The following is a 72,089-nucleotide window of genomic DNA, read 5'->3' as shown; positions in this document are numbered from 1 at the left end:
CGAACAAAATTGACAAAGAAAACGGAAAAATTCGAGTGGACAATGGAACAGCAAAATGCTTTTGAAATATTAAAAGAAAAATTAATGACTGCGCCAGTGCTAACGTATCCAGATTTCAATCAAAAATTTATAGTGACCACCAATGCTTCCGACTATGCAATCGGAGCAGTATTGTCACAAGGAAAAGTAGGTAATGATCGACCAATTGCTTACGCCAGCAGAGTTTTATCGCGAGCGAAGCAGAATTACAATACAACAGAGAAGGAATTACTAGCAATTGTATGGGCTGTAAAACATTTTAGGCCATACATATACGGTACGAAATATAAAATCGTAACCAACCACAAACCATTAATCTGGTTATTTAATGTGAATGATCCCGGATCAAGATTAATCCGATGGAGATTAAAACTCGAAGATGATTATGATTATGAAATCATTCAAAAGGCAGGACGTGCGAATGCGATGCACTGAGCCGCAATGTAACAAGAGAAGCGCATAAAACAGAAGAGGAAGAACGAGAAATCCTCGCAATAGAAGAAGAAACAAACTCCGACGAAGAAAAAATATACACAGAAGAAGACAAGAAACAGATATTATATGAATATCATGATGCACCCACAGGAGGACATCAAGGAGTTGAACGCACGATAAAAAGAATCCGCCTAAATTATAATTGGCCAGGAATAACGAAAGATGTAGAAAAATACATCGCAAAATGCGAATTGTGCCAGAAAAATAAATTATCGCAAAAAAATAAAGTACCGTTAATAATCACGGATACGCCTACTAAACCTTTCGAAAAATGCGCGTAGGTATTGTAGGACCGCTAACAGTTACGACAAACGGAAATAAATATCTTTTAACATTCCAGGACAATTTAACGAAATTCAGCAAAGCGATACCGATTCCAAACCAAGAAGCGAACACGGTCAGTAAGGAATTTGTTACAAAAATTGTACTTGAACACGGAATACCGGAAAAAATTTTAACGGATCAAGGCACAAATTTCCTCAGCGAAATATTTAAAAATACATGTAAATTACTAAAAATAAATAAAATACAGACAACGGCCTATCATCCGGAAAGTAATGGCGCGTTAGAACGATCGCATCGAACATTAGCTGAATATTTAAGACACTACATAAACGAAGACCAGACAGACTGGGATGAATGGATACCGTTCGCAATGTTTACGTATAATACGACGCCACATACAGCTACGGGGTATACACCCTTCGAATTAGTGTACGGACACCAAGCGGATCTACCTACGTCACTGACGAGACCGCCTAAACCGACATACAATTACGACGATTACGCGCAAGAATTGAAAGAAAGATTAAGGGCAACGAGTCAGCTCGCAAAAGAGCATATTAAAGAAGAAAAAATTAAAGCCAAAAAACAGTACGACAAAAGTACTAGAGAAATAAAATTTAAAATCGGGGACAAGGTACACGACGAAACGCTCCGACGCGGACGATCCAAGAAACTTGAATCCCTATGGATCGGACCGTACGTAATAATCGAGAAAAATTCGGACGTGAATTATACAATTAGGAAAGGAAGAAAAGCGGTGCGCATGCATACAAATAAATTAAAACAATTTATAGAAAATTAAAATAAGAACTTACTTATTCGTTGCTGGAACGACCAATTAACCGCATCCGATCCAAAGCGCGACGCATCTGCTCAACCGTAGCCCGACCTCGCCCTTTGGAGTTACGGAAGATAGGACGGAGATGATTGCGAAAAACGCGCCCTCGAAGGCGTACAGGCACATCCAACCAAAGTCGTTGCAATAATGGAATAAATTCATCGGGAGGCTCATAACGAGGCACCTAGACAGCATTGTCGAATCCATCGTCCACCATATTCATGTCAGTTTGAGGAACAACCACTAACATTGCACTATCACCAATATCATCAATCTCGTCCTCCGAAGAGGGAAAATAACGAGAACGATCAACTAGATTCGCGCAAACCATGTTAGTAAGACACTCAGTAGAACGCGACTGAATAAAAAACTAAACGACGCTAAAAGCTAGCAAGAAGAAAGCTGAAACTCATAAAATAAGAGCCGATAAGACGGTTATATGAAACATTTTAATATAAAATTGCAGGATACTCGTCAGCTGGAACAGCCGACAGGCCGAGAGTCGCACGGGGCAACATGAAACGGATTCACCTTACCAAATCCAAGAATTCCTACACAACCCCGGCATATATTTCGAGAAAATCGGACAATTGCAACAAGCCACAAAAACGTGGAAATTAGTTATTAAACTAGATATAACAACGTTAAACGACAAAGCATGGCAAATAAATCAATACATCCAACAGACCAACGATATGTGCCAACAAATAAAATCGGAATTCCACCATAAACGTACTTGCAACAATTTAAAAGAAATCGTAAAAAACGAGTCAAAACAGTTAACAAAATGGATGACTCTAATAAATACGCTATATAAGACACGGACGAACGGACGTAAAGGTCTCGTCGACGGAATAGGCACAATAGCGAAAACATTGTTCGGTACAATGGATACGAATGATAGAGAGTTAATAAATGAACAATTAAATCTCCTTCAAAATAATCAGCAAACCATTCAACATGTCGCGGAAAATCAAATAAAAATTTTAAATAGTACTGTTGTGCCTCTAGCCGCTAAGGAAGAGGTCTTTTGGGATTTGTACGCCCAAAGGATTAGGATCCACACTCGAAATAAGACACTCCCGGACGTTAGGTATAATTTAGTATATTTTGCAAGATTTAATACACTTTCACTTATTCGCGATTATAATAGTCGGGCGCGATACGTACAGTACTTCGATAATATTGAGCGAGCGAGTAGTCTGTGAGTCGTTTCTCGCGAGTCGTCTCCTTTCTCTCCTCGCGAGGTGCATCTCGCGCTTATTATATCTATTAATTAATTAGATCGTTGATTGGGGAGGAGTGTGGTGTCCCTGACCGGAGCATGTCTCGTGCTCCGCTTGTCAGTCTGTCTCGTCAGCTGCTTACTCAGCTTCCGAGAACTTGACCGTGACTTCCTTCTCTTTAGTCACGTATCTTACTTTTATTTTATTAATATCCTTTTATTACTTTGCTCTTTCTTAATTATCTTTCCTTGATCTCTTTTCTAATTTTAATGCTTTGCTTTACTCAGCTCTTTCTTACACTTTTCTGTTTAACTTTATTGTTTTATTCTTTAATATATTAAGAAATTGGTCGGGTTACGACAGTACTATAATACATCTAGATAAACTAGAAAATATACTAGATCATAACGGTAAACTATTAAACCATTATGTTCGAGAATACAGTACTCGCGAAGAAATAACCGAACATTTTACGGTAATCATCGCGATGATAACAGATTTAATTCGAGATGCGGAAGATGTATTAGAATATCTTACGTATGTACGCAAGGGCACAATGCACCCCGTACTAACAACTATTAGCGATATTATAACACAGTTAAAAGAAGCAGCTATCCAATTACCTCACGGTTTATATTTTCCTTTCGAAATGCGAAACAATGAATGGTTAGCAATAGAAGAATATATTAAAATAACTGCATACCGTGAAGGATCAATCATATTTACTGTATTGCGATTCCCACTAATCTCACAACCAGTATACGATATAATAAAGGTAAACCCATTACCTACTTACGATCATAAAAATATATTTACGCACGCGGAAATAAACCACGAAATAATCGTAGTTAATAGAGAAGGATTAACGTATATCATAATAACGGAGGACGATTTAAAAAAGTGTATCCAAATAAATTCCAGATACATGTCCGAGAAAACACAACCAATACACCGTATTAATTCAAACGCGCCGTGCGAAATACAAATGTACTTGCAACCACAAAACCAGAACGAGGCTTGCAAATGTAATTGCAACAGAAACGATACCGTTACAACAGCCACTTACTTGGTTATATTCAACTGTACGCGAACAATCAATAATAATTCAATGCGAAAATTATAACGAGATTAGAAAAGTAATTAAAGGAACAGGGCAAATTACCCTTCAAAATAAATGTAAATTAATAACAACAGAAATGACGATCCAACAAAAGGAAGTCATACAAGGTAGCGAAATAGAAACGTATTTACCGGAAATTAATATTACATTTATACGAGACAATACAGACATACTAGACACGAAACAACAGAAAATCGTACAGCATTTAGAATTAACAGAACTAAAAAATAAATTAAAAGAGATGAACAACGATTTGCAAGACAATAACGATAAATTCTTCACACAAAAACAATTCGTATATCCTATGGCGACAAGCGGAATAACCACAATAATTATAATAATATTAATAATTTATATAATTATAAAAAATAAAAAGAAATATACGAAACGATCGTCAGTCAGGATATACGAAGAAAACGAACCACGTATATCATACGGATTCCCAAGACCCATATTAAAACGTAGTTTAAGCACACGATTTTAGAATAAGAAACGATTATATTCATATTATATACGGGAAAAATATTGTATATTAGAATAAGAAGAAATTTTGTTTTGCGAAAAACGTCACTTTTACACTTCCGTTTTTCTTTTTCTTACGGGGGAAGCATGTTATGGCCCGAACAGGCTATACACGAATTATTAAATATATTATTCTAAATACATATTATTTTATATGATTGCTCAACGTGTAACGCGAATACAGATCACGTTACGAGCGTTGATCGAACAAAGCGCTGACAACGCGAGCCACGCGCTAAGCCCGAGCGACCGTGCAATCATTTCATTGCGAAAACGCGGAAATCAGGGCAAGCGGAAGAATTGGAGAAGGACATTGCAAAAATGCAACGTAGAAGTCCTACTTAAAAGCGAAATAAAAAGGAATAAAGAAATTGCGAAAGTGCAAGCAAAGAAGTCCTACTTAGAACTTCTTAGCTTGCATCCGGATATTGCCAAAATCATGCGACACGATACACAGCCTTGTCGCTAAACGACCCCCTCCCGGGTAGCCAAAGGGAGTTAATAAAAAGGCCCACCGCTAACTAACGGCGGGCAGTCTTTACCATTAATATTACGCGGACAATCTTGATCATTAATTAATAGTAGTCACAATAACTACCAAACGGGCAATCTTTATTCCTTTACGCGAGCAATATCTCTAACAACCGCGAGTGTCAAAAGGAGTATCAATAATTATTATAATATTGAATAGCCACGCAGTCGGCAGAAATATATACGAAGAAGCGAGAGGCGAGACCGAAACTCGACTCTAGACACGCGCACTTCAAGATATCCGTTATCGCGATACGCGACGCGAGCGAAAGTGCGGGAACATTGTAATCAAGCCAAGTCACAAATAAAATAGATATTAATATATTTATTTAACTGCAAAGGTGTCATTTCTAATCAAATAAAGACAGTGAAGTTCTCGAGCGGAGCCCGAATTCCTAAATTCCTTCCGGCAAACGATCCCAACTACCATGCTTCTCCGGAGGCACAACAATATGCAATCGTACGATCTATCGAAATCTTCAACGTATCTCACGTACTTTGATGTAAATAATTTGTACGGATGGGCAATGTGTCAACCCTTGCCCTATGCAGATTTTCGATGGGTCGACGACGTATCCGATTTTGATACATCATCGATCGCGCTCGATTCGCCTATAGACTATATCCTTGAAGTCGATCTCGAGTATCCGCAACGTGTTCACGATGCGCACACTGACCTACCGTTTTGCCCGACACGCGACAAACCACCTGGTAAGCGGCAGGATAAGCTGCTCGCAACCTTATATGATAAGAAGCCTTACGTAATACATTACCGCAACCTGCAGCAATGCACGCGACACTGACTTCGAGTTACAAAAATACATCGAATATTACAGTTTTCGCAGTCTCCATGGCTTCGCAGTTATTTCGAACTCAATACACAATTCCGAACACTCGCAAAAAATGATTTTGAAAAAAATTTATATAAATTAATGAATAATGCGGTATTTGGCAAAACGATGGAAAACGTGCGCAATCACGTTAATATTAAGCTCGTGACACATTGGGATGAAAGATATGGCGCAGAGGCGATGATCGCAAAACCAAATTTTCATAATAGAAGCGTGTTTTCGGAGAATCTGATCGCCGTTGAATTGCGCAATCTCGAAGTTAAATTTAATAAACCAATCTACGTAGGTATGTGTATACTCGACATATCCAAGATGTTTGTACGAGTTTCACCACGATTACATGGTACCTATGTATCGAGAGAAATGTAAAGTCATGTACACCGACACCAATAGTCTCATATATCACATCGAGTGTGAAGATGTATATGAGAATATAAAGCGCAACGTCGACAGATTCGATACCAGCGATTATGCGGTGGACAATGTGTACGGTATACCGCTCGCGAATAAAAAGATACCGGGTTTAATGAAGGATGAAAGTAATGGCGCCATCATGACCGAATTCGTCGGGCTTAGGGCAAAAATGTACGCGTTGCGAGTAGATGGTAAGAAAGACATGAAAAAAGTAAAAGGCGTCAAGAGTAACGTCGTCGCGAAAACGATAACGTTCACGATTACACGCAGTGTTTGAACGAAGAGATTGAAATGACGCGTCAGCAGTCTTGTATAAGATCTAAATTACACGAAGTATACACTATTCGCAAGATAAAAATTGCTCTAAGTCCGTACGATGACAAGCGGTGTATCGTACCCGAAACCACCGACACGCTACCGTGGAGACATTATGAAATACCGTTGTAAATAAAAAGCATGTATATTTATTGTAAATAAAAAATTGTGTATATTTATTGTAAATTAAAATTATATGTATATTTATTGTATATTAAAATTATATGTATATTTATTGTATATTATATGTATATTTTATACAGTTTACAATTTTGTTTATATTTGTAAAATATCTTTAATGTTATGTATTATTGTTAACATATTTATAATATATTATTTTTATGTATCCAAGAATTGTGCGTTGCATCAAATCCTAGCCATTTCACATAAACCTCGCCCTTTTTGCGTATCACCTTTTCCACGAGTTGTATGTTGGGATTAGCAACGCGTTGTAACTCGTATTCGTAAAATCCGCCGGCGACGGGATTTCCGCGCGAATCTTTGAGTACATAGATCACAGGATTAGTTTTCTGCACTTTAACAATCTTAAACACTTCGGTCGACCAATTTGGCGTGTAACCTTTGTCAAAGATGGTCTGGAATTTACTCACGCGTACCGGATCGCCTACTTTGAATCTTGCCGATGCCGCGTGGTCTGCGCGTGAGTTGCATACCGAAGCATTTTCTGCATCTCGTACATCATTATTTGTAGCTAGTTTGTCTGCATATTCGTCTTAGGCGTGATTATTTTTTTCTCAAGTTCTTCCTGTCTGTCCTCCAAAAGCTTGACACGTATTTCCATGTACTGTTTGTTTGCGACATCGGTATCATCTTCGGTTGCGCTACACGTCGTATCTTGCGCGACCTTGCGTCAAAGCCGGAGGTTGTCTGACACAGAGCGTTATCGCGCACGTAATTTTTTAGTAACCCATTCCATTGATAGTATGAGTTGTTTGGTGTTCCCAACGATAATCCAAATTTATTAATCGACATTTCGATTCAAACAATATTGACAGACTGACTCGTTTCGCCGACGCATAGATTAATTTATAATAAGATCAGCTTCGTAAAGTTCCTCGATAATTAATAATATTTCATTGTCGTGGGCATTGTTGCCGGCTTGACGCGAAGCTTCCAGCAATCGCAAGCGATCTACCAACTCGTTAAGATCATTCCAATGCACGTAATCGATCTTATTATCGTTTAACGTTATAGCGCGCGGTATGTTTATACCTCTTCCAGCTTTTTTATTAGAGATTAATAGTGCTATTATATTTTTATACTTGTATCCCTTATTACTTAACACTGGATTACGCATATCATTGCCACGTCTATGCGCATTTGTCGCCAATAATATATTTTTGTATTTAATTTTATCATCCTTAGTGTATACGTCACCGTCGGGCATTCTCTTGAAAATCAACTCGTAGAGACTTGGTGTTCCCATGTATCTTATTCCACCGATAATTATATTGTCATCTTTATCCACATCAAAAATTTTATCACTCATCATCATTCTTTTGTTACAAAATTTAACACCGTAAACATATAATCCATACTGTTATTTTTATCTTGACTCAAAATAGCTCCCACATAGTTTTGTCCTAGTGGACCCAGATGTGTGCGCAATGTATTTTGACCCTCGGACGTTTGTAGCAGATGTTGAACCGATGTCACAAGCGTTTCAGGCGTGGTTTCGAAAATTTTTTTCACATACGGAGACGATCTTTCGTACAATATTTGACTCGATTGTACATCTTTTATTGGAGTAGAAGTAACCACATTCGATAATTGTTTCATTCGTTTACGTTTCGATTGATTTGGAATAGAAGTTATTAGCGAATCGTTCAATGATATATTTGACCTTGTTCGCTTTGTTCCAGACACTTTTTTCAAATGCTTGTCTTCGAGCATACTCGATGGTTCGATTTTCGCTCCATTAGATTCCACATTGATTGTATTTTCGAGAAGTTGTTTTAGAGGTTCGATAATTGGTTTCGTGCCTCTCTAATGCGATGTCTTTTTCCATTTGACCGATTTTTAAAGAATGATATTTTTTGCGGATTGATTCGATCGTTTTTACAATCTCTCTCGCAATCTTCTCACGATTGTCACTGTCAATCGTCGTCGTCATGTTGCGCTTGGACGAAAATTTTTAGACGTTGCTCGATCGATGTATCGATAGCGACTAACCACTTTACGGTATTGCAAAATCGTTAAATCCTTTTCGATATCGTCCATTAGTCTGTAAACTGTCTATATCAATCACTACAAATCCATACTTGTGTTGCCAACATTTCTGACAGAATGTGCGAAAATCGCCGTAAGACATGTCAGTATTTACATGAGCGTTGTATACATGTTTCAAGTTTGTACCATTTTGTTTAAATAAAATCAGTAAATTTGCATTGTCCCGTATAAGATACTTGGGTATCTTGGCATACGTTTGACAAAGATAGAAACAGTCGACGCTCGAGTGTCGACCCATTGCAAAGTACTCTCTTATCATATCTTGCTTATCGCACGCCACGTCGTCAAAGATAAAAATGGAATTTGGAAGTGCCTTGCTTGGTGGAATAATGTCACTATTATTAGAGAATGTAAAATAACCAATTTCGTCGATCGGTAATAGCAAATTTTCCAAGTATCGATATTTCGGTTGTTGAGGCGATTTCGAGTATACGTACACATTCTCGAAACGTACACCATGTGAACTTTCTATCAAACTTATCAACACGTTAATCTTACCGCAATTCGAAGGACCGCAAATGATACCGCGTATAATAATCGGCAGCATGTTTCCATGCTTGCGTATTTTTTTCTCGGACGTTACTCGTGTTTTATCATCAAAATTTGTCACTTTGATTATCGTCGCTTGTCGCACAAACCGCATGTTTGCTTTCGCGAATCTCGAATCAGATTTTTGGAAAACGAGTTATCGGGGCCCTATTTATAGAGGTGCACCGGATCGAAACCGCTCAGTCTCAAAAATGTTTCTTCTTCTATCGGTTGACAGCGATATTCTCGAGCTTACCACCGAGCAGTTACAGATTATCCCCAAGATTGTTTTACTGCGAGGTTTTGGTAGGTACGTGGAACAATTGTGGAACAAGCTTCCCGAACATATAAAAGCTGACTCAGAGATTCAACAGTATCGTCGATGCACGCGACATTATAATTTGTCGTGGCAGCAAACACATTTCGACGGTCCAACACCGTTAATAAAAAATTGTGACAAATGCCAGCAAAAATTATAAGAGGTAGCGGTTTGTTAAATCGTGTGATAAACGCACTTCCTATCGAATTACATATTCCAGGCTATCAGTTTTGCGGACTGGGAAATCATTTAGAAACATGATTGGCTAGAGGCGATCGGGGTATCAATCCATTAGATGCCGCGTGTCGCGAGCACGACATAGCTTATTCCCGAAGCAACGATCTCGGTCAACGACACGTTGCAGATAATATACTCGCCACAAAAGCGCGAACGCGTATTACCGTGAGAGATTCGACTCTTGGCGAAAGAGCAGCCGCTACAGCTGTTTGGGCGGCTATGAAAGCAAAGACAAAATTCGGTATGGGGATGAAAACAAAAAAAATCATCGATGAAGAAAAAGACAGCGAAAAAACGAATACTTCCTATAGCGAAGCGTGGTGGTATCTTACCAATTTTACCATTATTGGGAGTTCTCGGTTCGTTGGCTGCCGGAGCAGCGGGAATCGCGAAGGCGGTGAACGATAGCAAGGCGACGCAAGGTCAGCTCGAAGAAATGCAACGTCATAATCGCGCCATGGAAGGTCACGGACTTTATCTCGCTCCATACAAGCGTGGACGAGGGTTCTCAACAGCGGCCAAGAAAAAAAAATGTCAAAATAAAAATGCCTGCCGGTGTAACAACCAATGTACAATTGGAACAACTTGCAAGACGTATGCGTATACAATTTTTTAGAGGCGTTTTCATGCGCAATAATTTACCGATAAACGGTGAAATGAGAGCGGTATCGTCAATTTGGATGACGTCGATGGTTCCGATACTCATTGGGTTGCGTATGCAAAGAGGGGAGATCGTGTAGTATATTTTGATAGTTCTGGAAATCTTCGACCGCCCAAGGAATTAGTGTGATATTTTGGACAGAATGTTGCGAATATAAAATACAATCACACGGCCTATCAATATTATAATCAAAGTATTTGTGGACAATTGTGTCTTCGATTTCTTCAAACGGTCGATGATCGATATGAATTTAAAGCCTGACAATTCACCGTCACGACTCAATATTCGTTTGACAGATTTCCAGCATGTCATTCACACTTACGTTGACCGGCAAAAGTAGCGTTCTTACTGTAAACTACTTTGCAGCTATAGATTTAAACGATAGCGATTACGAGCTTGGTTTAACGGACTTTGAAACGTATCATACGATATCGAACGTGAATTCTTGGAATAATAAATTTTATTTTGATAACGACGATAAGGAAATTACGATTCCCGAGGGATCGTACGAATTACACGCTATAAACGAATATCTCCGACATGCAATTTTACGACATCGACGCGTAGTTGATTCCAACGATATTGTTGATGACGAAAAACACGATGAATATCCAATAACGCTTCGCGCTAATCATAATACGCTAAAAAGTGAAATCAAATGTGTCTATAGAATAAATTTTAGTAAACCGGGCAACGTTGGATCGTTGTTGGGATTCTCGTCGAATCGTATATTACAGCCTCGGAAATGGCATGAATCGGATGTACCAATAAATATTATTAGCGTAAATATTATTCGTATAGAATGCAGCGTAACCACTGGCGCGTACAGCAATGACAAGCGCGTACACACGATACATGAATTTTCACCGAGCGTGCCGCCAGGATATAAAATATCGGAAACGCCAACACAGATCATTTATCTACCGATCGTCGCACGGAGCATTACTGATTTAACGATACGCATTGTTGATCAAGAAGGACATTTGCTCGATTTTCGAGGAGAGGAAATTACCGTAAGATTGCATATACGGCGGCGGCAAAAATAAAGCCTTTGACAAATGAAATGCTTGTGTTGAACGGAAGCACGGATCACGCGAGAGACAATATCTTTGCGAGGGACAATATTTTTCCGAGAAGGCGAGTGACTGCTGTATCGGGTGACAATAATCAGATATCTGGTTACGCTAAAAAGAAGCTCAGCGCGTTGAATCGCGAGTTTTTAAAATCATTGGGATTCGTCGTACGAAATACATAACAATATGATTGACATCTTGAATATCGGAGATGAGCCGATCTTTGACGACCGTATCATCAAGATTGAGACTCATACGTACAATCCATACGTCAACACAACGCTTGGATATAGCGACGAGATACGGATACCGATACAACATCAAGATTTGTACACGTTACCATGTGAAAGTTTTCTATACGTCGAAGGAAAGTTGATGGTGCGTAAAGTAGCTGAAGAGGGAAGAGTGGTATTGGGAAATAATTGTGTCGCGTTTATGTTTGATGAACTTCGATATGAACTCGACGGTGCGGAGATTGACCGCAACAGAAACGTTGGAATAACTTCTACGATTAAAAACTATATCTCTCTAACAACCGAGAAACGTAAAATCTTGGGGAATGCTGCGTGGAATATGTCACATAATGCTGTTGAATCTTACTTCAATTTTTGCCGCTAAACATACTATTGGGTTTTTGCGAAGATTATAAGCGAATTGTGATCAACGCTCGTCACGAATTAATTCTGATACGTTCGCGCAACGATAACAATTGCATATTTGGACATGCTTCGGCTGAAGCTGATATCGAATTATTCAAGATACAATGGCGTATGCCACATGTAATATTGAGCGAGGTCAATAAACTATCCTTGCTGCGCGCGTTGGAAAGCGGGCGATACTTGAATATCAGTTTTCGCTCTTGGGATCTATACGAATTTCCTCTATTGCATAATACGACCAAGCATTCGTGGACCGTGAAAGCCGTCTCTCAGCTGGAGAAGCCGCGATACGTGATTTTGCGCTGCAGACTGGTAGAAAAAAATGCTGTGTCAAAAGATATTACTACATTCGACGACTGCAAATTGACCAACGTTAAACTCTATCTAAACTCGGAATTTTATCTCTACGATGATTTGAATTTAGATTTCGATAAAAATAGATTCGCCCTCTTGTTCGATATGTATTCTCGTTTTCGCAAATCTTATTACGGATGTGATAATGATGATGTGCTATTAAACATTTCAAAGTTTTTACATTGCGGTCTTCTCGCGGTTATCGATTGCTCGCGACAAAACGAGTCTGTCAAAAATTTCACCGTGGACGTGAGATTAGAGTTTGAGTGCAAAGAGGATATACCGACAAATACTACTGCCTATTGTCTCATCTTGCATGATCGCGTTGTCGAATTGCCCATTGACCAACTAGTTCGTAAAATTATCTAAATCAGCAAATATCCCCTCCAATGTCAAAATATATAAAGATTGAGATTTTGACGATCGGCAACAGTCGTACATCGTACTTGCAATCGTACCGTAATATTATCAGCATGATCGCGCCAACGTTTGTGGATCTGCAGGGATTCATTATCGGGCGAAATTTTATCGTGAAGGAAGTAGCGATATTGAGAAATGGATTTGTTCTCTCTCATTACTTTTTTGCAAGTCCCGTACCATGGCGTGCGCTTACAAAATCTGAGAGATGCCAAGCTTCATGGCTAATCGGACATCACCATGGACTTCAATGGGAGGATGGAAACGTTCCATACAGTTTCGCTAGGCGTTTGATTACGAGAGCTGTGGGCGCGACGGGAGAGGAAGATGGAGCATCTCCTATCGTGTACGTTAAAGGACGCGAAAAACGAGAATGGCTGCTCGATATACTTGACGATGATGCGAGAAACGACGTTATTATTGAGACCTTGGATGCGGACTATGAAGATATCACTTCGTTAAATAAGCTAGATGTTACTAATACTATGCGCTGTGAAAAACATTTAAAAAATTGTGCGTTACAAAATGTATTTAAAATATTCAATTGGTGGACGAATCATAAAGATTCATCCAAACATTATTTAGAATAAACTATTGTTAAAATATATTTTATTCTCTTTTATTTTTCCCTTTTCCTCTTTCTTATCCCAGTATACGAGTATTAAATTTCTGTACGTGACGTTAGATAGCGGCGTCAGCTAGTTAATTAAAACATAGATGTTACATTTTAGTACATGGACATAGACTTTAAATATTTGAATGGTATATAAATAATTGTTTTGTCGTTCAAAGCTGTTCAATAGCCGTTCGATAGTTGTTCAATAGCCGTTCGATAGTCGTTCGAGAGCCGTTCAAAGCCGTTCAGTAGCGGTTCGATAGCCGTTCAAAGACGTTTGATAGCCGTTCGATAACCGTTCAAAGCTGTTCAATAGTCGTTCAATAGCCGTTCGATAGTGGTTTACATAAATATTATAATAATATATTATTCATATTTAAAAGACTTTAGATATTTGCTCGTGGAAACATGCTAACTTTTGTTTTCTTATCAAGAGCTGACAGTAAGCGTTCTTCGTAAGTGATACATCTCCTACTCTAAAATATTTAATCGAGACAATGTCTATCCCGTTATGCCCGTCACAAAGTGTTTGACAGCGAGTAAAGAACAGTATATAAAACTGTTTCGCCTTAATCTGGTAAGTAGTGTTCAGTGTTTTTGTGTGCGAGATTATATGTGATATTTATTAATTAATAATATATTTCAGTTCGTGCAAATTGACGTCATCCACCGTCGATACATGTGGTGGATGAAAGGAAATTTGCGTTGGGCGCACGCAAGCTTGTGGGGTGACACTCGCGAAGCCCGCGAGTGTGCATGCGTGCACCCTACGCAATATGAAGATATCTTTTACTTACGGCCTCTTTTCGGCTTGGAGCAGTACGAAGAGGAGAATTGGGAGCCGGAAGAAGAGGTATGGGACGAGGAAGAAAATTGGGAGGAAGAGGGGGATTGGGAGGAGGATTGGGAGGAAGAGCTTGCGACTCCAGGAGGATAATGTAAGTATTTTCTTTTTAAAATTTATGTCAGATTTATAAAATTAAATTAGGGAAAGTGCATTATACTAACAAGATATGTATTTTTTTGTTTCAGAAGGAGCCTGCAGCAAATATTTTTATTATATATTATTATTATTATTATTTTTGAAACACACACACACACATTTGTATTATATACACACTTGAATAAACTTATTATTATTATTATTATTATTATTAAAGTGTCATTTATTTATAATATGTGTTTCCTTCTTTCCTTTTCTTACGCATGCATGCCTCGCATTATCTCTCTCTTTCTCCCGCGAACGTCATCCTTTTCCCACGCCAATGCGGACTCTATCCTCCTACACGCGTGCATGCCCTGCGCTACCTCTCTCACATCGCTTTGTGAACGCCGCATCATCGTGCATGCTTCGCGGTATCTTTCCCTCTCTCTCCCAAGTGCATGCTTCGCGCTATCCCTCTCCCACACATTGCGAACGCCTCGCGCCATCCTTTTCCAATGTGCATGCAAACGCTATCCTTGTCTTACGCTTATATGGACGCCTCGCGCTATCTCTCTCGCACCTATTCGGCTTCGCCGCGGTCCCTTTCCCCCCTCTCCGCGGCCCCCGCGCCTACCGTTTTGCTGCGGTCCGCCTTTCCCCTTTCCGCGGGCCCCGCGTCAACCGTTTCGCCGCGGTCCCCCTCCCCCTCTCCGCGGCCCCGGGGCCAACCGGTTAGGGCGCGGTTCTCCCCCCCCCTCTCCGCGGACCCCTCGCCCATCGGTTTCACCGCGGTCCCCCCGCGTGACGTCATACCCTCCCGTGGCGGTTTCCCCTTGCCCCTCACCCCTCCTCAGAGGACCATGGCTTAGAACCCGCATAGAGATACACTACTTCCATTTAAAAAACGGAAGTTGACGTTCAAATGATCTTGAAAATGATCTTTAATGTCAAATCTAAGGTCACTATTAGATAGCCTCCTTTGTTCCCTACAACTTTTATCCTAATCGTTTTCCTTCAAACGTTGATCGTGAAAAGTTATGAGGGTGGAACTTTTAAAATGGGACACCCTGTAGAGTAACGTTCCCAACCTTGTACAATATATATATATATAATTAACATATGTATTCTTCATTTTAGTGTTCTTTAACTTTATAGCATAATAATAATAATAAACGTAATAACTCTGTAAACAGTAAACAGCGCGCGGAACTATACATGCTAAAGCCCCATATGATTTACAGCTAATACCGTCCCTAAGTTCGAGTGTCTTAGGTCTCCACGAGCCGCCTAGATACTATTAAACAAAAGGAGTGAGGATGGCTGCAGCCAAGATCGGCCGAAAAATACAAACCGGCCGCAGGCCTGGTTTAAAGCACGGAAATCTAATACCATTCTCCATCGTTTGTATCCTTTGGAATCTTCTTTCTACGATCTATATAGGCGTATTATATGGCGATTATGAGTGTTTCACAATTCCTCTAACAATTCTTCTACCTGTTTATTTGTTCTTTATGTATTTGTGGAAATCTGTATTGTCGAATGTTAATTGGTTGATCATCTGTGATAGGTCTTCGATGTTGTAATACGTGAGTTGCGGTTAATTTTTCACCAAGAATATGAAATCGATCTTGATTGTCTGTTATTAATTTTGTAATGCTTTTTCTTTCTGCTTCATTTAAATGTTCTAATCGTAATGATTATATAATTTCATCGAGCCAATTCTTCTCCTTTTCTTCGGAGATTATTAGATTATTATACAAATTGCAATTTTTAACTTGGTTTTCTTTGTATTTTGTTTCGCATTTTTGCAAAAATTTCTTGAGATTTATTCAACAAGAATGTAAGGATTTTTGAAGATGGTTTATTGTTAAAATGTCTCAAATTCGAATTTCTAATATTCAAATTATATTTTTGAGCTTCTTCAAGGAGCTTTTATTGTAACAAGAGAACTTTTGAATTCGTTGTCATTTTCTTGTTTAAATAATCTAACCTTAGGAAATTTAATATCCAGGGAGGATAAGGGACTTCTCTCCTTTTTGGAATGAAAGTATGTCGAAATACGTAGTGAGGTTTGGTAATTTTCCTCCTCGCAATCGACGGAGTTAGGATTTTCTGTCGAGGTTTCGAAATATAAATATAAAAATATACAATATAAAAGTATTTTTAATTATAGGATAAAAAAATTATATCAAAATCAATATATAAATTAATAAATGTATATGTTAAGAATGGTCAAAAATATAAAATTGGTCGCTCGCATATGTATTAGATTAAGATTAAACTTTCCAAGACTTATTGCCGAAACGAGTTAATAATTTTGAAAGAATGAAACATTCTGCGGTTATGAATTGTAGTTATGAATTGGAAAGGAAAAATTATTCAATCAGACTTACTTTTTTAATAGTGATTCAGAAGTGGAGGGATGACGATTTGTGCGATGTTTTGCTGTGTGTCTTATGTCAGTAATCCGAGGTCGACTCGTCGTTGCTCTAGAGATGATACCAAGTGAGGACATTTGTTGCACAAGTAACTAACTCGCGTATTACGATGCAAGAGCACAGAGTAAGACTGCGTTAGACTGAAGACTGTAGAATAAGTATAAGGTTGTAAAACGTAAAAACATGTATCTGTCGTATGTCTTACGAGTTCTTTTTTTATAATCCTCTTGTAGGGGTGTATTTTAATTTTAAGAATGGGAATTTTCCAAAACTTCAACAAATTGAAATTATGCAAAGATAGGCATTCTTCAAGATTTTAACGAGTTAAAATCGTGCCAGTGTCCTTATTCGGCAGGGAGTATTTCCTATTTTCATATTTTTACCCTGCTGATCGTCGGTTGGTGAGTTCGATATCAGTTTAAAAGTTTCTTAAAAATTAACTTTTCCGGAGGACTCTCGCGTACATGGTCTGATTAGAAAAGGGTCTTACTTCCTTATAATTATTTTTGTCGACGTTGATGCAGCTGTGTTTATTAAATCTTTTGTCAAGGAGATTTTATCGTTATTGGCCCAGTTGTACTTGTCCGTTAGAAATTTATTATCAATATTAATACAGCTGCGTTTATTAAACATTTCGTTAAAAGTTCTTGTTATCTCCTTGTTCTTCCGCCGGAAATTCTACTGCAAGGGGTAGCTATTATTTTTTATTTATCTCGAAGAGACCGGCATGGTTTCCATCACCGATTTTCTTGCGTCTTTTCCACGGATACTCGTGGAAAAGACGCAAGAAAATGTAGTTACTGCCAAATGATAGTGTTTAAGAGAAATGTATGGCACAAGATGCTTTGTTTATTGAACGATTCATTCTTATTACCAACTGACGATCGTTACCGCAACGTCGCAGGAGGAAGGAATCGTGATGTCGTCAAGATGTAACACTACATATATGTAAACTTTCATTAAAATGAAACTTATGGAATTCGCGAGATTCCCTTTCAATAGTGAATAAATCTTGTAACGGACTTTCAATTTACAGCTTGACAATAAAGATTTAAGATATAAAAAATGAGAGCATTCAATAAAATTATTGCATGAAAATTTTATTTATTTATTTTCCTACATATATAGGGTGTCCTATTTTAAAGGACCCACTCAAATATCTCAGAAACACTGCGATAAATTGAAAAATGTTTCAAACAAAAGTTGTGTGGCTTCAAGGGGGCCATAAGATGGTGACAATAATTTGACCTTGGAAAATCATTTGAAGGTCATGTGAAGGTCAACTTTAAAATATTAAACGGAAACCCCCATTTTTTATTTAGTATTCTTGTAGCTGACATTGAGAACTTTCCAAAACACTATACTACAGTATTTTTTCATTAAGTACATTTGAGTTATTTTATATTTTAATCTGACATATTTTGATATAAAAAATAAAATAATTCGTAAAATATTCAGTTTTCGATAACTTTACCGTAATACTTCTATGTACAGAATAATAAGACAAATTAATTAGTGCCAAAAAAAACAAATAATTGTTTTAAAAAATACATTGTAAATAATTTTCTTAAAAACAATTTTTTTTTAATACTAATTGATTTGTCTCATTATTCTGTACATAGAAGTATTACGGTAAGATTATCAAAAATTAAATATTTTACGAGATATTAAATTTTTTATATCAAAATATGTCAGATTAAAATATAAAATAACTCAAAAAGTACTGAATAAAAAAATAGTTTATTATAGTGTTTTGGAAAGCTCTCGAGGCAAGCTACAAGAATACTAAATAAAAATGGGGGTTTCCATTTAAGATTTTAAAGTTGACCTTTACATGATCTTCAAATGATTTTCGAAAGTCAAATCATTGTCACCATCTTATGGCCCCCTTGAAGCCACACAACTTTTGTTTGAAACATTTTTTGATTTAACGCAGTGTTTCTGAGATATTTGAGTGGGTCCTTTAAAATGGGACACCCTGTATATAAAGTCTCATCATAAGAACATCTCTATTATTATTAAGTTTATTTATATAAAATATTTATTTTATTTTATTATTTATTTGATTATGTTTTTATATTCGTATTAGAAGTCATGATTAATTCGCTCGATTGAACGTTTTTCTATTTTTTAACTTATGAAAGATTGCATCATTGAGTTTTTTGAATATGAAAAATTACTTCAGTGTTTCTAGATTGCAGTGCAACGTGATGTGAAAAATCATCGATATACAATGATATAAATATATTGCATTTTATAATGCATGTTGTATATTTATATCACGTATATATTACTTCTTTATGCTCAACTCTAATCACAATGCAAAATAGTCACGCTTTGCACCGCAACGTGAAAATATTTTGAAGTAATTTTCCTTATTTATAAAATGTTATGTAAAAAAAATTTAACACCACATTAATAAAATTTTTAAAAAAGAATTTTTATCGTAATTTATTTTTTTGCATCTTTTATAGAAAAAACTATCTGTTTTGTTATGATATAAAATAAAGTTACTTTTGTTCTGAATGTTACAAAAAACATAGTAAACTTACAAAAAATTGCATCATCAAAGATTGCGTATAATTATCGTGATTAAACAAAATGAAAATTATAAGTAAATACAATATATGGCGGACAACATGCATTAATTCTATGGTTACTGATATTTTTCATAAGAGCTACCATACTATATGTTTTGACAGCGTTCCCTATAATGTATAAGAGTATTTATTACAAACATGAAAACATTAAAACATTAATAATAAATATGATAATTATCTAGATAAAAATCTTTTACTTACGAACAATTATTATATTTCATGGTAGGTATTTACAGTCATGATATTTCTCAAAGAAATAATACATGAATAATAAGAATATTTCTTGCACCAAGAGCAACGTATTATAGCAAATGCTTATGGAACAGTGTAGTATTTCTTCTATACCTTTTTCGAAGAAATAAAAATCCATCACAGATTTTCAAACTGTGATGACTTTTCTTTGATGCAGCCACTTTTAAATCAGGCATATTTGAAAAGATTTTGGAATTGTAGAGAATTGTATATATTGTATGTTAAAAATTGTAATTTATGAAGATATTATTTTTCTATTGAAGATATTATCTCTCTATCTTCCAATTTTCATTTTCCTAGTAACTTATATCAGTAATTAAAACTACACATATATATATATATATATATATATATATATATATATATATATATATATTGTAAATTTCCAACCGGAATTTAAACTTTAGTTTCCCCGTCTAATTCCGGTTGATGTCCTCCGTATCTATTGTAACACTCGCGAGAACATAATTTTCCTTTACCTACACTCATGCACACGAACACACATTAGAATTCAAGAAAATGTATTTTTTTTTTTTTTAATAAGAATTCATAAATCGAATTAAATGTTCTTCACTTAAACTTTATTTTTCTTTAAACCACTTTTTTCCATTTTCTTGTATAAATGTAACATTAAAATTTAAATTCGAGTAATTTATTAACCCGACCTCCTTCCTGTTATCCGAAATCGCACAAGGCCCCGTCCCGGGTAATAAGGATTCAGTTTCTTTACCAGAAAAAGGACCGCCGAGCGACCGGTCTTTCGATAGAGTAAGAGCGACCCTTCCGGTCATTGACCTATCTGGGGCCCTAGTCTGTTCGTTCGACTCTAGGAGATGCATCGTCTAGCGTTTGTCTAGAAGTAAGTAGGTTACGCCCTCCCGCTGACTCTTCCTTTCATTGAGTCTGAACGTAACACTATTATAGAATTTATTAAAGGTGTTATATACTATAATATCAAATCATATTGTTGATGTTATGGTAAATGCGATTAAAATTCCTTTGATTTGCAAAGTATATTTTACAGTATGTATTATTCGAAAGAAAATTTTTCGTAAACTATAAAAAACTATAAAAGTATAAAAACTTAGCGTTCCTCGGGTTGCATTAAGAGCTATACATATTATAAATATATAATTATTTTAATAATGTTTTTAAAAATATATATATGCAAATAATTTTCTTATAACATAAAATATTGTATGGACAATACAAATCTGGGACTATATATATATTTTAATACGACCCGGGTACGCCAAGTTTTTATACTTTGCTTTTGTGTAAGTTTGTTTTATGCGACTTAGAGTTTACGAAAAATTTTCTTTTGAATTATATATTTTGTAAAATATACTTCGCAAATCAAAGGAATTTTAATCGCATTTAACATCAACATTATGATTTGATATTATAGTATATAACACCTTTAATAAATTCCATAATAGTGTAATTTGCGATATATTATTTAAAATTGTTGAACTTATTTTGAAAATCAAGTTTCTGTTAATAAAAAGAAAATGCGTTTTAATTTCATAGAAACCCGTGAATCTATGAGTGAATCTATCTATAACATTCCTATAAATACAAGATTAATTTTATGACAAATATTATTTCAAATTACAAAACCTCACAAACTGGATTGCTTCTAAATACTTGGCTAGTTAACTATTGATTTTGTTTAGTTTTTATTTTTTATTTTTTAGAGGAAAATTATTTTTTAGTTTTTTATTTTGTAAGGAAAAAATTTTTTACAAGTTATTTTTTAGAGGTAAATATTTTTTCACTGTTTTGTTGCATACAAGTTGAGATTTTTCCAGGGAAGTAACACGTTACTTGTAATGCTGTTACCGTTATAATTACATCTTTTTAGTAACGAATTTGTAACGGCGTTACTTTTCGTTGTCTGTAACGGTAACACCGTTACATTTTTTCACTAACGAGTAACGATTTTAACAATTACTTTTATCGTTACTTTGTTTTTGACTAATGGCTCTGGAACATAGAACGCGTCAACGCATTACGCATGATAAGAATGACGTAGCCAATCAATAATCTCCTTATATTAAAGCCGCAAAGATGTCATCTAAAGGATGTCGTGGAGCATCAACTTCTCTTAAAAATAAATAAAATATTTTGGTAAAATTTATTTGCTAAAGGAAAGATTGTGATTTACCTTAAGAAATTAAGAATTTATATTATTAATTAACAATTTATATTATTATATAGTTTATGGTTTATATATATTATAAATTAATAAAGAAGTATAAAAATGTAAACTTGGTATTTCTATATTAATATTAAGAATTCATGTATTATATTAATATTAATTATAATATACTAATTTAATATTAATATATTATATAGTATTGAATTAATATATTATAAACAAAGTAACGGAAATAGTAACGATTCGTTAGTTTTTGAGTAACGGTAACAGTAACGAGTTACTTTTTAAAATCGGTAACGAGTAACGGTAACGAGTTACTTTTCAGAGAAAGTAACGGTAATGGTAACAAATTATTTTTATAAAGTAACGTTCCCAACTCTGGATTTTTCATATACTTAGCGTATTTTTTTTACCTTTGTGAGGTTTTTTTAGGTATGTTTATATCTCTTCTCTAGTCATTGATCTTACAATTAGTTAACTAAACGATCGAACATACTAACAAACGTACTCAGAGCTCAAAAGCCAATATAAATAAAATAGAATATGAAACTAACCACCTATAAACTTACTATACTATAGTGAATATTTTAGTTGATATTAAACATATTAGTAATAGGATCTTATCAATTTACAATCTTCCATGGTCTTAAATGTGACCATTAATTATTAGATTAATGAATTTATCTCAACAAAAAGCAGCTATCACATTAAAAATAAAAAATATAGCATGTTATTTAAAAAAATAAAGTTGACTTTGAAATCTTTTTTTTATTTTCACCTATCACTTTCACCTAAAAGACTAGTCACACATAATGTTACTTTTTAAGCGATACAATTTTTGTATGAGCAAATTTTTTAATCTTTAATTACTTACAATAATTCTATATATTCACTTAAATCAGACTTCCTGCATAACAAAATTAGTTAAAATATTTTGCGCATCCTCCAAAGGTAGAACTGCACTCTCAAAAAAATGTGTCTTTGTATCTTCTAGTATTCTTCTTCTTGAAAGTTTCGTTTGTTTTGGTCAAGAACCATATAATTATTTTATATTTCATGGAATCCCGTATTAAGTAAATTCATCAATTCATAGCACATAATTAATGTCCTTGAGATTAATGTACTTTATTTTCAGATAATTATAAAAATGAAACATCTAGAATATTCTATGATTTTAAGAGAGAGTTCATGTTGCTAAGAAATAGAACTATCAATAATATTTATTTTTCCATAATAATATTTACCAGTATGCCAATAATACAATTGTTACCGATTACTAAGTAATTGTAGGTTTGACAAAAATATTTATTTTTACACATTAAGACACATTCAAATAATTTATTTTAATGCAGAACAATATTTTTGAGATGATAAAAATAAAATAATTAGAATATTTTATAATATTTTAAGAGAGAGTTCATGTTGCTGCAACAATAAAAAATAAAACTATCATAACAATATCAATTATCAATGTATCAATAATACAATCTTTATCGATTACCGGTTATTTGTTAATCAATGTTGTTTCGACAATTTGACATTGATTTTACCGCATATAAAAGCACGATTATTACGGCGATCTGTAATATAACTGATGAAGTAATACATCACATTTAACTGCAATAGAACTTATGGTTGTATCGGGGTCAGAATCAAATTTCCTGGCACTTAATAAGATGTGATAAGCAGTCACGTGACATTAACGAGAGCATTGCGCGTGTGGGTATTGAGTTGTTTATATATATATATATAGAATAATAAAATAGTGTTGCACCGTCGCTGACTTCCGTCGCGTGAATCGCGTCATTAAACTTGAAGTTCGCTTTGCCTTGCAAATGTGCACCCGACATGAAAAAAGAACTATTACCAACTAATCGTAGATCTTACAAAAACGTTTATTTTTACACAATGAGATATATTCAAATAACTTATCTTAATACGATATTAAATTAATAATAATAATAAATTATTCTCTACAGTAATTTATATATTTCGTAAATTTATTCACATATTCATTAATCTTTTTGTCTTATATTCCAATTTTATATTGTAAATTTTATTTTTGGCGAATAAAAATATTTTTAATATGTAGAAATATATGAACAAATGTGTGAGTCTATATATAGAAGTCATTGGAATACTTAAATGCATAGTGAATATATATATATATATATATATATATATTCACTGTGTCATATATATATATATATAACTTTGGTATCTTGTTGTTACATGTTCAAATCGATAAAATGTAAAACTTATATAAAAAATTTACAATTTTATGAAAAAAAATTAGAAATTTAATTTTACAAAAGAAATACGGATTATTAAAAATAATAATGAAAAATAATACTCTTTAGGTATCATATAGAAAATATTATTATTTTATAAAAAGGGTATCTATAATCTATGTTTTATTAATATATTTTTAAATCTTTTAAAAAATTAAGAAATATTAAAAAATTATTTTTATCATTAATATACTTAAAAAATATTTTTATCATTAATATATTTTTAAAAAATAGCTTATATAACGATTCTTGTAGGCCATTATGCTCTTGATATCGATTTTATGTTGCGTTCTGATAACGAAAAATACATGATAATTTTATAAGTTTTTATTATACAGGGTGTCCAATAAGTAAGTGACCAAACGAAATATGAAGGTAGATTGGATCAAACTGAATCGAAAAGTCCTGAAACCACTTTTTTTTATAACGCTTAATAAAAGAGTTGATTAAGTCTGTCCAATCAGCGCCGACTCTTTGTTAGTCGCGCGCTTGATAGTGTGCGTGAGCGCTCCGTCGCTACTGCGACGCATACTACCAGGCGAGCGGTTCACCAACGTGCGTCCGGCTAAAAGTCGGCACTGATGGGCCAGACTTTATTCAATAATAACTTCTTTATTAGGCGTTATAGAAAAAAATGATACAAGATTTTTCTTTTTACTTTGACCCAATCTACCTCCATCTTTCGTTTGGTCACTTACTTGTCGGACACCCTGTATATTAATCAGCTTGAGAGATAAGAAAATATTTTTATGTATATTAACTGTGATCTAGTGATCTATTTACATGACTGAAAACTAGATATAATCTATTGTATTACCGCATTTTCCCTCTTTTTAGACTTAGAACATCAGGGTCATTATAAGAAAACAAATAACTATTAATTACTGCATACATTATATTTTTTTAAATATAATATAAATATATTTAAATATAACTTTACTCTTTCTTAATTAATGTTATATCTGCGCCTGAATTTCACAATATTAAATTAATATTGAATTAATATTGAATTGAAATTATGTTCAACTTTTACAATAACAACAATCAGGAATTTAAAATTATCACTCTGCATAAAAATAAATAATGATCGAGTATTACAAGTAAGTGATCAAACGAAAAGTGGAAGTAGATTGGATCAAACTGAATCGAAAAATCCTGAACCATTTTTTTTATAATGCTTAACAAAGGAGTTATTATTGAGTAAAGTCTAGCCAATCAGCGCCGATCTTTACTCAATAATAACTCCTTTGTTAAGCATTATAAAAAATTCAGGTTCAGGACTTTTCGACTCAGTTTGATCCAATCTACTTCCATCTTTCGTTTGATCACTTACTTCTCGCGAACATCCTGTATGTTATAATATACATTTACTCTTCTTTTTTTCACATCGAATGCAGTCAGATTAAATGATTTATATTAGGATCATCATCGAAAAAAAATTTATTATTTGGATAGTGGAAAAAACCTAAAGAATATTTACGAAATCTTTTCGATTTATTTGACTCTGTATGGATTTGCTACAAATTTATTATTGTTAATAATATCATCATATATTTGTATTTATTAAAGATGTTAACTGCTACAAAAAAGGATCCCTAAAAACTTATCATTTTAAAAAAAGGTAAAAGGAAGGCATTAAGTACCACTTGTGAAAAACTGTATTTATATATACTTATAAAATAGTATTATTTTAAATTATTGGAAATAAAAAATATTTTAACCAAAAAAAGATTGTACAAATATATCTTATACAAAAATAATAATATTAACAAATTGCACCAACTAAAAATAAAAATTAAACAAATATTTTAACCGAGAACAATTGTACAAAATAGCTATTTTAATTTCTTACAAAATAATAATATTAAAAAATTGCGCTAACTAAATAAAAATTTATGATATATGTATAAAATTTATTTATTTCTAATATTAAAGGAAAAAATGTATCCAATAATACAAAACAGAAAAAACAAAATAAAAAATTGATAAAAGAATTAAAACTTAGAAATTAATATAAAAAATTAAAAATTTATACAAAAATTAAAAATTAATACAAATAGAAAAAAAGTTTTAATTAAAATAACTTGGTGCTGCTAAACTAAACAATATGCTAAAATTAATGTATTCTTTAATATATTTACATTGTAGTTATTGATGAACTAAATATATTTCTATAAATTAAATTTAGATTTAAATTAAATTAATTATTCGTTGGTTTTAATATGTACTTTTAAAATTTAAAATTAATACAAATAAAAAAAAATTAATTAAAATAAAAGGCGCTACTAATTTTCAAAGTATATATTGAAACCAACAAATAATAAATTTAATTACAAATATATTTAATTTAGTTACATCAATAACTACAATGTAAATGTATTAAAAAATACATTAATTTAAGCATATTGTTTTGTTTAGCAGTGCCAAGTTTTTTAATTAAAAATTTTTTTTATTTGTATTAATTTTTAATTTTTTATATTAATTTCTAAGTTTTAATTTTTCTATCACTTTTTTATTTTGTTTTTTGTGTTTTTTGTATTATCGGATATATTTTTTCTTTTAATATTAGAAATAAATAAATTTTATATATATAGCATAAATTTTTATTTAGTTAGCGCAACTTTTTAATATTATTATTTTGTAAGAAATTAAAACAACTATTTTACCACACGAAAACAATAGAACTCCGCCATGCAGCAACTTAATGCCATCTATGAAAATCGGGCACGAACTTATGCAATCATCCAATATTAATAGAGGATAGTGCTTTTGTAGATATATTTAAAAATAATCTGTACAGGAAAATTTAATTTTTGAGATTATTATTACTATTACTTTAAAAATCATTGTTATTATTATTATTATTTTATGTATATTGTTATTAAAATAAAATAATTTTACTACATAATTATATAGTACGCAATTTTAATATTATTTACACAATTTTAAGTTTTTATAATTATTTATGATATATATAACATATAAATGAATTATTAAATATATTATAAATTATTTCTTAAATTATGGACATAAAAATATATGCCATTCCTAAAAAAATGTATATGTTTATCAAAAATATTATTTGAAACATTATCGCAAAAAAAAAAACATACAAATCAGCTTAAAAATGCAGTCTAATATGAAATATATAAACACAAAATAGTGCAATATATTATTAATTTATGACAAATATGATGAAAATACGATTAAAACTCGCATTTAGTTGTATCATATGCGATGTGTTTTTCATATTATGTAGCGCTATGCAAAGATATTTTTGCGCTTAATAAACCGAATCAGATTATCAAGGTAGTAAATAAAAAAATATCAATATCAAAAATGCAATTATAACACTTACACAATTAATACTAAAATATTTTATAATTGTTTACATTGATTCATAAGTCTGTATTAATCAAGAATTATTTCTAATCTATAGCGTAGGCTGTTTTCTTGAAATATCAAAAAGTTTGATATAAATCTTTGAAAGATAATAAATTATATATACATTATATATATATTCTATACAGGGTGTATCTCACTATAAATATACTCTCTTTGAATTAAAAATAGAGAGAGTTTGGCTAGTTCTAGTCGATTTTTTCTAAATCGAGTAAAAATATCGAACGAAAATGCCGCAGATGAGATTATTATTTTTATCGCTATTTTTTAAATTTTCAATATTATATATATAATTCTAAATATATAATTCTAACAATTACTATCTTTTTTGTTTAAGAAACTAATAACAAAATCAAAATCATAGTTATTATTACAAATATTGTTAAATCAAAGCAAAATGTTACTTTGAGAAAGATTATTGTAAATTTGAATGTTTGATCTTTCTTGAAATGTAATTTTTACGATATACATAATATGATAAACATAATAAACATTGACCTCGACCAAAAGTTGATATCGACAAAAAACAATTGTCTAATTTGAATCTTTATATATTAACGCAATCCAATCAACACCATTATAAAAAAAATTTTATTCAAATATTGAACGTATAGCTCCGAATATTTCGATAAAGTGCTCGTCTCGATGGTGACAATCATGACAAGCATGATTCGCAATCGACATGCGTTTCCCTCCGTCCGTTGGCTATCTCTAGCTATTTACGGCCCGAGCAATCATAAACCCTAGTCAATCAAGCATATCATAAATCCTAGTCAATCAAGCATGAGCATCGATTTTCTAGTTTGATTTTGCTTTATCAAGTAATTAGTTTTTAAATAAAATGAATTAATGAATGTGTGCTTTTATGCGATCTATTTTCTTCGTAATGCATTTTCAGAATGAATGATCACAATAACAATCTATTTAAAAATATGAAATATAAAACTAATGTTACAACGTAAAACTTTATATTGAATGCATTATGTGTAAATTTTGAAAATAAATAATTAAATTGTACAATTTATTAAGAGATATGGTATAGTGCCTTGTGTCAAATCACACGTAGCAACAGCAAAGTGGAACGTGTATCTGTACGTGAGTTATCCAGTTGCGAATACCTTACATTATCGGATTTCAGTAACGGCTGAGTCAATCTTCTTAATAAGCTTAATCGATAGCTTAGATTTCAATTATACATATACAGAAAATGTCTCTATTTTTGTCGTTTCGTATTATAACTATAATGTATGATGTATTGGAAAAGTTTTATTGTAATCAAAATTAAATATGTTAAGATTTTCAGCTCTCAAAAGGTTCTGCATCGATTATGGTTAATAAGATATTCATGGCTAAATATAATATACGAATATATTGCAAATTAAATCATTGAGAATCAAATAGTTTTTAATTATGTTTATTAAATAAATTTCATATTCAACGACTTAACAAATCCTTAAGTTATATATATATAAATATAATTTAAGGATTTGTTAAGTCGTTGAATATGAATCCGATATCGAAATTGACAAATTCAATATATATACATATACATATACAGGGTGTCCTAGACCACCCGTACACCCCTTTTCTTTCAAAAACTAAGCATTTTAGAGAAAAACGTTTTCAACAAAAATTGTATAGTTTTGAGGGGAACATAAGATGGTGTCATTGGTTTGATCTTGGATGGCATCGTTAAAGTCTAGTCAAGGACACCTTTAATTTCTTAATCGGAACCCCCTATTTTTTATTGCATATTCTTATAGCTTATGTCGAGAGCTTTCCAAAACACTATAATAAAGTATTTTTTCGTAAAGTACTTCTTGAGTTATTTTATATTTTAATCTGACATATTTTGATATAAAAAATAAAATATTTCGTAAAATATTCAATTTTCGATAATCTTACCATAATATTTTTATGTACAGAATAACGAGACAAATCAATTAGTATAAAAAAATAATTGTTTTTAAGAAAATTATTTGTAATGTACTTTTTTAAACAATTATTTGTTTTTTTGCACTAATTGATTTGTCTCATTATTCTATAATAGTATTACGATAAGATTATCGAAAACTAAATATTTTACAAGATATTTAATTTTTTATATCAAAATATGTCAGATTAAAATATAAAATAACTCAAAAAGTACTTAATCAAAAAATATTTTATAATAGTGTTTTGGAAAGCTCTCGAGGTAAGCTATAAGAATATGCAATAAAAAATAGGGATTTCCGTTTAGAAATTAAAGGTGTCCTCGACTTGACCTTAACGATGCCATCCAAGGTCAAACCAATGACACCGTCTTATGTTCCTCTCAAAACCATACAATTTTTGTTGAAAACGTTTTTCTCTAAAATGCTTAGTTTTTGAGAAAAAAGGGGTGTACGGGTGGTCTAGGACACCCTGTATAAATATTAAATATAAAAAAAGTGTTACCTCTGTTTTTCTTTTAATTCTTTTAATGCTAAAGTTCTTAATATAATTTTTGTATCTTTAATATATTGAATATTGATTCCCAAAAATGATCTGTCTAATCGGATAACAGCATCCACTTTCATTGAAATCATAATGTTTTTTATATCTCCAGATATTTCCTTTTTTATTTTATCAGCTTCTTCAAAAACTTTCTTTTGTATAAATTCCGATGAAATAGAGATTTTTTGTTTATATTTATCTTCTATTGTGCATTTTATTGGATTTATAATTTTTTGAAAACCAGAATCGTTCAAAATACCGAACGGACTTCCATTAACTGTCGCTAATTCAACACAACTATTTTCGAGATCTTTTTTTGTTATTTTTAATTTTATAAAATTTACTTTATTTATTTGCTGTTGTATTTCTTTCCGATGTTTTCCTGACATAGTTTCCTTACATTTACTCAAAGAAATGTCAGTAAAATAATCTTTTTTAAAATAATGAAAACGCATTAAATGCTTCTTTAAGTTTGTTCCATGATTACCCTTAACATGTCTATTTAGAACTTTACAGTTATAAATAAATGTGAAATACTAGAGATCAATTTTGAAATATTAAAGATTTTAATATAAACGAGGATAAAGAAATAAAAATAATATCAATAATTTACCTTCAATAAAGATTTACAGATGATACATTGCGAACTATCTTTTACATCGTAATATGTAAAATGTTTATGCGCTTTATTAGTGTGTTTTCTACCCATGATGAAACATGAATTTTTATGACAATGTTTTAATCCAATAGTAAAATCCAAATATAGTTTCTTAGAACATTTTATCAATAAAAAAACACAAACTTATAATAATAATAAATATAAATTATAATAATATGAAATCGAAAATATAATAATATATCAACACGAAATTATAACTAATTAAAAATATTAAGAATAACTCAAACATATATAGAGGAAAGAGGTTAAGTACAATGCAATATATATAAGATTTCTTAGTTAATATAAAATCAAATGAAGATTGATAAGAAAACCAACTTACTTATATCAAAAAGAAAGAATTAATTCAAAATGAAAGTGATAACCGATCGATATCAAATATGTAAAGTATAAACAGACAGTAGTCAAATGCACGACGTGTTTATGTGATGCAATACCATGTTTCGCGTGATAAGTAGCGACAGTAGCGACGCTGCAGCAGCAAAGCTACCGAGCGGGATCCGCATTACATTTGAGAACCGAAAAGGGGTACCGAAAAGAATCGTAAACCGTAAATAATTTAACGGTCCGGTTATGATTTCGGTGTTACCTAACCTAACAAATTTAACAAAATTTTAATACGGTTTATGGTTTCGGTCTTACTAAAAAAACGGTTATGGAACGGTTATCGGTTTTGATTCCGGTTCGGTCCGGGTCTCTGGTTTCCAGTGACTGTTAATCAGATAAAAAAATTTGAATTTTATAACTACAATTCGATAAATATTTACTGCATCGAGAAAGAGAATAACATTGTTCCGATACGTCTTTCGACGCAACAGGATAGACACATCAACTTGCTAAACGTGCAAAATTCGCAAGACGTCGGACATTTCGCATGGATCAAGAATTTATCCCGGCTCGTGAGCTTACAATTGAGTTGTGGCAAACAAAGACAATATATCTGCGATCAGTACGTATATTTAATAAAAATGCAATATATAAAATATACGAAAGAAAAATTAATTATTTCTATTTTTTTACAGATGTTTACACTATTATGGATCAGACGACAAGTTGCTGTCGCACATTGTAGACTGCCGAGAAATAAACGAGCCATCTGATTACCGAGCGATAAAGACAAGTGGCTCGCGTTCAACAACTACAATAGAAAGGAGCGGCTTCTTTTCGCCGATTTGGAGTGCGTGCTGAGGAAGATCGACGGTGATTCGATGACGTCTACGTACACATTTCAACATCATCAAGTATTTAGCATAGCTTATTATTTACAGTGTTTGTACGACGAATCGTTATCCGCGTATCATTCTCGCCGCAGTACCGATTGCGTTTCGCGGTTTGTGGAAAAATTTAGCGCAACGCATAAAAACTATTTTAATCACGAATGTCTCCATGGTAAATTTAACGCGAGATGAGCAGAAAAGTTTCACAGCGCGACACACTGTATTTGCGAAAAACCATTCGTGCAAGACGATACGCATACACGATCATTGCCGTCTTACCAGGCGGTACCGAAGTCCCGCGCATTCAAATTGCAATTTAAATTATAAAGACTCTTTTTGCATTCAATAATTTTTCACAATTTATCCAGTTGCAATTCACATTTTATCATCGAGGAAATAGTTACCGCGTTCGAAAGTTTGATCGACATACTACCGATAACAAAAGAAAAGTATATTTTATTCACGAAACACGTTAAAGATATCGCTGAAGGATCAAATTGGTGAAGCGATATAAAGGAACGATTCATCGATTCGTATAAATTTCTCAGTACTAATCTCGAAAAATTGGCATCGTTTCTAAATAAAGATAAACTCCAAATTTTAACATCGAAATTTCGTGTTATCCAAATTCACGATGCCGCTCTCGTTTTGATATATACCATCGATTAGTAATGAGTCACGCATGAAAACACCTCTAAAGTACGCATACGTTTCGCCAGTTATTCTGATTGTATGTTTGTTGTCACACCCGTGGTCATTTTTAGCGTCTTTTCAACTTTTTTTTCTTCGTTACTACTCCTTGTCCATGTTTGTACGGGCCGAGATACAGTCCCTGTCCGTATTTGTACAGAGCGAGATAAAGTCCGCAACCTTCCATCGCGCAATCATGACGTTGCAGCTTCTCCAGCTGATGCCGCTTTGCTATCGTTCACCGCCTTGGCCACGCCAGCCTCTTCACCGACAAAGGATCCGAGCGAGCTCGACATCAGTAGAATCGGCAATACACCGCCTCGTTTCGCTGTCGGAAGTATCCGTTTTTTCGTCGGCCTTTTCCGCGTAGTCCTCATCTTCATCTTCGCCTTCATACCGATACCGATCTTTGTCTTGGCTTTCATCGCTGCCCAGACAGCTGTGGCTGCGGCTCTCTCACCGAGAGCCGAATCTTTCGTGACGATGCGAGTTCGCGCTTTCTTGGCGAGTATCCTGTCAGCCGCGTGTCTCTCGGTGAGATCGATGCTCCGAGAATAAGTTGTATCGTGCTCACGGCAGGCCGCGTCCAATGGATATATATCCCGATCGCTTCTGGCTAGTCGCTTCTGTAGCTGCGTACCCGGGCCGCAAAACTGATAACCTGGGATATGTAACTCGAAAGAAAGGGCGTTTATCGCGCGATTTAATAAGCCTCTACCTATTTTCGTTGACATTCGCCGCAATCTTTTATCAACGGTGCTGTGCCGTCGAAGTGTGTTTGCTGCCACGGTTGATTGTAATGTTCGTAACAGCAACAATATTGTTGAACCTCCAAATTCGCCTTTGTATGTTCCGGAAGCTTGTCCCACAGGTAATGGACGTGATCGCCGCACATTCGCAGCAGAACGATTTTCGGCACAAATTGTAACTGTTTGGCGCTCAAATCGCAAATATCGGAAGGTCTCGACAGCAGGACGAACATTTTTGTTATAGAGCGATTCGCGGTTCCTCGCACCTATAAATAAGCGTTCGATCCAGCAGTCCTCAGTCGACAGTGTGAAAATGAGATTCGTGCGACAACCTTTGGCGATACGCGTAACGAATTGCGAGGACAAATTACAATCGATGGGGGGCAACGCAGAGATGCGCAAGCATGGTACGATGCTACCGATTATTATTGTATACGCGCGATCGTTTGCGGCCCCTCAAATTACGGTAAAACCAAGGTTCTGATAAGCCTGCCGGAAAGTCCGGTATACGTTTCCAAAACGTGTACGTGTACTCGAAATCGTTGCAACAACCGAATCGATATCGATATCTGGAGAATTTGTTGACATCGATCGACGAAATCGGCTACTTCACGTTCTCCAACAACAGTGACGTCATTCCGCCGAGCGAGGCGCGTCCAAACTCGATCTTCGTGTTCGATAACATGGCATGCGATAAGCAAAATGCTGTGAGAGTGTACTTCTCAATGGGTCAACACTCGAGCGTCGACTGCTTTTATCTCTGTCAGACGTACGCGAGAATACCTAAACATTTGATACGCGACAACGCAATCCTGCTGATCCTGTTCAAACAGGATGATACCCAGTGATGCCAGAAATGGTATCCTGCGCGCGCATACTTGAGACCAACCATGTACACACGTTGCTACGTTACGGGCGCAGAGCACCCAGTTTTGGCGGGCAAATGGGTCAGATTAGATGACTGGCATCACAGGCGGTTCCGTGGTTTTTGTACATGGTTTTAAATTTCATTTATGTGCTAAAAAACAGGATGATGACTGTCGCATAGGATGCGAAAAGAAGATAAGCAGATAGTGCAATAGTGCAACAATAGTGAAGGTAAGCAGATAGTGCAATATTTATTATTATTATTAATAAAATATTTTTATAAATATGGAATTAAATGCTTTCAAAGAGCCACTCCAAAGTAAAAAAAAAGTAGAAAATTTAACTTTTCATGGCTAGATGGAGAAATTTTTAAAAGATGGTTGGCTCCCCATTCCGAAAATAATAAAGCTTTTAGTACTGCATGCCAAATTACTATCACGTGTCGCAAGGCATGCTTAATTAAACATTCTTAATCGGTTAGACACATTGAAAAAATAAATATTCAAAGCTTCAGTAATAACAATAATTTCAATTCATTGATTTCCCTTAAGGAGAAAGTAAAACGCGCCGTAATAAAATTATCAACTTTTTTTGCTGAACATAATATCGATTTTCAACTTGTGGATCATTTAGTTCTTTTATTAAAAGATATTAATTTAGAGCCCGAAGTTATACAATCTCTTTTTCTAAGCTGTACGAAATGTTAGCATATTGTTAAAAACATACTAGCAAAATGCGAGATAGAAGAACTTATTAAAATTTTACAGACACGTAAATTTTCAATTTTAATTGATGAAAGTACTGATATCACAAATACAAAACTGTTTTGTTTATTAATTCAATATCTTTCGCCTACAGATAAAAAAATTAAAACAAAATTATTAGAATTAATATCATTAGATGCTAGGGATTGTACGGCAAATAAGCTTTTTGAAACTTTTAAAATAGTACTTGAAACAAAACAAATTCCTTTAAAAAACATTGTTGGTATGGCTAGTGATAATGCTTCTGTTATGATAGGATCTAATAATTCATTTTTTTCTCATTTAAAATCTGAAATACCCGGTTTAATATTAATGAATTGTATTTGCCATTCATCTGCAATCATAGCCAGTAAAGCTTGTGAAGAATTGCCACAATCGTGTGAACATTTAATTAAAGGTGTTGCTACATACATTTCTGGTAGTGCAAAGAGATGCGCAATTTTGGGCGAGTTTCAAGATTTCTTTAATGTCGAAAGACAAAAAATTCTTAAATTATCTACCATAAGATAGTTAGTATTGCATAAATGCGTCGTAAGATTTCTCGATAATTGGGAGGTGTTAAAACATTATTTTATTGTAGCCGTACTGGAAGATAAATTGCAATCCGCGGAAAGTATTTTAACATATTTGAATGATAACGTAATAAAAGCTTATTTATTATTTTTAAAATATTCTTTAAATTTCTTTAATTTTTTTAATGCTCTTCTCCAATCGCGTAAACTTTTAATTCATAAATTATTTGTTAATAGTCAAACATTAATTTCTCAGATACCTGTCAATCAAGAGACACGGTAGTGTCTCGCGCCAAGTCACGCGAAGCAAAGATCGCGCGCAGCAACGGCAAGACGCACCGTGTATCTATACGCGAGTCGGCCAGTTGAGAATATCTGAGATTATCATTTCTTAATAACCGCTGAACAGATCGAGTTCATACTAGGCTTAATCGACAGCTTGGGTTTTAATTACATAAGAAAATTGTCTTTATTATTGCTCTACATGTACAATACTATGGGCAGAGAAATTACGATGCAAAGTCCAATATTAGTAGATTTATTATACATTTTTTTTGGTCGTCATCAACGACCTTCCAAAATGTACACGTTCACGCTTTCGACACGAGATGGCATTAGCGGCTAGCGCCTTATTAACAATCACTCTTTCTCTTTCACTATCTTTCGTTATCTTTCGTTCTTTCCTGCTTTCTTTCTTTCTTTCCTTTTTTTGCTTTTACGCGTTTGTGTATGTATTATGTGCATGTGTGTATGCGCACTTACAGATGAGTACGAATAATAATGCTGTTATATTTGAGGCTTACAATAAGAAATATGTACTATCAAAAAAATGTACATTTTATGCATGTTACGATAATAATCATTCATCTTTTTCTTTTACATTCTTTTCATCATTCTTTTACAATGCAGTCGAATTAAATAAATATATGTATCTATATTATTCATGAATATATAATGAAATAATAAAAAACAGCCTAGTTTTGTTTCTTTGTTTAATATTTGTTTAATAAAGAAAATATATTTTGCACACACCCGCATACATACACACACACATACATACATATACATACACAATATATCATTATGTCAAACTATTCATTTTATATTATTATTTATATCTTATAGCTAATGGCACTTCGTGATTACTACATAACATATACTCGTAATATACATTATGTGCAAGAAGTAAATGTGCAGTATTCTCATCCGTTTCTATCTTTTCCACGTATTATTTATTATATTTATTTACAATTTACAAGATATACCTATAAAAGTATATATAATAAAAAATAAAAAATAAATAAAAAAAGAATCACAAAGGGAAACTATGTTGCATATAAAATGGTAATATTACATAAAAAAAGAAATTTGTTTACTTAAAAAAATGTATATAATGTAGGTTAAGAATAAATAAATAAAACATGAAATATATTTGTTTTTTTATTATACATATATATATCAATTTTATATATCAAAATATTATAATTAGGAATGTACCAAATGAAGAAAATATTTTGCACATACGGATGCACGCGCGCGCGCGCGCGCACACACACACACACACACGCACAGACAAAACATATCATTGTCAAGCTCTATATTATCTCATATTATATCTTACGGTAAATATAACATAAAATAACTAAAAATATCTTACAGATACAGAATAGTTAATATAGAAAATCATTTATATGATGAAACAAAAAAATTTATTTATTTTATGAATATTCTGTATCTGCAAGATATATATGATGAATATAGATTAACATTGATATGTTGTGTGTGTGTATATTAAAATAAAAGCATATAACAGACATCTAGAAATATTATAGCACATGCATGCAGACACACACATACGCACACACAAAACATACTTCTTACTTACAGATATTATAAAATAACTAAAAATAAGGAAACATTCATTTGATGAAACAAAAAAAAATTATCTATTTTCTATGTTTTTTTTTATTGTTTCTGTGTGTGCGTCTGTGGGCATTAAGAAAAAAAGCAGACAATAAACGTCCAGAAATATTGCACACGAGCGTATGCGCACGCACACACATACATACAGCATACAACATATCATTATGTCAAGTTATTTATCTTATTATATATATATATCTTACAGGTACAAAATAATAACTAAAAATACAGGTACATAATAATCAAAATATAGAAAATCATTTAATATAATATAATATAATATGACGAAGCAAAAATTTTATCTATTTTATAAATATTCTGTACCTGTAAAATATATATATAATAAATAGTTGATATGTTGTATGTGTTGGTATATGTGTGTGCATTAATATATTTTACAGGTACACAATAAGTAAAAATACATTTTTAATGATACTCTGTATCTATAGCTTTATATATAGATGTTGTATGTGTTTGTACGCATTAAAATAAAAATATACAACAGATGTCCAGAAATATTACACACACACACACACATAGACACACACATACAACGTATTTTACAGGTATAGAATAATTAAAAACACAGAAAATCATTTATTTCATAAAGCAAAAAAAAAGTACCTATATTTTCTATGTTTTCACTGCTTGTGTATGTATGTGCTTAAAAAAAAAAGCAGACAATAAACATCCAGAAATATTGCACAAGGATGCGTACGCATGCATACATACAAACAAACAACATATCATTATGTCAAGCTATTTATCTTATTATATATCTTATAGGTACAGAATAATAATTAAAAATACAGATACATATAATATAATAATCAATATAAAAATTCATTTATAATATGACGAAGCAATATATAATGAATAGTTTGACATATTGATATGTTGTGTGTATATGTGTGTGTGCATTAATATGTTTTACAGGTACAAAATAAATAAAAATACAGATACATAATAATTAATATAGTGAATCATTTAAAATATGACGAAACAACAATTTTATCTATTTTATGAATATTCTGTACCTGTAAGATATATAATATTATATTTGACAGGTATAGAATAAGTAAAAATACAAATACATAATAATTAATATAGAAAATCATTTATAATGACAAAGAAAAATTTTATCCATTTTTTATGATTACTCTGTACCTATAAGATATATAAATAGCTTCATATATTGATGTTTTGTATTGTATATTCTACATTTATTATGTATCTATTATATATCTTAGGCACAGAATATTCATAAAATAGATAAAATTTTTGCTTTGTTAATGGCACAATTAATATGATACAATTAACTTGAAAAACATTATATCTTGAAAGTATTTAAGAATATTTCGATCATATTATAAATGATTTTCTATATTAATTATTATGAACCTGTATTTTTAGTTATTATTATATACTGTATCTGTAAGATATATAATAAATAGCTTGATATATTGATATGTTGTGTATGTATGTGTGTGTGTGTGTGTGTGCGTGCATTAAAATAAAAGCAGGCAACAGATATCCAGAAATATTGCACATAACAGGCACACACAGTCACACAGACACACACACAGCCACACACACACACAAAACATATTATCTCCAGCTATTTATTATTACATATTAATAACAATGTTATTGCGTCCTCGATGATTTCGTCCATAACCCCGTCCCCGTCCCGAACCACGACCACGAAAATTTGTCCCTGCGCGGTGCCAGCGAGATTTTTCTTTTACTGTAATAGGAAAAGATTGTTTATATGAATACATTACATATTTATAACAATTTGTTATTTATACTTACATTGTATTTTATTTCTTAATACATCCGATTGCGACTGTGTCGAAATTGGCTGTGATGGAGCCATTTGCAATACATTTGCTTGTGGAACCGAAATTAATGATTGCTGCTGCTGTTGCTGCAATTGTATTGGAGCTGAATTTGACGATTGCTGTTGCAATAATTGCAATGATTTATTTGCAGCAACAGCAGCTGCCAATTGTCTTTCCATATTTTTTAGCTGTTTTTGGACATCCGCCAATTCTGTTTTTAAAATGTAATTTTCTGTGTTGACATCAATTTCTCCACTGAAATCCTAAAAAAATTTAAACTGATTAATAATATTGTATAAAATATTGCTATATGTAAAAATGTATATAAAAATAATTATTATTTGTTATTATTAATATTTAAAATTTGTAATTCTGTCTTTTTTTTACATTGTTATTTATTATTAGCTTTTATTCAATTTTATTTCATACATGCATTACAATCATTATATACTATGAAAGAAATAGTAGGATAATAGCATAACAGTAATAATTATAAACACTACCATGTCTCTTGAAAATATCATTAGATACTTCCCAGCAAACACAGATACATAACTGTAACATTGCGATAATGAAACGCAATGTAACAAGTAATATAACGTATTTGTTACATGTAACATTCACGTTAGTTGTAATTTCCCACTCATATAAAATTGCAGTTATATAACAGGAATATAACATGTTATTAAAATGTTATATGATTGTTACAGTCATGTAATAGTTCATCCAAGTAGCAAACTGACGTCACAATGACAGTAAATTTTGGTCACAAAATGACCAATTAAAATCCTAAGTTAGGTCTCATGAGACTCGAAAATTACGTCAATGTGTCACATCCACGGGACATCATCTTTTCACGTTTGTTTGGCAGCAAAACTAAGACCAATTACAATAGTAATATAACACATATTAATGTGATATATATTATAGGTAAATTTAAATAATTTAATTTATAAAATTAAAGATTTTATTTATATAGAAGTTAATTTATGTTTTATATTTTAAGCAAATAATAACAAACGATTTTCACTTATTCGGATAGAAATTGTCCGAATAAATTAAAATCGGATATTATCTGTTAAATTTTCCAAAAATCAGTTCAATATCTGAATTTCCTGGTACGGGAATCGTATCAGAGATTGAATTGATAAAAATAATTACAATGTTATTAGCCGTATTTTGCAGGCTTTATATACGCTCATGACAAAAATTTAAATACGGGTATAGGTAACGAATAGCGCGCCGCATAGCGGTAAGCAAATGAACTATAATCCCAATATTAGTTACAACATTAGTTACAATATTAGTTACAACTTTATTTGAACGATCATAGGATGTCTTCAAAATTACGTCTTTGGCTAATCTAAGAAATGAGGTCTTTTAAACGTCAATTATTAGTTGTCGACATTATAGACCAAAAATAAATGTCATTATGTCGTCATTTAACGTTACTCTGTTACTTGGGCTGTTACATATATTACTCCCATGTTACATAGCAATTATATTCTAGTGTTATATTGCATAAATAAAAGACAGTTATATAATCTCAATATAAATTAGGTATAACAAATGTTACATTAAATGTTACTCCCATGTTACATAGCAGTTATATTCTGGTGTTATATTGCAGAAATAAGAGACAGTTATATAATCCCAATATAAATTAGACATAACAACTGTTACATTACATGTTATTCCCATGTTATATAGCAGTTATATTCTGTTTGCTGGATTATGAAACATTAATAGAATTGCAGTGTAACAAGAAAGTAGTTACAAATAATATCAAGTTTATATCCCAGTAAAGATAAAGTAACAGTAACATAACATCAATGTTATAATTTCCCACTCAACAATGTAACTACAATATAACATACCTTGTATGTTACGCAGTTACATTGTTGAGTGAGAAATTATATTAATGTTATGTTACTGTTACTTCACTACTGTTGTTATTGTGTTTATTGGGATATAATTCTATCAAAAAAACAAATATCTGATTATAAATCTCTTTATACCTTTACACGGCTCTCTTTTTCTCGCTCTCCTTTTTCTCTCCTTATCCCCTCCGTAGTGAAACAATTAATGAAAAATGGAAGGAATATTATAAATACTTACGTTATTTTGTTCTTTCTCGGATTGATTCTTTTTATCCATTTTGATGACCAATACCATAAAGATTTTGCAGATTTAGGAAGTTTCTTGCACACTGCACACATAGAATGCAACAATCGCGGTAACAATTGCCGCGCGGCAGAAGACGACGACGTGAAAGACAATAACTTATAACTTTATCGTAAGAGCAAAATATCGATAAAAGGAGTATTACTTATAAAGTCGGTAATATAGTTTGTAATTTTAATTTACGATTATGGACTTATTTACCATTAAGGGATTATCGATCGATAAATCACGAAGAGTATCGTATGAGGTCAGCATTATACATTTAGAAAACAATAATTTCGCGCCTATTTAATTCACCTATATTAACCTATATACGTAGAGTGTAATGTATGTGATATAGTTTATATGATAAAGTGAATAATAAATAAAGCAAAGTGACTAAAAGTGAGGAAGATAAGAATAGAAGAAAAGGATAAGAAGTTTTAAAAAATTGTATGTGTATTTCGTATGCTGTGTTACACACTGCATGCGTATACAGCACTCTTCACTTTAAAATCTGTAGTTATATTTTCACTATTATTTTTAATATATATGGAAAAGAAGTAATGTTGTAACATTATGTGTGTGTGTGTGCGCGCGCGTGTGTGTGTGTGAGAGAGAGAGAGAGAGAGAGAGACAGAGAGACAGAGAGAGAGAGAGAGAGAGAGAGAGAGAGAGAGAGAGAGAGAGAGACATTGATCTTTATTAGCTTTCTCAGCTATTTGTAATACAAATCTAGTTTACATTAATTACAATATACTCCTTTAACATTCGCTTAAACGGCGCAATTCTTTCATTCCGCTTTATTTCAGCTGGCAAGGCGTTATACATTTTCACTCCTTCGTAAAACATACTCTTTTGTGCACTCCTTGTTCTGCGATATTTTATTGCAATATCCCCAGCTTGTCGTGTTTGCCTTTCACTCTCATTTCCCACAATTTCTAACCTATTTCTTAATTGCTCCGGTAACATGTTTCTTAAAATCTTAAAAATAAATATACACACATTATAATATAGCCTCTGTTTTATGGACATAAACTGCAGCGCTTGCAGCATACGCTCCACTTTGGTATGTCTATCACATTGCAATATGATCCTCATGGCCCGGTTTTGTGCTTTTTGCAATTTACGCAGCTGTGTTTCTCCCATATCAATTAATAGCGTCGCACAATACTCAAAGTGAGGTGCTATAATTGTCTTATATACAATACATCTAGTGTATGCCGATATATAATTACCTATTCTATTCAAAAAACTCGTTTTTTTCCCTATTTTCTTTAGCATATAATCACAGTGGTCCTTAAATCGTAGTCTATCGTCAATAATTATACCTAGCTATTTCATTATTTCCACACGTTCAATCTCAGTTCCATCCAAACATTTCAATGTTATATTACCTCGCAGTTCTTTTCTTATACTTCTAACAATCATATATTTCGTTTTTCCTGCATTCATTTTTAATTTATTTATATTCATCCACTCTTCTACTATAGTAAATGCCATATTCATTTTGCCCTCTAATTCCGCGCTGCTTTCTCCAGTTACATATATTAACGTATCATCTGCAAACATTTTTATACTACATCCTTCTGGACAGATTTTTATTATATCATTTATATATACTATAAATAATAAAGGTCCTAATACAGATCCTTGCAGTACTCCATATTCTGTGGTCATTAATTTAGACCATTTATTATTAAATTGAACCTGCTGTATTCTATCCTTTAAATATGATCTTAACCATTCTATAACCATTCCCCTAATTCCATATTGATACAATTTCTCTAATAATCTTTTTCTATCTATTGTTTCAAAGGCTCGCTTAAGATCCATGAAAATTACCCCTACCATTTTTGCTTCACTAACTATCAATTTCCATTCATCAATGACTGTTTGAATCGCTGTTTCACACGAATACTGTTTTCTAAAGCCCGACTGATGTTCTGTTATAATATAGTTATCTTCCAAATACGTATCAATTTGCTTTTTAACTACTAATTCTAACACTTTTTCAAATATTGGTAACATATTTATAGGCCTAAATTCACTTGCTTTTTTAGCTTTCTCTATTTTTGAAATCGGTATTATTGTAGACGTTTTCCAACCTTTTGGACAGCAACCTTCCTTTAAAGAATTATTTATTATATCAACAAATTCCTCTTTTATTACGCAAAATGCTGCCTTTAATATATCGCTAGTTATTCCCTCCTCTGTACCTTTCTTTTTCGGTAGTCCCATAACAATTTCCTGTAAATGCTCTATACTAATCATTTCAAAATTTTCCATAATTCCCTCGTTTTCAATAACATAAATAATTCTTTTACATGCATTCCCAGTTTTACTCCCATTTATAGATTTTACTATACTATTAATACTTTGTATATAATATAAGTTAAATTTATCTGCTATATTGCATCCTTCAGTGCTGTCTAATATTTCAAAATCTATATTCTCTACTTCCCTCTTACCTTCTGGTTCGCCTCTAATTATTTCTTTTAGTGTTTTCCACATAGATGTAGGATTTTCTTTATTAAGATCTATCATATTTTCATAATATTCTTTCTTCTTTGTCTTAATTAATTTAACTACTGTATTTCTTTCAATTTTAAATTGCAACCAATTTTGTTCCGTGTCAGCATACAATGCCTTCCTATATGCCTCATCCCTTTTGGCCGCTGCTTCTCTTATTTCATCCGAAAACCACTTTTTCCCTTCCCATATTCTCGGAATTCTAAAATTTTTTCTAGGTGCTATAGCGTCCAACGCATTTACTATACTATCAACAAATTTCTTCGCTCTCACACTGATATTCATATCTTGGTTTTTCTCTAATTTATTTTCCACTAATTTAATAAATTCATCTATATTAAACTCTCTATAATTCCTAACACTAAGTTCTCTGTATTTATTATCAAATTTATTCGCATTCAGTTCAACTTTTAGCCACGCATGATCCGTTATTTTAGGTTCATGCATTACCTGCACTTCTATTTTATCATTAGCAAAAATTAAATCTATAATTGTTTTACTATCTTTCGTAATTCTCGTCGGTTTATTTACATATTGTTTCATGCTTAAGCTCAACATTGTCGTTTGTAACTTCCTTGTATAAAACGAATCTAACATAATATCTATATTGAAGTCTCCTATTACCATACATTCTCCCCGTATTATTAACTCTTCTATTATATCTTCCAGAAATCTCACGAAATCACCATGCGATGCACTCGGTGAATGATATATTACCATTATTATTCCTCTATACAATTTTTCTTTCACCTCAATCGCAGCACACCAACAATTCGATTCTAATTTTTTTAGTAATACTATTTCATATTTAACATCATCCCTTATATATAAAACAACCCCTCCTGTATTTCTATTTTCAGCATCGCATCTAATTATACTATAACCTGGTACGTTCACTTCACTGTCTTCAATTTCAGCAGTCAATCTTGTCTCTGATAACGCTATGAATGCCGGATTTACTTTCTTCATAATCTGATGTTGTATCTCATCTTTATGCGCCATCAAACTTTGCGCGTTTGTATACAATATTATTTCCGCTTCCTTCTGTAATTGCTATTTCGCATCTTACCAGCCGGCTCTCCTCTTCTCCTCCTGTATCGCCCTTTTAAATGTTGGACATTCTGGGCTAAGGGCGTCGTGTTCATCACTTATCTTCAGGTTGTATGTTCGAATTTTAAACATACAATTTACACATTTTTTCTTTGTTGCCGTACATTCAATCGCTTTATGATTTCCCGCACATTTGTGGCATGTTTCATCTCGCGTACAGTTTTTTGCAATATGATAGTATCCCCAGCATTTAAAGCATCTTTTAACATTAATATGATTGAATATAAGACATTTTCTCCATCCTACATTTAGTTTCTCTTTTTTCAACATCAATTCATGCATTTCTTCATCTACTTCAATTATTATCGAACCTTCTTCTTTTTCTTTTCTTCTAAGTTGATTATTATCATTTCTTTTTTCTTTAACTATTTTCTTCACTATTCGCATTTGGAATCCATCATTTATTGCATCAATTCTATTCTGCTTCTTGATTGTAGTTATTAAGTCATCATCATCCAATCTCATTTCTTCTTCGCTGACATTGATAATTTTTATTTTAAGCTTCATCTGCGGTGATTCCGTAACTTTGAAATGTTCTCCTAGTTTGTCTTGCACTGTGGCTTTCAACGTTTTCATTTCTTCTCCAGTTTCACAACCCATGATCACTGTCCCCTTGCTTCCTTTTTTTAGCTTCGTTATTCCCATCGCCATGTTTTTGATATCTATCTTTTCTTTTATCAATTTTTTTGTAACTTCACTCTCTTGTTGAATCTTGGGTTTGATAATTATAACATTCTCTTTCTTTTTCTCTTTAACCGCTTCACTATAGCTCCTTTGTATTCCTCCTGTTGATCCACTTACTTCTCCCTGTATCATTCTTTTCAGCTCTTCTAGCAGTTCCTGCTTAATATTTCCCAATTCTTCACGAACTATTTCCTTAACCATCATTTTAATTTCCTTCTTACATGCTGTTTCATCTTTTATTTCTTTTACAACTTTTACCAGCCAATCTATTTTTACGTCAATAGTCGATGATCCACTCGTTCCTGATATTCTATTTCCACTACTTGGCGTCGTAAACGAACCTATAGATCCTGTAGATCCTAGCCTGTCCCTGCCACCCCCTGGCCACTGCCGATGCCTTCTTCATGTCTATTTCACTTTCAATTGTAAATCTGTCAAATGGGCCAGAACACGGTACCAATTCTTGATTTTTATCGTAAATCCTATGCTTGCTTACACATCCTGGATGGTAAAACAGCTTAATACGATTCAGCTGATAGCAAGACTTGCATGTCACCACCTGATTTTTTATTGTCTTTTTACATGCCGAGCATCGATATTCAGCATATTCATCGTCCATGCCGATAATTATCGGCTGAAACCGGCTAATATCAGCGTAAGCGATCAGTCACCTCTGTTCCACTGTCACACGTCAGCACTTTTGTGTCCACCTTTAATGTCTACCTTTCGTGTGAGACTTTGGTGTCCCAGACAGAAAATGCACTTCTCACGCCCACAAAACAGCATATCCCGGCTAGATAACTCTCATGGCTAATGCCGGTCTATGCCGCTATGACTTGAATAACTTTCTATCACTCCCCGTAACTATTTAACCGTTTAAAAGTTATTACTTTTGCCAAGCGATGTTTGACACGTCTCCTCCACAGAGAGAAGAAAGGAGAGAGAGAGAGAGAGAGGGAGAGAGAGAGAGAGGGTGATGGAGAGGGAGAGCGAGAGGGAGAGGGAGAGGGAGAGGGAGAGGGAAAGGGAGAGAGAGAGAGAGAGAGAGAGAGAGAGAGAGAGAGAGAGAGAGAGAGAGAGAGAGAGAGAGAGAGAGAGAGAGAGAGAGAGAGAGAGAGAGAGAGAGAGAGAGAGTATCATCATACACATCATTGGATATTACTTTTATTTTCACTTTCATCTGTATTTGACATAATTATTTGAAATACCGTGGTATTTATTTGAACAAATTTGTGATTATTATTTAATATATTTTTCATGCCTAATATCTAAAATATTTATTTTTTAATACTTATTTAATACTAGATATATATATATATATATATATTGTATATACACACATATATACATACATATATATACATATATATATATATATATATATATATATATATATATATATATATATTATTTATTTATTATAATTTGTAACACTTTCGAAAAGATACTTAAGAGGCTTTTGGAATATTATACTTATTAAAATGTTTATATTATATTATATGAAGCATTATTTGTTTATGTTTTCACGAGAAAATATTATATATCAAGTATGATTTATATATCATATAGATCATTGCTTCATATAGCTTTTTTTCACTTTAAAATCTATAGTTATACTTTAGTATTTACTTTTTATTATTTGCAATATACTTGTATTGTATATGGAAAAGAAGTAATGTTGTAATATACATTATTATATTATTTATTTATAATATAGTGTATATTATATATTATAAAATTTATTATTTTTCTAGGATATTTTTGTGATTGCTGTTTTGAAGAAGACAAACTTTGAGTGATTATTGAGATTTCTCATTGGCTTTGGGAAACTGCGTTTTAATTTGATTATTGAGGTATACGATACTATATTTTTATTATTGCTATTGATCTTTTAATATTAAAGAAATAAATAAATTATATATATATATATATATATATATAGCACAAATTTTTCTTTAATTAACGCAACTTTTTAATATTGCTAGTGACAGAAATTGAGATGTGAAATATATATATATATATATATATATATATATATATTCTTTTTATTGTTAATATATGATTATTTGGATATTTTTCACACTAGTATAATCTATAATATTTATTTATTTATCTTATACTATTTATATAAAGAAAAGTTATGTGCTTATTGCTAATTTATATTATGCTAAATATATATAAGGTGTCCTACCAAAAGTGGCCATTCTCTTTTATTTTTTAAACTGAAAGAGATAGACCCTAACAAATATATGAAGTTAAATGGTTTAAACTGAACTCTATTGTAAGCATAGTGGCTGCTTCCAAAAGCTATCTGTGTTAACAAACGGAGAGGTATGCATAATATGAATATTCTGATATGATAAAAATTGTAGCGCTTTTTGATACGAATACAACAATGTATGATATAATGTAAATATTTTACATATTATACGAGTTTTATCGACTTGAAATATCGCGGGCGATGTCTATCTTTTCACTTTCTGCCCTGCGTTATGGACAATTTCTGACTCGTGCAGTAGAGATTGACATATATCATGTTGTCATTTGATCATAATACTTAATCCGAAGTTGGCCATATCGCAGGACCGAAAATGAAAAGACAGATGTCGCCCGCGATATTTCAAGTTGATAAAACTCGTATAATATATAAAATATTTATATTATATCATACATTGTTGTATTTGTATTAAACAGCGCTACAATTTTTATCATATCGAAATATCCATATTATGCATATCTCTCTGTTCGTTAACACAGATAGCTTTTAGAAGCAATCACTATGCTCATTCGTTACGGTTTATCTCTTTGAGTTTAAAAGATAAAAGAAGGTAGCCACTTTTGGTGGGACATCCTGTATACATACAGCTTTCTTTATTTTATTCCTTTATTATAATTATTGCTAAGCTAATTAAGAAAATTGCTTAATAATTATACTTATTAAAATATTTATTATATGATATGAACTATTATATCATATTTATTATATCAGATATTATTTGTCTATATCTCCTCGGAAAAAAAATCGATATAGATATATAGAACAATTATATAGAAAATATGTTCATATATGTTACATGTTTATTGCTAATTTACATTATGCTATATAAACAGGATATACGAAGTATCAAAATCTTTTAATATTTCGGAAAATATATGCATTGTATAAAAAATATTTCATATTTTAGACAAAACTCATAGGATTGTAAGAGAGACAGATGATGATATTGAATTTTAATAAAGGTCATTTTTTCAACGTTTTATTTTACGAGTATAGATATAATTTTATTATATATTAAAATACAATATATATAAATGAAAATATAAAATATCAATGAAAATATAAAGTATCTCGTAAGTCATAATATTTTTTGGCTATGTTTATAATCCTTGTAACTTTTTATGCAAAGAATCTATTTACATAAAATATTTAAAGTCATTCTATTTAAAAAAACAAAATTAATCTTCCCATAAATTCTCTTAAAAATTCTCTGTATCTATATACAAGAAAAATAATAAGAATTAAAAAATAATTGAAAAAATAATTTTTCTCGTTTTATTTGAAATGGATAAAGATTATATTAATTATTGTATAACTATTAAATTAATTTATTCTTGATTACTGTTAAGTTTACTATGGAAATAAAAAAATTATTTATTAATTATGTATGCATATTAAAATATTTATTTTATTTTCTTTACACTGTTATTATTATTGTTAATTATAATAATCAGATTAATCTGTTATATCAGATTAGTTTTCTGCGAAAAAATTTATTTACACTGCTGTTCACATTAATTTTCTGCAAAAAAACCTGGGACTTGTAATTTAAACGATTGGTGACAATTCTATACATGTATCTAAGAATAGCGGCTTCTCAAGAATTAGAATAAGCAAGTAAATACAGGATCAGGCAAGAAAGATTTATCAGGTAATAAAGATCAGGATTAGGTAAGTTAATCAACTTAATTTCTTTTTTTTGTTTCCTTTCTTCTTCCCTTCTTTTTTAATTTTATTTTAAAAACTATACAAGAGAAGTTACTGTGTGCTCATAAAAAACGGTTGTTGTGCACTTGCAGAAAACGGTTGCTGTGCGCCTATAGAAAACGGCTGCTGTGCGGCTACAGAAAACGGCTGCTGTGCGCCTACAGAAAACGGCTGCTGTGCGCCTACAGAAAACGGCTGCTGTGCGCCTACAGAAAACGGTTGCTGTGCGCCTATAGAAAACGGCTGCTGTGCGGCTACAGAAAACGGCTGCTGTGCGCCTACAGAAAACGGTTGCTGTGCGCCTACAGAAAACGGCTGCTGTGCGCCTACAGAAAACGGCTGCTGTGCGTCAATATAGTACGCTAATATAGAACTGCTGTAAGCTAATATAAAGTTATTATGCATCTACAGAAAACGGCTGTTACAGCAAAATATATTTTTATACAATATATATATACAGCAATATTATACAGCAACAGAATATACAGAATGTCTATAAAAATAAAAAGACATATAACTTTATTGCCTAGAGAAAAAGATATAATTGTTCAGGGTGAATGGTTAAGCGACTTACATATGGAACATTTTAACTACCCTTTACAAAATTGTTCAGATTATAGACCTGTTGAAACGTGGCGAATACAATGCCTTAATACGATTCAGCCTATGCCAAAAGATAAAAAACATATACAAATATTGCACAGTTCATCAGGACCATTTGATGGACATTGGGTATACAGTTATTATAACAGGAAAAATATATTTATTTATGATTCGTTAAATTCTAAAAAATTACATAAACATCACGAACAATTCCTGACAAGATTATTTCCAATATATGATTTTAAGAAATATCCTGTCAAATTTCCAACCGTGCAACATCAACCAAATGGTAACGATTGTGATGTTTTCGCAATCGCATTTGCAATTTCATTAGTATTTAATATTAAACCGGAAAAAATAAGATATGATCATAGTTTAATGCGTTCACATTTGGTGAAAATACTTGAATCAAATATAATAGACCATTTTCCACAAGATTTACAATATAGCGTTTCTCAGGAAGTGCTTTCTTTAGCAGTAATAAAATTAAGAGAGGCTGAAGCAACTCGTATACATATGATGCGTCAACGTAAGACGGAGCAACAAAAATTGGTTCCTTTGACTAAAAAACGTCTTTGTGCAGATAATGTTCAATTAGAAGATATTAATAAACAAAATATTGAAAATCAATGCGTTAACATAAAAGAATATAATACAAACAATTTAGAAAATAAATGTGCTAAAAAGCGAATTCAATATAAAAAGAATTCAGAAGAGATTTGCACTAAACAACGGCATAGATATGAACAGAATTTAGAGAACAATCGTACTAAACAACGACAACGATATCAAAGGAACTTACAAGATAATCGTATTAAGAAACGGCATCGATATGAACAGGATTTAGAAAATAATCGCGCTAAAAAACGGGCTCGATATGAAAAAAATTTAGAAAATTGTGCTACGGAACAAGGTCGAAAGCAGAATTCTGTAAAACGATGCACACAAAAGCGTACAAATTATTCTCAGAATTCTCAGGTACAGCAAGATAGACAAAAAACAATAAATACTGATTGCAAATGGCTTTATAATAAGCAGCATTATGAGAAAAGAAATAAAACAACTATATCCGCAATAAAAAATTCTATTACTAAAAAAATTACAAAAAAATATGAAAAATTTTGGTCGCAAAACACCATAAAACTTTGTCATTCTTTACAAATATTCATAAAAGATATTGTAAAGAAGCTTAGAATTAAAGGCCATGTTGAGAAACAATTAGAAGCTGAAAAAATCGTACGTTGGTGTATGTATATTAGAAATAGTCATGTTCGCAATATATACAAAATGTTAACTTTGATTAAAAAGAAATCAGAAGTGAGTTTGACTCTTGTCGCCGAATGTTTTACAATTGAAGAGAAGATACATGCATTATGTGGCATATCTAGACATATAGCCTCATCTGAAAATTATTTCATTGATTCTACATATCATAATGTAACTTCATCGAAACCTTTGATAATGAATATGGAAGGACAAGTAGTAAATATATTACCGTTAATAAAAATACAAGCAAAAAAATCATGGTTGTGCAATACTTCATGTAAAATAAACGATCCGTTTTTACTTAGCCGTTACCAGAAATTTCTTAAAACTATAAATATATGTACAATACTTTAAAGAATGTACCAAAATTGATACAAAGTATTCATGAATGTACTATAAAAACTTCAAATAAGAAATTGGGCCATACGCGTAGCTGTCATATTGATTTAACACTTTGCAAAGGAATGTTTCTTCCAGTTCAATTATTATCGCCTCATTTTCCAAAAGTAAGAATTATTAAACGTTTAATTTATCAACTTACACATTTTTATCGAAAAATGGAAAATCTCGATAAAGCATTAACTTGTGCTGATTTGAACATATTAAATGAGATTGTAACTTCTGCACAAGAAAAAGCAGATATGTACAAACATCAACAGACAGATACAACTCTGAGCGATGATGATATTATTTCTAAATATCATGAAGTGTTTAAGGCTTTCATTAAACGTTCAGGAGATACACCACGGCATATTTGCGTATCATGTGAGAAATTGTGTTATAAAAAAAATATTTCTAAAGTCAATAGTTTTCAAACACAAATAGACATTCAAATTTGGAGAGATTTAATGGCACATATACAACAACAAAAAATTAATGCGGACAATTTGAAAAAATTCTTATACAGAGAGCTAAAGCATTTCAAACTGTCCTCAAAATGGGAACTGTTATTAATAAAAAACTACCTCAAAGACAAATGGTACAGAAAGTTAAAGGTAGAACATTTCATTTACCACTTCCGTTACAGGAGACATTAAATAAATTATGTTCTACTACTGACCCAATAAATGATAATCACGAATTATATATTTTAATTAGAGGTATCCCGACAAAATCAAAGATTATTTGGGAAGAGATAGTTGATGTTAAAAAAGTATTTGATGCTTTAATGTGGTTAAAGCACAACAATACTTTATACTCTCATATTATATTGCCAAATAATCATAATGATTTATGTTTGGCAAAATTGAAAAATTCAGAATTCCAAATGGAAGAGATAGAAAATAATACACAAACGACATTGGATGATGTGCCTGAATTATTGAATGATCCGATAGAAAAGATAAATAATGATATAGAAGTTACATTAGAGGGTCAACAGAAAGCAATGTTAACTCAAGTTACTGATGAAAATGATGGCTATTACGAACAATATACTATCTATCCCTTATATGAAAAGAAAGCAAATAAAACTGCGGCAACCTTATATCAAATGTTAAAAATTCAAGATTTGCCTTTGGATAATCGTGAACAATATTTAGATTTAATGTGTTTTCCGGATTTATATCCTTTTGGTATTAATGGACAACATGAGACTAGGCAAGTTAAATTTTTGATCATGAATTTATTAAATGTCGTTTGACATCTAAACATCCAGTACAGATTAAATCAACAATATTTATTTTATTTATTGAACAATGCGAATATTCGTCAGTTAAGTCGTGGAATTTATCATAAAATGAACGTAACTAATCCGCGAATTCGTTATACAGCTGCAGAATACTTAGAAGCAGTGTCGAAAGAATTATTGGAATCTAATTTGAATACAATATTTGCCACACTTCGAAATACAGAGCAATATTGGCGTAAACCAAGAAGCGATTTAAATTGTATGACGCAGCATTATGGACCTGCGACATGGTTTTTAACATTAAGTCCGAGTGAATGGTTATGGGAAGATTTAGGCGAATATATTCGTGAGGTAAATAGATGGCACGACACCTCTTTATGCGTTAGCGTACTTGTTGCTAGAGATCCTGTATCAGCATCCAGGTTTCTCGATATTAAATTTCGGGCAATGCTTGACTTCATTAGCTCCAAAGATCATCCAATTGGAGAAGTAACACACTATTTCTGGCGACGAGAATACCAAGGTAGAGGTATACAACATTTCCACTTATTAATTTGGATTAAAAATGCACCGATTTTCGGTGAATCTGTTATTGAAGAAGTTTCAAAATTTATTTTACAATATATAAGCTGCAAAATGCCGGAAATATCTCGCCATTATTGTACAGGCGTGTTAATACACATCAACGACATATACATAATGATTATTGTCTTCGCTCTAAAAAAGTAGAACGTAAAGTTATTGGTCGGTGTTGTTTTGGATTTCCTCGTCCCGTTACTGAAACTTTGAATATGAGAGATGTGGCAACTTCGATAGCAGGTAGAAAACAATTGAAACATAAAAGTAGGCTTTATGATCTTCCTCGAACAGATAATGAAGTTAATATAAATGATTATAATCCTGTTCTTCTTATTGCATGGGAAGGTAATATGGATATACAATTTATTGGTGAAAAATCATCACTGCTTACCTGGTACATTACTAAATATATGAATAAAGCGGGAAAAAGTGAGTTGTCTGATACCATCCTTGATAGTAAGAATAATAAAAACAAATTATTAGCGAGTTGTCTTTGGAATATCGCTTTACGATTTACGAATAATAGAGAATGTGGAGCTCTCGAAGCTGCTGATACATTGTTAGGTATTCCTTTATATGGAACTGATCGAAACACGACTATTAAATGGTTAGATGTTAACCAGATACGATATAGAAAATTAAAAAATCGCAAAGATATTGAAGCTCTCGATGCTGAATCTACAAATATATTTTATCCATCTTTAATAGATAATTATTATCCACATAGACCAAACGAACTAAAAAATATGTCTCTTTATGAATTTGCACAATGATACGATATCTCGAAAATAAAACCGAAAAATGAGGATATTGAATATTATAAAATAGTTAATGGTTATTATCTTAAACGGCGACAGCGTGGATATCTTATTAATCATTATAGATATGACGTTAATACACAACCAGAAAATTATTTCTTTTCGTTATTGCTTATGTTTCAACCATGGCGAAAATTGGAGGATCTTAGAAATGAATGCGACACATGCCGAATCGTTTCACAAAGTAAAACTGCATCTTGTAGAAGCCTTGCAATATCATGAAAGGTTAGAAGAATTGCAAAAAGCATTTCAAACTGCTAAAGAGTTAGTTCAGCAATGCTTAGATGACGATTTACAGAAACAACAGTCTCAGGATGATCCTGAAAATCCGATTGGTATTCAAAATATAGAGGCTGGTGAAGCGATGCAAGATTTTAAAGATCTTGGTGATAAAGTAATTCGAGAAATTCGATGTATCTGAAATGATAGCAAAATTAAATATGGATCAAAAACGAGTATTCGATAGAGTTATTAATACTGTAGATTCAGATAAATCAGTATTACGATTATATGTTAGCGGAGAAGGTGGTACCGGAAAAAGTTTCTTAATCAAGACTATTAAATGCTGGATAAAACAAAATCTTAACAAAGATACTGCTGTAGCAGCACCTACTGGTATAGCAGCATTTAATATAGATGATTTGACAGTTCATAGATTGCTTCAATTACCCGTTGAACATGGTCATACTCCTAAGTATAAACAACTATCTGATCATGTATTGAAAGTTTTACGAGCAGATCTTAAAGATGTTATTCTTTTTGTAATTGATGAAGTGTCAATGATATCTAATTTAACTTTAATGTATATACATCTTCGATTGTCTGAAATATTTGACACTAGTGATTGCGATGATGGTTGGTTTGGTCAAAAGCACATTCTTTTATTCGGAGACTTGCTTCAACTACCTCCTGTACACGAAGATCCTATCTTTATGCATTTATCCGATGAAAAAATTGCTAAACATCTTGGTTCCTTAAGTGCTGTTAATTTATGGACTATATTATTTGACTACGATGAATTGATAATCAATATGCGCCAGCAAGGAGATGACTCTTACCGTGAGTTACTGTCAAGAATTCGTATTGGTTTATTGACAAAATCTGATTGTAAGATTCTCGAAAGTAGAAAAATATCTTTCAAAGGAGATTCTTTCGAATCTAGATTAAACGAATTATGTAATTTTATTGACAATCTGCCATCAGATACCATTTGTTTACTGCCTACTTGTCGTATGTGTGATGTTCTCAATGATGCAATGTTAAATCGCATTGTCTCTAAAGAAATATTATTAATTGCTGAAGATACGATTAAATGCATTCCATATATAAAAAAGAAAGTATTAAAAGTATTGTCAAATAATGATGATGATAATAATTCTAGAACAGCTGGGCTTTCAAAACAAATAACAATTAAAATTGGAGCAAAAGTTATGATACGGCGTAATATTGATGCTAGTTCGGGTCTTGTAAATGGTACAATCGCTACAGTGATTTCAATTGTACAAGATATATCTACTGATTACGTAGAAAAGATTAAACTTCTTTTATCGTCAGGGTTAGAATATTTAATTGAAAGAGTAAGTGTTAAATTTGAAGTGATTGATAGAGCTTATGTTATCAGAAAACAATTTCCATTATCTCTGAGTTATGGCATCTGTTGGCGAGAGCCGGTTAATAAATCAAAGGAGACGTTTTCCGAATAAAATATATTGTTAGTGTAAAGCGCTGCGGCACACCGGCCCAGTCAACCCGGGCCCCCGACCACCCGCGCCCCCTCTGCTTAAGATCCGCCGGTACATCATTCTATCACGCGCAGTCGATAACGCGCCAAGTTCGAAATCATTTTCGCAACAGCATCACTATTCATAAAAGCCAAGGATTGAGTTTGCAAAGTGCTATTATAGATATTGGTAACTCTACATTTAATTGTGACCAAATTTACGTTGCATTGTCGCTAGTAACATCTCTAGAAGGATTACATTTGATTAATTACGATCCTGCATCGGTAATAGCTAGCGAAGAAGCTATCATCGAATATAATCGTCTAAAAGGGATACATAAACCCAAAGCAGAAATGATTACCGTTTCAAAAGAGCGTTATCGCAAAATAAAAGATGTTCTATGGGCATTACCAAAAGTAATTACTTCTGTCCAAAAATCACATGAAAAAGTTCGACAAAATACTGCTTGGGTCATACATGGTTTCCAAAATACAGACGAGGTTTCATGCTATGCAAATGCGGTATTGCAATGTTTATTGCATTTAAATGTCATTAGACAGCAATTGTTTAATTGCGATATATCAGATGTTTTACGTATATTAATGCATCGATATGAAAATGGAATGAGCAATTTAAATACATATGTAATACGACAATGTTTAGGAGAATATTTTTCAAGCGCTGCAAAACGAAATGCGTCTGATTTTCTTATAGCTCTTTGCGAAAAATATGATTGTATAAGAAGTTTAATAGAATATAATAGAATTTAATAGAAGAATTTAATAGAATTTAATAGAAGTAACTTCTATTACGCGGTGCAAAACTTGTGGTAATACAAAAACTATTGTTGATAATAATATTATTATTTCGATTCCTGTTAATAATTTGAAAAAGAAAAGTTATACTCTTAATGATTTATTAAATGTTACATTTTCACATTGGTATCAATCACACAATGAATCATGTGAACATTTTACTGGAAATGATATAATACTTAAAAAGGAAATAACATTGACAACAGAGATAGTTGTTATTCATTTAATATTATTTTCATCGCAGGATGATAAATTAATGAAAGCAACAGATAAATTTAACTTATGTGCTGTTCCAACAACTAAAGTATTAATAGCTGGACAATTGTATAAGACGATGAATGCTATACTTCATCATGGTTCACGTATTGATGAAGGTCATTATATAAATATATATTAAATTGCTCATTCCATATCTAATATTTGGGTCGAAGCTGATGATGCGCAAATTAAAAAAAGGCAGTGGCCTAGAGGTGCTAAAAATGTTTATATAATATTTTTACAAAAAATTGCTAATAAATAATATATATTGGAAATTATAAAATAAAGAAGCATTTATATAAAAAATTCTTCATTAAAAATACATTTTTATAATATCAAACTTATGATTAATACTTAATTATTTAATAATTGTATTTCGATCAGTCCCATATAAAAGAATGTCTCGTAATGTATCAGCAATTTCGTGAACAATACTTCATATTCTGTATTATTTGTGAACTACATGTGAAAATATTTATACAATATAAATCTGCAATAATTTGTTTTTATTTTTTATCCTTACTATTAAAAATAGAATTGTATAACTCACCTTTTCCGTTTTATTTTTATATTTAATGATGAACTAAATAAGCAGCAACAATTATTCATCAATGGATTTAGAATAGATTGTGAATAAATATATATTTTGAGTGACATGCTAATTTGTAATTATCCGTTATTTTTACAATAAGAGTATAAAATAAAATAAACAATTATATGTATACATTTCAATAACCATATGTATTCTAAAAGATTTAATAAAGAAACGTAATATAAAACAAAAAATTAAATTACACAAATTTATACAAAAATTAAAAATTTATACAAAAAATTAAAAATCAAAAACTTATGCAAAATTAAAAATTAATACAAAATAAAAAAATAAAAAAAATTTTAATTATAAAAGACGGCGCTGCTAAACTGAACAATGTTCTAATGATATTAACGTACTCCATACTTTTACATTGCAGTTATTAATGTAATGTTTAAATTAAATTAATTATTTGTTAGTTTAAGATACATTGCAGTTATTAATTTGGAAACATAGCAGCGCCAAGTTTTTTATAATTAAAATTTTTTTACTTTTTTTATTTTGTATTAATTTTTAATTTCGCATAAGTTTTTGATTTTTAATTTTTTGTATAAATTTTTAATTTTTGTATAAATTTGTGTAATTTAATTTTTTGTTTTATATTACGTTTCTTTATTAAATTTTTTAGAATACATATGGTTATTGAAATGTATACATATAATTATTTATTTTATACCATCTTACACAATTGTTTATAATTAATATATCCCCAATAGTTAGATGTGTGTATATTACAATTGTGCGCTTAGTTATAAAATAACTCTATTTTAGCTATACGCTCTACAACTTTAATTATATTGCAATTTGTTAAACATAATTTTTCTTAATATTGAAAATAATAAAATAAAAAAATTTTATAACAAATTTTTATTCAGTTGTCAAAATTTTTTGATATCATTATTTTTCTAGGAAATTGAAACAACTACTTTGTATAACAGTTTTTTTAGTTAAATGTTTTTATTTAAATAATAATAAAAGAAATGAATTTTATATAGCATAAATTTTTATTCATTTGGCGCAATTTTTTGATATCATTATTTTTGTAGGAAATTTAAACAACTATTTTGTACAACAGTATTTTTGATTAAAATATTTCTATTTAAATAATCATAAAAGAAATTAATTTTATGATATAGTTTTTAATGTCAGTTGGCAGAATTTTTTGATATCTATTTTTTTAGGAAATTAAAATATTTATTTTATACAATTAAAATAACACTGTTTTGTGTAACATTTTTTCACATGGCGCGTGTACTTGGCGCTTTTTTTTACCTTTTTTTAAAAAGTTTTATTACACCTGAGGCTTTGGATAATATTTCATTATTAAATTTAGATGATATTACAAACATCCAAAATGTATATCTAGGACCAGAGTGTGAAAAGTTGTTAGAAACCGAATGTATAGACTTCGCGCAAGAAATTCGTATAAAATGTTTGCAATTTTGAAAAATCGCGCTTAAAGAAATGCTTAAACGATTACCACATAAAAATTCTTTTTTGGAACATTTATCTATCTTAGAACCAGGTATTGCACTTTATAATAAAAGTAGAATTAAAATTAAAGATCTTTCACATATTGCAGCGCGTTTTGAAAATATTAATCTTTCTCAATTAGCTTTTGAATGGAGAATCTTACTATGTAGATTTAATAACGAAGAAAAGATTTAATTAGCTTCTTTAGAAATAGACCAAAGATGGAAACAAATATTAGACTCTAAAGATTTTAACGGAGAAAAATTATTTCCAACTTTAGAATTTTTAATTGAAATAATATTTTCTTTGCCGCATTGTAATGCCGAAGCTTAACGCATATTTTTAATGGTTTCAGATATAAAAACTAAAAAACGAAACCGGTTATCAAATGAAACTATTCCGCTATTTGTACATTCCGATCAACTTTTCAAACCGAAAATACAATATTAATTGCGTGTTTTTTCAAGTCGATCCTAGACATTTGGAATTACACAATAGTCAAAATTTATATTCTGAAAAAAACACGTGATAATGATTAAATTTTTATTCTTTCTTGTTTTTACGCTTGTATGATATTTGCTTGTTTTTATATAAGTATAATAACATTATTTAGTTGCACACATCTAGCCGATTTTCCTACTTGCTTGCTAGTCATAATAAAATTATCGTATTAATTATAATATTGTATAACAATTGTTTTGTTTTGCAGATTTTATTTATTTAGAGATTTTATTTATTTATTACATATATTATAATAATTATTTTGTTTTAGTTTTGTTAAATATATGATAAATTTAATAATGTTATATATATTTTATTTTATTTTATTTATTTATATACATATATAATATGTAATTAATATTAGATATAATTTCTTTTTTTTCTTAAAAATTATATGTGATCCTCAATTGATGATTATTTTATATATTACATATTTTAATTTCATCTGTAATCCTCATAAATAATAATTTTATATTTTTGTTATGTATGAATACTGGTAAGGTTTTTGGCACTTTTCCTTACTCTTGCAACAAATTGGATTCTTTTAATAATTTCTGCCATAATAAATTTCACTTATATTTAATTATATAAATGTTGTTTATTTTTTTCTTATCTTCCCTTTTTCCCTTTTTTCAGAGCTTTTATTCTAAAAGATAATCTTCTAAAAAATAAAGAATTTTATATAAAAATAAATAAATATTTTCTTTGAGTTTTATACTTTATTTATACTTATCAACTTTAATTATATATTACTGATTATTAATTATTTATATATATATATATATATATATATATATATATATATATGTATATATATATGTATATATACTTTATTATTATGCTAACTAATATTTAATTTGATCTTTTATAATTGTTATCTTTTTGCAATTTTATATTTCATATATTATACAATTAAGGGTCCATAACATACCTTATTTTTCGCTTGAACACTACTGCGATGACGTAATTTTCGTTATACATGCGCGCGCAGGATACCATTTCTGGCAACACTGATGGTACCTGAAACACGTGTACAATGATCACGTGAATACCGACATGCCGTACGATGAATTTTGCGCGTTGTGTCACGATTGTTGGCAGCGCAAGTGCGGATTTGTAGTGATAGACAAGGACAGCTCGCTCAAGGATGGCCGATACAGAAAAGGATTTAACGTGTTCGCGATACCGCAAAACTATTAATGCCGATACTTCGTCGAGGTGAAACGTAGGAGAGAGATCGACATTTTGCTTTTCCGCGATGGCTGCGATCGATAAGAGCGATATTCGAGCGCAAGAAGATTGCGAGAGCAATTGTGAAAACTAGCGAATCGATTTGCAAAAAATATCGTGCTTTGAAGATCGGTAAGATCGAGGAGGATATCGTGTTGGACAGGCGGTTTAGATCTCTCATCGAGCCTCTACAAAAGATCGTCGATAATTCTAGCTCGATCGCGGCAAAGAACAAGCCGGGGAATAACGCCGACGCGGGGATCGAAGCATTATCCATCCCGAAGCGCGAGGAAGATTATGCGACACCGAAAAAGAGAAAACGACATAACGTCAGGTCAGATCGCTCACCGGCATCGCATACATCGAAACGATCGGACGCTCCACTGGATGTACCGCCAATAACCTCTACACCGTCCGCGTCAATGAGAACTGTACAACCTACGATGTCCGAATTACTCGCGAACGAGGATGTTTTCGAAACCACTGATGATTCGCTCGTGACATTCGTCCGAAATCAGTTGCAAACGCTGGAAGGTCGAGAAACGTTGCAAGATCAGTTAGGTCCACTGGGTCAAAGGTACATCTGGCCTGTCCTGAGCGGCGATCAAGAGAGCGGTATTGACACCGTGTACGATTATTTCCACCATGTATGTTTATTTCAACAACGATGGAATGATGTTCGATAATAAACGTTTTGACGTGGACAACGCAGATAACGTAATTATCAACGACGTACGATACGCCGGCACACCTGATCTTGAGGTATTGATCTTCAAGAAAGCCCCCGATGACGTCATCTATACGGAGGATGATAAGCAAACGTATAAGAGCATGCTGTTGACGACGAGCGCACATAAATGCAATCACGATGCGTAGGGTCAATTAATGGGCAACAGGGGATACAGGTACAAAGAAATAATCGCCAAGTTGATACCGATCGAACCCAAGAGAACAAAATCTGAACAGGGATTATTCGTGCCTCGCGCGATGACGCTAACCGACAACAAGATCGACTACGTGCATTGGGACGATACCAACGAGCTGGTGGATCGTTTACGATTGCTCGACGCTTCGCACCAAGCGGGCCACAACGGCCATGACAACGAGATCCTATCGATCATCGAGGAACTTCGCGAAGCCGGCATTATTATAAATTAAACGGTGTCTCGACAAAACTAATCAATCGATCGACCGACGTTGCTCGCATCGATGCATATCAACAAATTTGGGATATCCGAGCAGAGCAGAGACGTGACGAACGCCATTTCGTACCGTCGATGGAGCGGATTAATGAGAAATTTCGTGCGCGATAACGCTCTATGTCGCACCGTTACAGACTGTGACGCGAGGTCGCGCAAGATTCGCCGTGTAGCGCAACCTGGGGCTGATACCGACGCCGTCAACAAACTACATGGATCAGTGCATTAAAACGTTGAGAAATCAACTGAAAGAGTCAGACGAGAAGCTTCAGAGTTTTCTATACATCGAGGGAAAACTAAAGATAAACAAACCAGCTGAAGGGTTTGATGTAGTACTGGGAAATAATTCATGTGCGTTCATGTTCGATGAGATACGAACTCGACGGTGTGGAGATTAATCGTAGCAGAAATGTGGGAATAATCAGCACACTCAAGAATTATGTTATCATCCGATAGAACCGTGATTATGAGGAACGCCGGCTGGGATGCGCAGACTAACACGAATAAATATCTTAATTTTTGCGTTCTACATGTTATTGGGATTTTGCGAGCATTAGACGCGTGGTGATTAACGCTCGTCACAAATTGATCTTAATACGATTGCGCAACGACAACAATTGTCTGTTTGGAAATTTGATGTTGAAGCCTGTGATCGACATATTCAAGATACAATGGCGAATGCCACACGTCGTATTGACCGAGATTGACAAGCTGTCGATGCTGCGCGCCTTGGAAAGCGGACAATACCTCAGCATGGTTTTCATTCGTGGGATCTGTTCAAATTTCCGCTATTGCAGCGTCAAACCAAACATTAGTGGCCCATTAAGTCCGCGATTCAGCTGGAGAAGCAGCGATACGTTGTTTTTGTTCGCAACGCCAAAAATTGCAATTTTTTTTTAAATAAAATGTGTAAACGTATTTAATGTTTTTTATTTCTTATTCTCCCCTCTCTTTTCTTCGCGAGTCGTTTCTAAAAATTCTTTTTAACGTTGGCCGTTTCCCCTTCTCCTAAATTTTCAGAGCATTAATCTCCCATTGCATCATACATTGGCCGTTTCCCTTTCTCCTAAATTTTTCATAGCATTAATCTCCCACCACATCATATGCTGACCATTTCCCTTTCTCCTAAATTTTCAGAGCATTGATCTCCGACCACATCATACTTTTGAAAAATAAGCGTCACGTATATTCAGTTAATTTTTATACGATCAGTGTCGCGTCAACTGCTAGTACCAACGGTCCACTTCTCATAACCGAGAGACAAAATACTCCGCTAAAGAAAGCAACAGTAACAAAGGCATGAATTACTATGTTTCACGAGATGAAATTAAACCGTGCAAGAAACCACGAGATGAAATGAAGTCATACACAAAACCACTTGATTTGTAAGTATCACAAATGTTTTATATATTTTTCATATATGTTTTTTCCATGCTATTTCATATTTAATTGTATTTTTTCAGATGCGGTAAACCTTGTTATATACCATATATTTTGGTACGCAGATTTGCTTTAACGCGCACTGCTTATAAATACTTGGATATTGGAATCAGCGTTAGAATAACATCTTATGTGGAATTGCATCTCGGCGATAACCGAGGTAATCAAATCGTATTGTCTATTGACACATGGGAATCGCTAATGCTGAAACGAGCGGACGTTGAACGACTTGTACAAACGCCTAATCATACACCAATATGGATTAACAATTTAACAATTGAGATTGTTAAAATAAGTGATGCGAGTGTTGTCAAACTTACGTTGCGCGATTCTTGCTTGTACATGAAACCGTTAACTATATTTTTTTTATTCGAACTCGAACACTGTGTTAATCACGGATATTTGAAGCTGTGTGAGAATTTAGAAACGGTAAATAAGAGTTTCGATCAATTTGTCCGGAGTTTGCAAAGTAATATGTTTGGAGCCGAGACAGATTCTGCGGACAAAATCTTGCGCGAAGTCTATTATAAAATATCTATCATAGATTGCGAACTATTAGCTTATGCTGTGGATGAACTTTTGTCTGAAACCTTGAGACGAGATGATGTATGGTAATGTAAATAAATGTGTTAAAAAATGAAAAAAATAATTATGTATTTTTTTCACTTATCTTCCTTGCATATCCGTCGTACAGACTACACGCGCGATCTTAAGGTACGATGCCGTAATGTGTGGGAGAAGTATAGCGCGTGGTGTACGCGAGGCCGTGTGAGAAGGATATCGTTCGTAAGTCGATGCGACAAGGATAGCGTTCACATTGTAGAGAGAAGGGGGGGGGGAAGAGAGAGCGTTCGCAAGGCGGTGAGAGAAGGATAGCACGAGGCGATCGTATGCATATAGGAGAGGAATAGCACGAGCCATGCACGTGGATAATGCGAGATACGGCGTTCGCGAGAGAAAGGGAGATAACGCGAGGCATGCATGAGTAGAAAAGAAGGAAGCACAGAAATAAATATTTTTATATAGAATAATAATAAGTTTATTTTAAAAATATGTATATAATACAAATGCACGCGCGCGTGTGTGTATTTAAAAATAATAATAAAAATAATAATAAAATAAAAATATAATAATTATAATGATATTAAAAATACAAAAATATAAAATATATATAATAAGGCGGCGCTCCTTCTGAAACAGAAAAATAAAAGTCTTATTAGTATACTAATTTAATTTTTAATATATATTTTTTAATATTTAGTATATTACGAATCTTAAAAAAAGATGCAATCAATCCATCGACCTCTTGCTCGGAGGCTCATCCCACGGTTCCTCGACGTCCTCCTCGTAGGGCTCGAAGCCGAACAGACGTCTTAACTCCGCATGAAGACCTTGTCGGGGTTGTCCTCCCAGACGTCCTCGCCGATCTCCCGCTCGTGCCATCGCACCATTCTAATAAATCGCCAGCATTCTATATTTATGAATCCAGGGATCTGGATGTCGCTCGTGAAATCGTACTATAAAATAAAATAATAATATATTATAATATATTTTAAATAATTAATACAACGTAAAATATATGCGGAAATATTACTTACTCTCTGGTATACTATAACATTTAATAGGGCTCTCAGCAGTCACATCGCCAAATCCTCCGCCCACCACGACGCGTTTCAGCGGCCCCGGCACAACACTGTTTCTATTAACGACGACATTTTTTTTTAAATTGTTGCTTTCACTTTAACACTTTGAAGTCAGACTATCAAACGTTCCCGCTGGTAACTCGGACGAAAATATTCTGTCGCATCGGTCCGCGTAATACAGGACACTACTCTTCTATCTTGTTTATATTATTTATAAATTATCGCAGCCGGACATCAGGGCTCGCCTTATTATCTAATGTTACGTACAATAATGCGAGCGACTCTTCTTAGAAAAAAATGAAGAGACTACCGCGATGGTTCTATTTTGTTTATATATATTTCATCTTATCAACGCTCGCTTTATCATCTTTAAATTCAGTAATGTCGCACGTGCTATAGTGCAAGACGCTATTTGTTTATAATGTTTATAAATTCAAGCATCTATATCAATCGGCACCCGGCTTTGTAACACACCGCGTCGATTATGCTCCCGCGATAAGCATTCCCCGCCTGCCTGACATCATTTCCCCTCGCCAGCGAAATCTTCCTCCGCTCGCATGACGTCATTTCCCCTCGCCAACGAAATCTCCCCCGTCATTCACTATCCTACGGAGGACCTGGCTTAGAACCGGCCCCTTACTCCTACTACGGATATCTATTAAGTTAAAGCCACGCAGTCGACAGAATTGAATACGACAGAACAACGAGTGAGTCTCGCGACCGAAACTCGACTCCAGACACGCACATGCCAAGATATCCGCTATCGCGATACGCGACGCGAACTAACGTGCGAGAACCTTATAATTAAGCTAATTTGTAAATAAAATATATATATTTTTATTCCGACTACAAGAATGTCATTGTCAACTACATTAAAATAAGTGAGTCTCTCAGGCGGAGACCGAATTCCCAAATTCCTTTCGGCAAACGGTCCCAACTACCGTGTCTCTCCGGAGAGAGGCATAACATATTTTAAAAATAAATTATATAACATATACATATACAGGGTGTTAGAAAAGTCTGGAAATATCTTGAAAACGAAACTTTTTTGAGAAAAATGTTTTCAACCAAAGTTATAGGGCTTTAAAAGAGCTTCTATTCAATGATCATATCCGTTTGACCTTGAGTGAAGACGTCAAGGCGAGGTGAAGGCCAACATGATTTTTTAAAATGGAACACCCCATTTTTTATGACACAGTATTGAAGATGATAGCGAGGCGTTTCCAAAACACTATTTGATGACCTATTTTTGTTGAGAATTGTCTGAGTTATGAGCTTTAAAATTTACGGTGCCGCCAGCATTAGTGTTATCCAGGATGTACCGTATGGAGGTTGCATGGTCGGACCTTATAACCCTGTGTGTGTGTGTGTATGTGTGCGTGTGTGTGCGCGCGCGCGCGCGTGTACGTGTGCGTGGGCGTCTGTGTGTATGTGTGTCAGCAGAGATAAGGACCTCGCGGTTCATCACTCCTATAGTATTTAATGACTCCAAACTCTCTCTGCTGTGTATATAGATTAGAATATCTTTATTGTTCCCCGAAGGGGTTACAAATATTTACATCCCTTAGCGTATCACATACATTTCCTTAATCTAACTTATACTACTTAAACTACTTAAACTAACTTATGCTATCCTTATTCTATCTTTCCTTCCTGCCTACACACACACGCGCTAAATTCCTAACCCTTCTTAATCTATTTTGGACCTCCGCTTCCGGTTTTTAGTCCTTTACTTCACTTTCTCTCCTCTTTCCTTCCTTTCTCATTCACTCTCTCTCATTCTTTCCCTCCCTCTCTTCCTCCCCTTCCCTTCCCTCTGCCTTATCCTCCCTTCTCCTCAATATTTCCTTCATCCATTCTTCCCCCTCCCCTTCCTCTCCTAATATTTTTTCCACCGCCTCTTGCCAGCTTTCCTCCCCCTCTCCTTCTCCTCTCCCGCATCCCTCCCATACATGTTCTCATGTCTCTCTCTCTATTACACACCCTACATACTTTTTTCTCTTCACTTTCCCAATACCTACTTTCCCTCATTTCATTACCTAGCCTAAATCTTGTCATCCTTCCCCACCTCCTCTCCGACCAACCCTTTTTCAAATACTCTGGTATTCCCTCACTCTTTATTCTCTTGTACCATCTATTAAATCTCGACTCCTGTATTCTTTCTTTTCTCTCCTCCCTCTGTAACTCCTTGTCTTTCCTTTCCGCTTCCTCATACTCTATCATCCCTCCCTCTCTCTTTCTATTCCATGCCAATTCCTCTAGCCCTTTTTCCCTGAAATATCTCTCTCTTTCCTTCTCCCATTCCGACTCTCCTCTATCCTTTTCTGATCTTTTCTTGATTTCTTCCAAATACTCCTTCACTAAACCCCCTCCTTTCCCTTCTTCTAGTCTTTTTTCGAAATTCCATGCTCTTCTTGCCGCCCTACTTCTAAGTTTATCTCTTTTTAATTCCTCCCTTACCATGTATCCTGATGTTCTCCTGTCTACTCCTAGTAACCACTTTAAGAATCTTTCTTCTACCTTCTCTACTCTATCCCTCTCCTTCCAGCCCCATACCTCTGCTCCATAATTTAACACCGTCCAAACTAATGCATCAAAAAGCCAGATCCTCTTCCCCATATCTTTTCCAAATTTTCTCTTCCCTATACTCCATACTTGCCCCATAATTCCCACCGCCTTCCTTACCCTGTCTTTTACATGCCTTTCCTGTCTACCATTTGCTTGAAACACGTATCCTAAATACTTTATTTCTTTAACCTCCTCTATCCTCTTCACTTTCCACATCCACTTTACTCTTTTTCTCCTACCCCCTCCCTTTCTAAATACCATGACCTTTGTTTTCAATACGTTCACCTCCAGTCTCTTATTGTCCATATATCTTTCCGTCCTTGCTAACATTGCCCTCATCTCATCTTCCTCTTCCGCTAACAGCACTATATCATCTGCATATGCCATGGAGAATATCTTCCCCTCTCCCAACTTAACTCCACCCCAATTTCCCCTGGCAATTTCCTCCTCCATATCTGCTATTACTATGTTAAATAACATCGGACTTAATGGACAACCCTGTCTCACTCCTCTACCCGTCCAGAATTCTTCACTTATTTCCTCTCCTATCCTCACTCTACTCTTTGTCTCCCCTATCACCTCTTCTATCCTTTCTATCAGTCCCTCTCTAACCCCTCTTTCCCTTAAGGCTCTTACCAGCACTCCCCTGTCTACTGAGTCAAAAGCCGCTTTCAAATCTATAAACACGCTTATTAATTTCTTTTTCTCCCTGCTAATCTGTCTTTGCGCCAAATAATTCAATACATATATATTGTCCATCACCCCTCTTCCCTTTCTAAATCCTGTCTGATTCTCTGGTATTATACCTTTCTCTTCTACTTCCTCTCTTAACCTTTCTGCCAGAATCAATGTGTATATTTTATACAGCGTTGACATAAGCGTCACTCCTCTATAATCCGTGACTTTATCTCCTTCTCCTTTTTTCACAATCGGTGCTATTATCCCTTCCTTCCATCCCTCTGGCCATCCCTCTCCTCTTCATACCTTGTTACACGTTTCCCATACCCATTTTCTTATATCTTCTCCCCCGTATCTCCATACTTCATTTGGTATATTATCTAACCCCATAGCTTTGTTTAACCTTAAATTGCTCATAATCTTATTTATTTCTTCCCACTCTATTTCCCTCTCCATCTCTCTTCTATTCCTTCCCTCTCTTCCTCTCCGAACTCTTTCTTCTACTCCTCCTAATAATCCCATAAAATACTCCTTCCATTCCTTCATCTGTATCCCTCCTCTACTCCTTTCCTTTTCCTCCTCTCCCTATTAACTATCTCCCATACTTTACTTTCCGTTCTCGCCTCTCCTGCTTCCCTTATTAATTTTTCTCCCTCCTCTTTCTTTTTCCTTTCACACATCTCCTTGTATTCTCTCTTTTCCTCTCTATACCTTCCTCTCTCTTCTTCTCCTCTCCTCCATTTCCTCAACTTCAGCCTTACTTCCTTCTTTTTCTCTATACACTCCTTATCCCACCACCCCCCTTTCTTTTCTCTTCCGTTCCTTCCCCCTTCTCACTCTCTTCCAAGGCCTTCTTTATCCTTTCATTCATTTTCTCTATCTCCTCTTCCGTCCCTCCTTCTTCCCCTCCTATATTTATTTCTCCTATTTCCCTCCTAAATTTCTCTCTCCCCTTCTCATTCCAAACCCCTCTCCTGCCTTTCTGTCTCACTTTCCTTTTCTTCTTCCAACTGTCTTCCCCTTTTATCCAGCAAATCACCGGGTGATGATCCGAGTCTATGTCCTCTCCTATCTCTATTCTTTCTATTTTTCCCATATCCCTTCATTTCCTAATACATAACCTATTACCGTGTTTCCCCTCCCCCCAGTATACGTGTATTCTCCTTTTTCATCTCCTTTTATATTCCCATTTATTATACTCCATCCAGTTTCCTCTAGCACCTCTACCAATCTCCTCCCTTCTTTATTACTCTTCTTATCTTTGGAGTTCCTATTCTTTCCAATCTCCTCCTCCTCCCCCAGATTTACCCTTCCTCCCATTTCTCAAGTTCTGGCATTAAAATCACCTCCTATTATTATTCTCCTTCCTTCCTCCTCTCTCTCTTCCATCCACTTCTTTAAACCCTCTATCTTCCTCTCTAAGTCCTCGTTCACATATACTCCCACTATTTTCCACTCCTCCCCTCCGCTTTTCAATGTCCCCGCCATCATCCCTTCCTCCGTCATTTCAATTTCTCCTATCTCCATTTCCCTTTTCCTTCTTATCCCCATTATCATTCCTCCCATTGCTCTTCCTTTTTTATTCTTTCTGCTCGCGTATTGTACCCCCCATTTAAAACACTTCTGTAACCTGCTTTTTACTCCCCTCCATCCTTTCTCGTCTACCCATGTCTCCATGAGTACTATAACGTCCCACTCTCCAATCCTATCCCAGAAACCCTTATCTTTGTTTTTTAAACCTGCTACATTCCAGAAAGTTATCTTCCATATCTCTTCCTCCTTACCGCCCCTCTCAGGTCTCTCTGTTCCCCCTCTCCTCTCCTCCCCCCCTTATTACTCTCCCACTTGTCCTCCCCTCCCTCTCTCCTGTCCCTATTATTAGTCCCCTCTCAACTACCTTCCCCCTTATTCCCCCTGTCTCTCTCTCCTATAACCTACTCTCTCCCCCTTCACTTCCCCTCTTTCACTTTTCAATACTTCCTCTTCCTCATTCCATTTCCACCATTTACCATCTATTTGCAATCCTCCATTACCCATCCGTACTCTCCTTCCTTCTCCTTCCTCTTTCCTGGCTATCTCCCTGAGCCTCCATCTAACCTTTCTTTCCTCCCATGTTAAATCATCCTTTATCCTTTCCTCTCTTCCCCTTAACTTTTTCTTATTCTCCATAACTTGTCTTTTCTGTTCCCTGCTCCCTAACGTCACCATCGCCATTCCTCTCTCTCCTTCCGTCATTATTCCAACTCTTTTCACACTCTCTATTTTTTATTTACTCCTAATATTTCTAAGATCTTTTCTACTCCTCCTCTTACGTCTCCTTTTTCCATTTCTACTCTCCTAATTACTATATTTCTCTTTCTATCCTCTCGTTCCTTCCGCTCTAATTTTCTTTCTATTACCTTTATTTTTGTTTCTAATTCACCTTCTCCTAGTACCCCTGCTCCCTCCTTGCCGTCCTCTCCTACTCTTCCTTTCCCTTCCTTTATCCATTTTTCTAATTTCCTTTCTAGATTTTCTATCCTTCCTCTCATTTTCCTTCTCTCTTCCTCCCATTCCCTCTCCCTCTCTCTAAATTCCTCCCATATCTTTTCCAATTCCTTTTTTATCCCTTCTCCTTGCCCCACTAAACCATCTTTGATCTCTCTTAAATCCTCTCTTATCTCTTCTCTTAGCAATTTTATCCCTGTTATTATGTCCTTTCTTAATTCCTCCCTCAATTCCCTCTCCCATTCCTCTCTATCCTCCTCCTTTCTCTCCCCCATTGCTTTTGGTGATCTTACCATGATTTTACTTGATCTAAAAATAGACTCCTCTCCGTTCTTATCCTCTCTCTCTCTCTTCTTCTTCAAAAACTCTGATATATCTCCTACACTTCCTTTTCTCTCTTTCGAATGCTTTATCCCACCTTTCTCCATTCTCCCCTGCTTCTCTATCCTTGTTTCCCTTTTCAGCGTCTTGTTTTGTTTCCTTTTCTCTACTTATCTCCTCCTTCTCGTCTCTATTTGACTATCCTTGTTTCCCCTCTATCTACTCTCTTTGCTTCGTGCTCTGCCGCTCACTAG

At 33.2% G+C, this 72,089-nt stretch overlaps 3 protein-coding genes and 2 pseudogenes across 3 annotated transcripts; 2 read left to right on the top strand and 3 right to left on the bottom strand.

Annotated features, from left to right (window-relative positions):
- The first annotated feature begins 34,825 nt into the window (after positions 1 to 34,825).
- Positions 34,826 to 36,141, top strand: LOC138934299 (protein FAM200C-like; annotated as a pseudogene).
- A 2,574-nt stretch (positions 36,142 to 38,715) lies between these two features.
- LOC138934298 (uncharacterized) lies at positions 38,716 to 45,236 on the bottom strand. The gene is made up of 4 exons (XM_070297925.1): positions 44,174 to 45,236; positions 43,350 to 43,648; positions 39,511 to 39,802; positions 38,716 to 38,732 (listed from the first exon to the last, which is right to left on the bottom strand). The coding sequence occupies exons 1-4, from the start codon at positions 45,234 to 45,236 to the stop codon at positions 38,716 to 38,718; spliced, it is 1,671 nt and encodes a 556-aa protein (XP_070154026.1).
- Positions 45,237 to 50,064: 4,828 nt separating this feature from the next.
- LOC138934297 (uncharacterized) lies at positions 50,065 to 50,418 on the bottom strand. Its single transcript, XM_070297924.1, has one exon. The coding sequence runs from the start codon at positions 50,416 to 50,418 to the stop codon at positions 50,065 to 50,067; it is 354 nt and encodes a 117-aa protein (XP_070154025.1).
- A 1,659-nt stretch (positions 50,419 to 52,077) lies between these two features.
- LOC138934202 (uncharacterized) lies at positions 52,078 to 57,965 on the top strand (annotated as a pseudogene).
- Positions 57,966 to 71,285: 13,320 nt separating this feature from the next.
- Positions 71,286 to 71,789, bottom strand: LOC138934296 (uncharacterized protein PF3D7_1120000-like). The gene has a single exon (XM_070297923.1). The coding sequence runs from the start codon at positions 71,787 to 71,789 to the stop codon at positions 71,286 to 71,288; it is 504 nt and encodes a 167-aa protein (XP_070154024.1).
- Positions 71,790 to 72,089: the final 300 nt, after the last annotated feature.

This window comes from Polyergus mexicanus, unplaced genomic scaffold (assembly GCF_030449975.1).
Source record: "Polyergus mexicanus isolate NDT 795.1 unplaced genomic scaffold, iyPolMexi1.0 SCAF_6, whole genome shotgun sequence".
Taxonomy (NCBI): Eukaryota; Metazoa; Arthropoda; class Insecta; order Hymenoptera; family Formicidae; genus Polyergus; species Polyergus mexicanus.
Note: the sequence above shows the minus strand (reverse complement) of the source record. Positions and strands in the feature narration are given on the sequence as shown.

Coding starts and splice junctions, on each gene's coding strand:
- LOC138934297 (XM_070297924.1), bottom strand. CDS start 50,418: ATGCATAATAACTTTATATTAGCTTACAGCAGTTCTATATTAGCGTAC.
- LOC138934296 (XM_070297923.1), bottom strand. CDS start 71,789: ATGGGGGAGAGAAAGGAGGAGGATAGAGAGGAATGGGAGAGGGAATTG.
- LOC138934298 (XM_070297925.1), bottom strand. CDS start 45,236: ATGGCGCATAAAGATGAGATACAACATCAGATTATGAAGAAAGTAAAT. Junction 43,649..44,173: donor AATTAGAGGCGAACCAGAAG/GTAAGAGGGAAG, acceptor ATATTATAACAG/AACATCAGTCGGGCTTTAGA. Junction 39,803..43,349: donor ATGGAGTACTGCAAGGATCT/GTATTAGGACCT, acceptor AAATTTTTTTAG/GATTTCAGTGGAGAAATTGA.